Raw genomic sequence first — 72,089 nt, 5'->3', positions numbered from 1 at the left:
CTAGAAACAGCAACAGGTAAATCCCTGCAATAGAGCCATCTCTGAAGTTTGAATTCATGCGGTGGTGGTCATGTAGGACTCTTAGCTGGCTATACAGATTCCTTATCCTCTCACCCCAACTGGGGAAGAGTCTTAGTGCCGGAATGGTTGGAGGCTGTGGAAAACAATAAAACAAGAGAGGAGCAGACCTTATCTTCCCTACGGCAGGTCCTTGAGACTAAGGTCAGGTCTCAAACTCATTTGAGGGGCACTGAATTGGATGTGAAACTGATGTCTTTAATTGAACTAGACTGATCATTTTAATGCTTGAAAAGGCACCTACGTTATCAAGTGAGACTAATTTAATAACAAAAAGTGACTAATGAGCTCAATACTGCATCAGAATATCCAATCAACTAAAATTAGAGGTCTTACTGAATGCCAGTTTTACTAAATAGTTTCAAGAATAAAGGCAAGCAAAGGGTCAGTGAAGCAAAAAGAGGTCTGGTAACCTGAGGCCATACCCCAAGTCCCCATCTTTCCATGTCAGCTTTGTATCTCTAACACAGAAGAGATGAGGATTGTAAGGTGTATCACACAGTGGCAAACCTTTTAATTAGGAAACATCTCCATTTTGTGTCAAATATCTCATAGCTAACCTAGAATTGTCCAGGGTATCAGGTCTCAGAGATCCTGCCTCCTATTTAGTACAGACTATTCTTAGGCAGAGACATCCTATGAAGGGCATTTTAATAGTATGCCCTCTGCCTCATGGCAGCTATCATTTATTTTCTATTGACCCAAGAGTGCAAGTGTCCAGAAATTAATCTGGTTCACCTGTTTTATGTTTTTTTTCCTCTGGACATATTCTTCCTGCTTAAGAGAGTAGGTGATATTCATATGAGCTACTTTAAACTTTAGCTTCTTAACCAGAAAGCTCTGAAATCTTCCTGTGATGCTAATAAAAGTGAAGACATATTCAATAGGATATGTTTGAAGGCAGAGCTCAGTATAATAAAAAAGATAATAAAGAGATGATAAAACCTAGTTGTCAAGGAAACACTATTAAATTGAGATGCCACTTCCAACCCAGAAGAATGGCAAAGATAAGAAAGGTATATAATACCAAGTATGGGATAGAATATGAGAAAATAGGAAACACTCATGTATTGCTCTAAATGAAATATGACCTAGGAATCCCAGTTTGGACTATGTCAGAGAATATCTTGCCCTAATTCATGAGAGGAAAGGTGGACAAATGTTAGTGTAATAACATGTCTAGTAGCAAAGATTAGGAGCCAACCCAGATGCCCATTTCTGAACAATCAGGTTGGGAAAACATGGAGAATATCCTATACTAGAGGCCTGGTGAATAAAAATTCATGCACTGAAGGGGGGAGGGAGGAGTCCCTCAGCCTGGCCTGCCCTCTCTCACAGTCCAGGAGCCCTCAGGAGTGCGAAGTGACTCGGTGATCAGAAAAAGGTGATGCCCAATCACAACTCTGCTGCTGCCACTGCCAGCAGCACAAGCCTCAGTTGGCCTTGGTTACCTTACCCTCGGGCAACCAGCCTTGGGAAGCTGGGCAGCCACCATCTGAAGCTTGCCTGTGCCTCCGACCAGCTCTGGGTGGCTGGGGGGCTGAGAGGACTGGGGGACTCCGAAGGCAAGTTGCCTCAGCGGGGCTGAAGGTACTGGGCACTGCCATCTTTGAGGGTAGGGCAGTCAATTAGCATATTCCCTCCTTATTGGCTGTGGGCACTGCCATCTTTCAGGGCAGGGCAGTCAATTAGCATATTCCTTCCTTATTGGCTGTGGACGCCACCATCTTTGTGACAGCATGAGGGTCAATTAGCATATTTCCTCTTTAGTAGATAGGATAATAAAAGCGTAATATGCAAATTGACTGGACAGCAGAACAACCTGTCACTATGATGTGCACTTAGCACCAGGAAACAGATGCTCAAAACAGGAGTTGCCTCCAGTCTACAGGCCCCAGGTGGGTGCCAGCAGGAGCCCCTGAAAACCCCACCAGTCACCCTGCAGAGGAAGACTATTGTGGTAGGGGGCAGGGCCGGCAAACGAAAAGTGCCAGACTGGCCAGGGCAGGTGCCCATGGGGCAACCCCGATCACCCCTCCATTCACCCGGCAGAACAGCCCCGATCTCCAGCCAGGCCTAGGGGCCCTACCAGTGCACTAATTTCATGCACTGGGCCTTTAGTCATTCTATAATTCTATGCAAAAGTTAGAAGCACAAAGTTAGATGTAATTAGCAATATAGCTATACATTAATATTATGTTGTGGAATTAATAAAAAGTTCGGAATAACAAATACCATTCATGTATATGTAAATACATAGAACCATCTCATGCTCAATTCTGACCTGTTTATGAAATATCAGTTTCTATATTTACTTTGACTTGTAAAAATTAAATGCTTAGTTATATATGCTTTTTAAGTCTATGCTAGGCTGCTGCTAAAACTATACTGTAAAACCTCTGCAAAACAATATATATATATATATATATATATATATATATATGTATATATATATATATATTAAAAAGTTGCACAGATTAAGGCTAAAAACTCTAGTAAAATTTTACATTTGAGTCACCATGTTTCTAGTTATTTCTTATAATAAATATTGATTTATGCTCAATTATGATACCAATATTTTCATTTTTATTGTTAACTCATTATGTGTATTAGAAATTTTAGAAACAGTTTAACAGAATTACAGAACATGTTTTATTTTTTACATGTGCTTTAATTTTCTCTACATTACTTACAAACTTATATTATATATACTATGTATTCTTAGTTCAATATTAATTGACTGCTTATTCTTAGTAGCATTTTCTATTTTTAAATAAAGAATAGTTTGATATTTTAAAATATTAGTAAGCTTATCTTCAATGTCTAAACTTTCATATATTAAATTTTGCTCTTAAATGAAAAAATTATAATATTAAATGTTCAAAATTTTCCCATAATTACACTAAGAAATCCCTAAAATTTCACATGAATCCTATAATAATTTTTCATAAGTACACAACAGCATCAATAGAATATTCAACTAAAGTACCAAATATCTATGTTGATGTAAATATAATTCAAATTCTCTTCTATATAATAAAGAATGCTGTCATAGACCAAATCTAAAAATACAAAAATAAGAATGCCATTGTTCCTAAAAACACATGCCAGTGATTTATTGGTAAAATCCAAATGTTTTAAGAAATTCTCCTTTCTCAGAATGACAAAGATGAAATGAAGTTGATGACTTCAATACAATGTATCTTTCCTTCTTTTCCCCTTATTCCCTAGTTTTAGTTTTTATCATCATTAAACTGCTTAAAAGATGATCAGAAGCAATAACACAGGAAATAAGGAAAGAAACATGGGTCAGAGAAGATAATTATTTAAAGAAAAATAGCATCGTATAATATTACTTTATCACTGACTTGGTGAGGAAGTGGCTTGAACTAAAAAAAAAAAAATGGGGAAGCAAAAAAGGTTTGATAAATTAATGCAATCAACTATAGATAAATGACCACAATGATATGACTTGTTCACTTATGAGCTTCTGAGAAACATTTAATTTTAATGAAGGCTGCTTTTGCTTTGCTTTGGGTCAAACCTTCATATAATATCTTTTTTCCTAAAACACAAATAGTGAAAATGAACAAGAATACAAATTTATCACTTAATAAAGTTTGCAGAAACAGACACACACACACATACTCACACAGACACATGGGTAAACCCTTTTCTTACTCCTCCCTTTGCTATAGATATATCTTGGCACTGTTTTTCACAATAATTTTTACATTTCTCTTATCTTACCAATGAGTAAATGGAATAACTAGAGCCTGCAACCTAAAAACATTGAGTTCTGTTTCTCTTAGTTATTATGGTGTCTTGGGCAAATATCTTCCTATATAAAATACCATCTTTAAATGGAAGACTAATTAAAGATAATATTTGTGAGAGCAGTTTGGAAGCAAAATGCTGTGGTGTTAAGAGTCTGAGAGACCTAGTTTTGAATTTTTCTACATGTATGATGCCTTAGGCAAGTCATCTTTTGTTATGGAGTATGAATTTTCTTGTGCATAGTGGTCATGATGCCTATATTATTTATTGGGCAAAGTAAATATTTTAGAATAGTTTCTGACATAAAATGATTCATAAGTACAACTTCCCTTTCCCCTTGTAATTAAAATGAAACATACATTGAGGTTAGTGGTGATGGGGGAATTGAATGAAAGAAGGTGAAGAGATTAGCCATAGAACATATATGCATATCCTCTGAACACAGGCATCAGTGTGGTGATGGCCAGAGAGAAATAGGATGGAGGCTGAGAGGAGGTGTGTAAGGGGGTGAGGGGTGTGGGACATCTGCAATAGTGTCAACAATAAATAAATAAATAAGAATATTTAAAAGACATTTAAAAATCCAAAATCATGAGGTTTTTTTCCTGTATTTCTTTTAATTTAAAATTTTTTTAAATTAAGTCTTATCATATTAAAAGGAAATCTATTTCATGAAAAAAAGACAGTAAAAAACACATTCCATTAAAATTTTTTGAAATATTTCTATACTCTATTCTTTGTTCAGGGTAAATGGATTGTAAAGAAAAATAAGAGTACTTCAAACCATGCAAGATCAAATGGGTTATTTGGGGACCAATGTGGTCATATTTGCAGTAAAATAAGGAAAATGCTGAGAGAAATGTTCACACACTGTTAGGAAATACTGGCAATAAAAATACTGCCATAGAGTTGGAGAAGACTTCGCAGAGAAATTAACATGCACTAGTTTCTTCAAGGAAAACTTAGAAGGGCTTCTGATGGCTAAAGGAATAATAAAATAAAAATAAAAAAGCAGGTGAATTACAAAGGAGAATGACATGTATAAAATCTAGATGAATATCATAGGATGCAGTTACCATGCACAGAATGCAGAAAATACATGCAAACAAAAAGGATTGAATGCATTTTTTCTGAAGTTAAATTTTTCAACTTTCTTCAGAAGTCTCTTTTTTAAAATATCAAGTATCAACAGTGTTTTCACTATAAACTTAATTTGGAAAGAACCTTGATAATCTTATTTCATTTTCTATACATATGGCATTCTTTGGAATTATTCCTTTATTTGTCTTCCGCCCCCCCCCCCCCCATATCTGCGTAGGCCAGAAAATAACCTGGTATTTTAGATCATATATTTCTTTAATTATTTTCTATATGTATTAATTATTATCCTGATTGAAATGTATACTTTATAAGCAATGTATTAAAGTAAAAGAACTAAAGGTTGCCTCTGGGGATGTTGTATTTATAAATAAACGTAGCTTCTAGATTTATGCAGTGATATCCCTCCTTTTATGATACATTTCTTTTTTTTTTTTCTCTCTCTCTCTCTCTCTCTCTCTCTCTCTCTCTCTCTCTCTCTCTCTCTCTCTCTTTCTTTCTCTGTATTTGATATTCAAGAAAAAAAAATCCTTTGCATTGATACATCTTATTTGAACAACCACTTATCTTTGGAAATTACTGTTTGGCTCTTAGCTCTTAGCTCTCAAATAATCTAGATGTGTTAATATGTAAAAAAAAACAAAACAAAAACAAAAAAACAAAAAAAACTAGAAAATAAGTTTCAAGAAGCTAACTTTTGATCACTTTAAACTTTTCCACAAGTAAAGAATTAGACCACCCAAGTTGTCACTTTCAGATTAATATCCTAATGTAACTAACCAAATAAAAGAGGTAAACAATTAAGAAACATACATTCACAAGAATTCTTTTTAAAAAATATTTTTTATTGATTTCAGAGAGGAAGAAAGAAGGAGAGAGAGATAGAAACATCAATGATGAGAGAGAATCATTGATTGGCTGCTTCCTGCACTTTCCTCCTGGGGATTAAAGCCACAACTCAGGCATGTACCCTGCCTGACCAGGAATCAAACTGTGACCCCTTGGTTCACAGGTTGATGCCCAACAACTGAGTCACACCAGCTATGCCACAATAATTCTTCTTGCTTTGTATCACCAGAAAATTAAATCCATCCAAAATGACTATAAGATTAAGAAGAAATGTTTTTATTTGTGCTAATCAATGTTGGCAGAGGTGTTCATTGTCATTCTGCTGTAAATAAAAATCATAGCATGATTGGCTGGATTCTCTTAGTCTGTAAATGATCATTCTACATATTCTATCACTTAGCTTTTTATAGTAAACTAAGAGGCCTGGTGCACAAAATTCATGCATGGTGGAAGGTGTCCCTCAGCCCAGCCTGTACCCTCTCACAATCTGGGATCCCTTATGAGATGTCAGCCTGCCAGTTTATCAGGATCAGGCCTGCCAGTCAGATATTCCTCTTGCAATCTGAAATCACTGGCTCCTAACTGCTCACCTTCCTGATCACCCCTAACCATCTCGGCCTCAGCCCCTGCTGCCATGGCTTTATCCAGAATGATGCCTGGAAGGTTGTTTGGCTGTCCAGTCTAATTAGCATGTTATGCTTTTATTATTATAGATGCTGAACAGTGCATTCATTACTGGCTTGAATTATTTATGGTAGCATCATCTTATATCCTGATTAAAATGTATACTTTATAAGCAATGTATTAAAGTAAAAGAACTAAAGGTTGCCTCTGGGGATGTTGTATTCATAAATAAATGTAGCTTCTAGTTTTATGCAGTGATATCCCTCCTTTTATGATACATTTCTTAATTTGTTTCCCATCACTATTCACATGTAGATCTTCACTTGGTAGAGTCTTCATGATTAGATTAACAGGAGGTGGCAGATTTAAAGGCCTGCTGAGATCAGGCAGGTAATGAAAAGTAAATGACAAAAAGCTCAGTAGTAGAAAAACTATAACCAGTGGTTTGGGACATGGGAAAGAACAGCAAAAATATGTGCTAACTGCCTTGAGCAGCTGCTCTTCAGCCCCAGCCCCCTGATGTCACCAAAAGATGTGGACGTTTTGGGATATCATTTGTCTTTTGATTTCTTAAATGCTGAAATATGCTTGTAAAACCTTTCTGGCCCTGGCCAGTTTGGCTCAGTGGGTAGAGCATTGGACTTCACACTTGATTTGATTCCAGTCAAGGGCATGTATCTCAGTTGCAGGCTTGATCCCCAGCCCTGTTAGGGCCCATGCAAGAAGCAACTAATCAATGTGTCTTTCTCACATCAATCTCTCTCTCTCTCTCCTTCTTTCTTCCACTCTCCCTGAAAAAAAATCAATGGAAAAATATTCTCTGGTGAGGATTCACAACAATAACAAAAACCTTCCTGCTGCAAACATCTATTTGTAGACTATAGAAATCCTCCACTTTGAAAGCTTAGTGATTAATTTGAATAAATTGAACCATTCTTTTAAATTTATATTTTCTCTATATATTATTAAAAATAGTGAACATTAATTAAATTCTTTCAGAGTAACCATTACCATGCTAAATTTTACAGAAATTCACTCATTGCATCCACACAATATCATTTATAGGTAAGGGCCACTTCCTTGTATATATGAGAAAGCTGAAGCATGGAGGGTGTAATGATTCCTCGCAAGGTCATATTCAAGACTTGGCCAGGAAGTCAGTCTTCAGAAAGGGGCGTGTACCCTTTGTGATAAAGGTTGCCTCAAATAGTGTGCATAGTAAATAGATGCACAGATCAGAGGAAGTTCTACCTATTTAGGTAGCTACCTATTTGATAGAGTTGTTAATGCATAGCTTTTAACTAAGTGTTTTTATATTGTAGATATTTACCTTTTAAAATCACTTTTCAAACTATGAATTAGTATTTCAGCCACATTTGTTGATCTATCATTTTCTTTCATAATTTACTCCTCCTTATTTTGTGCATTTATCTTTTGAAAAGCCTTTCCCTATTTTTTTTTCAGATCTTCCCCCTTGTATTCAATATTTATTACATTTTTAAGCCTTCTCAAAGAATTTCCATATTAAAATCTCCCACGCTATAATTATGTCTTTATTTTCTCTGTTTAGAATGTATGTCTCATAGAGTGTATTACTTAGAATTATAGTATTTTGAATGTACTAATGCCAATCACGTGTGCTCTAAAATAAAGGTTTTAGAATTTTTGAAATAAAGAACCAACATTTCTGCTTCATTCTATTCATTTTCTTCCCCTCTCCCAGCCCATCCAACACCAGGAAGAATTTAAGATCACTCAATAAAGGCTTTCCAATTTGAAAAGTATAAATGTTTTGAAAATCACCAAGAAAATTATGAAAGAATCCTTTTATTCTAGAAATATTACATTAGTATCTTTTAGATATGACAGAATTAAGAATATGAAAAATATCAACAACAATTTCTTTTAACTGGGTAATGTTTTTTGTTTTTTTGTTTTTGTTTTTGTTTTTTTGTTTTTTTCCTGAACAAAATATTGCTGAAATTTAAGAGTAAGGCCTGTTGATATTAAGAGACTATGGTAGGCAGAGAACTAAGTTAATGAAATAAACACCAACGTAGAAATTCAAATTACCCGTTTCTAAATCAAAACACCCTCTTAATACATTTGAGTTCTCAAATCCCTTAGTTTTATGCCCCTTTCTCTGAAATTTGGATTTGAGGAGGCAATCCAGGGATTTGAGTTAACACCTTTTAAAGTCTCCCTCAGTTCTAAAATGTTATAATAATTTATTAACCACAACTTGTTACCTCAGCAGGCTCAGCAATTCGGCTTAAACATCTATTAGGGATATTCTAGTTTTTGACATTGAGCAGAGGTTAAATGTAAAGAAAAGGTGGACAGGAGTGCTAATGAAAATTGAGAACAAGAGAAGGTAAAGGGAATAAAAATTCCCAGAATAACCACAAGGTGGTTCATTTCTATTGAGTTTCTTTTCTGTGGTATTGTGCTGGTAGGTATGGGCGTCAATAAAATGTAATGTCAACCTAACAATCTCTCTATCTTTCTCACTATACCATATTCTCACTATAATATTCTACCCTCTTTTCTTTCTTTTTTTTTTTAAAATAAATCATTGTTGTTCATATTATTACAAATGTTCCTCATTTTTTTCCTCCCTCCATTGCTCCCCTCAACCAGATTCCCACCCCACTCTCTGCCCTTTCCCCACCCCCCATTGTCCTCATCCATAGGTGCACAGTTTGTGTTCAGTTTCTTCCCACACCTCCCACTTCCTTTTTCCCTGAGAATCGTCAGTTCACTCCCCTTTCATACTATATATTTTTTAAAATATTATTTTATTGATTTTTTACAGAGAGGAAGGGAGAGGTATAGAGAGTTAGAAACATCAACATGATGAGAAACATCAATAAGCTGCCTCCTGCATGCCCCTTAATGGGGAGTGCCTGCAACAAGGTACATGCTCTTGACCACAATTGAATGAATAGAGCAGACCGATCTATATCCATTGAGCCAAACCGGTTAGGGCCTAACCTCTTTCCTTTTGGTCTTTAAAAGGAGGTCAAATATATTGACAGAAGAAAAAATTATACTAAGTGGAATTGTCAAAATCTCAACTATCTGGACATTTAAAGTAATATTAAAATAGTTGTACATATAGACAACATGTCTAATTCCTGTGCTCAATGCCTAAGTCCTATATAGGTATCCACACTTGTGACAGGTGAAAGAGGTACTGACTCTTTCATAAGCCATGAGAATGTCTAACTTTTTTTTCTCTGTCAATCTTTTTTTCAGTAATATTGTGCACTTTAGTTCAAATTATTTTCCTAATTTTCGAATGCTCATTGCATTATTTTTATTTCAAAAAAATATGAATACTGACTGAGTGAATAAAAGCAATCATTTTCACCATAGCTTTATATCAAAGTGAATCCTGTCAGGACACTAAAAACATACCAGTAATTTAAACAACAGAACTTTATTATAAAGAATCATTAACTTAAAAAAAAGCATTAACTACTAAAAGAGGTAAAGGGGACTCTAAGGAGTCCCGACTTAGCCAGTGCACGTAGATGCACTCTACCACCACTCAGGGAAGGGTACTGGACAACGAAGCAAACAGAGGATTTGGTAGAGGTCACTCCACCCAGGATTTCAAGTGCTTTGAAGCAGGTTTCACTACATAAGGAACATGCATTCTGCCCATAGCAAGGAAGCTTTCCAGATGATGTAGGCTAGTGCTGATCCACAGAAATGGCCTCCTGTTGCCAAGGGAGTGGGCATATGGGAACATCTCTGCTGAAGCAGATTACCTGTTGGTGAGACAACTGCATGAGGCTGCAGCTGCTGGTCCTTCTCTAGAAACAACCACATACTCGAGTCAGTTGCCTGGCGATGGATGATGCTCATCTGTCAAATCAGCCAGGCAGCTAGGAAGATCAAGGTTTCAAGCGGGAACCCTTTTTCCACCAAGGGCCATTTGGATATTTATAACATCATTTGTGCCCATACAAAATTATCAACTTAAAAATCAGCCTGCTATATGTGCTCAAACATTTAATTAACTTGCCCATAATGCCTTGGGTGAGACAAATGATTTTCTAGGCCCAATATGGCCCATGGACAAGGCTACTGTGAGAGACAGTGAGGCTCAAACTGGTCAGTGAGGGCTCACAGTGAGAGCCATCAGGCCTCAACTCCTGCATGAATATAAGATGGGAGTAGCCTTCTTCCCATTACCACCCCACATTGTCACTCTTGTTCTTGAAAATAATTTTTAAAAATAAGTAAAGCCTAACAATGTATGAGCTAGAAAGGCAGAAATGTCTACATGTTTTAAAAGCAGGGAAAGGAAGGTTAGAGCTGAGAGACTATAAATCGCTATCTGTCCTAATTTTTTACCATTGGATGCCTTTCTTTAAATAATCTAACTTATCATGAGGGATTATCTAAAGGCAATCTGGACCAGTGTATTATTCTGCCATTTACTCAACCACCCAGTATATCATTTGTGTCTGTCCTTTAAAATAATCCGGAGGCATGCTGGCATCATTTCGATACCCAAGAATTGAAAACATGAAATCTGTGTTTAATCGAGTATCTCCAAGGATTTTAATAAAATACTTATTTGGTAGGTTCAGATACCTTTAAAATCTGTGTGCCTGTGGCTTATTATTTTTTTCCCAACACACATGCTTATAGTAGTGGATATATCAGATTAAAAATAGTAAAAACATATATGTATAATGAAAAATCACTTTCCAGGAAGATTTTAGTTTGGTCTTTTAAAAAAATATATTAAAATTAGCTGAAACTGGTTTGGCTTAGTGGTAGAGCGTTGGTCTGCAGACTGAAAGGTCCCAGGTTCGATTCCAGTCAAGGGCATGTACGATACATTGGTTGCAGGCACATCCCCGGTAGGGGGTGTGCAAGAGGCAGCTGGTCGATGTTTCTCTCTCACCGACGTTTCTAGCTCTCTATCCCTCTCTCCTCCTCTCTGTAAAAAATCAATAAAATATATTTAAAAAATAAAAAATATATTAAAATTAAAAATATTATTGATAAGATTTAAGATATTTTCATTGTAATGTCTTCACTTAAAAGATTTATCAGAGACTATAATTCATGCAGCTATAATTTCATTACTTGACAGGGCAGATTGAACAAGAACTGAAGTCTCATAGTTTGAAATCCCTACTCTTTCTGCATTAGAAAGAGCTACTAATAAGTTATCTGTTTGCCATACAACACACCATCATCACCTGAACACATTAATCTCCCCCTGTGTTTCTTTTAACAATGATACATTATGCTTCTTATAGAATTACATTAAAAATTAAATAGCTTCTTGATAGCATGTAAAATCCTAATATATAAAAAGCCAGGGGCCGTCACAACTGAAACAACTGGACGGATGACTGAATAGCAGACTGCATGGGGCGACCAGACCAGCATGAAGGTTAGTGAGGGATGACCAAATGACTGAACAGCAGGCTGCATGGGGCAACCAGGCTGGCAGAGGGAGGCAGTTGGGGGTGACCAGGCTTGGGGGGGGGGCGCAGTTAGAGGTGATCAGGCAGGCAGGTGAGCAGTTAGGAGCCAGCAGTCTCAGATTGTGAGAGGCATGTCTGACTGCCTGTTTAGACCTAAACAGGCAGTCAGACATCCCTGAAGGGGTCCTGGATTGGAGAGGGGTGCAGGCTGGGCTGAGGGGATCCCTTCCCATGCACAAATTTCATGCACAAGGCCACTAGAATTGTATAAAGTTCCTGAGAAGAATGGGCATTATACATCTACCATTTAACATATAAAATACCTGATAAAGAGAACATATGATATGCCATGCTTATCTTCTAAACTTGAAGACCATTTTATTTTTACTTTTTAAAACCTGCTTTACTAAAATATACATCATTTGATCTCATTTTTAAAGTACCTTGTAAATCTTAAGAAAATAATTTCTCCCCTTCTTTAGTTGATGCAAAAATGGCAGGAGAAGATGTAAACTGATAGCACATCTATCAGAGGCTCGAGAAATGACCCATGATGTCTCTGCACAACCATGTGACAAATGCCACTAATCTCCCCTGCCTCCTTTGAAATGCTTCTTTGTTTGATATAAATGACACAGTGGTCACTACCTAAGGACAGACTATGACCAGAGGTCAACTGCATTCATGTAGCAGACACTTTATTCCTAGGATATATAATTCGTTTTTTCTTTTAAAAATCACCATATGCTGGTGTACTTTAATCTGTCATACTTCAGGGTCAAACAACTTGCTTACAGTGGACAGGAACAATTTATTCAGAGTAAGCCAGGGTCCTGGAGTTAAGGTGGATTTACCGTTTCATGTCTTGAAAAGTTTTAAAGTTATATTCAGTAGAAAACTGAGGGCCAGTCTGTAGGAAAGACACCTTAGAGATTGAATGTTAGAGAATTTTTTCTTACAGAGAATATGTTATATTTTCTTTCAAGAATAAGCATGCTTAAATACGATTCAAAACTTCAACACAGCTTCATATAAACATTGAAAGATCGCTTCCTATTCCTACCAGGGCAACACTTCCTGGCACGTAGGGATTTCAGGATCATCCTGCATCAATGCTCTCTCTTTGGTTAGTGGGAACTGGAGGCTGTGAAGCAGAGGAAACTAAATAGGTTATACCGATTTAGTATATGGGACCTAATATTGCCCAGGATTTATGTGGAAGAATAGAGCCCATAGATTTTATTTTGTGCTATTCTTATTTGTCATCATTTGCTTATTTCTCCATTCAGCTTATATGTATTTTATAAGCATAATATAACCAGGAATGTGGACAATACCACACACATTTTTATAGAGCTGCATCCTTGCATGTATGTAATTACCTATGAAGGGAATTTTAATAAATGCTAGGTATAATACCATTTCTTCCATTCTAAACCAAAATGGGTATTTTGAAACTATATAGCTGAAGGACAATCACTTGTCCAGATGCAGACATATCAGAGAAATCATTCCTAGGAATGCCAAAAGTGTTAGCATACTATCTTACCCAAAAGGTAGTTTTTGATTACTAATAGTATGATCTTAAACACTTCAATAGAAAGCTACAGAAGTGAAGCAAATAAGTCTGACTCAATTGATGTAAAATACATTTAATACGACATTATGATTGTAAATGTATTATATTATTCATATTTTCTAGTGGGTGGAAAATAGTACCACTTTCAACCAATAAGTGCCAAACAAAAGGTGCAAAAAAATGGCATTGAAATATATGACAACAGCATTAGTCACATCTTACACACTGACCTTTCTCAGGGCAGGGACTTCCAGTAAATTGTTACAAGGAGTTGGCATTTTCTGATGTAATACACCTCTGTAATGTCAGTCCTCTGCTTAGCAGGATTAGCATATTTTACCTGATGAGTTTCCAACGATGTAAAAATCCACCAAAATGATTAGTGACTCTGCCACTATTCAAAAGACACAGTGGCTTATTTCAAAGAGTTAATATTATCATTAGAAGCCTCTAGACCAGTGATTCTCAACCTTTCTAATGCTGTGACCCTTTAATACAGTTCCTCATGTTTTGGTGACCCCCCCCAACCATAAAATTATTTTTGCTGCTATTTCATAACTCTAATTTTACCACTGTTAATGAATTATAATGTAAATATTTGTGTTTTCAAATGGTCTTAGGCTCTATAGCAGTGGTCTTCAACCTGTGGGTCACCACATGACAGTGATTATCTATAAGAAGAAAATGGAAATAAGTGATACTTTCCCAACTTATATTCTACAGATATGCATGTCGAAGGAACATCGCTACTGTGCTGAGCAAGTTTTTCCATATTAATGAAACTCCATTCTCAGGGGGCTCCAAAAGTTTAGGAACTAACATGTTTCAGATTTCTCTACTTCGTTGTCAGTTCCTAATTATGTTTTTAATTGAAAGGTATATGGCTTTCAGCTTTTATGTTTATTTCCATTTGCCTTAAAATGTTCAAATTATTTAATTTAATGAAATGGATTGATGGTCGACAACTGAGCTCTTCATTCCTCCTCTAGCTTATCTGGGCAACCATCCACAATTTTTATTAAAATGCTTCTAAGTTGGAAATGTGGTTATTATATCTGATCATATCATCTAACACATTCCAGTACCACTTGCTCTCAGTAGAATTTGCTATTTTTTAATCCATGTCCTTTATTGTTTGTACCAGTGTGTTAGCACAGTATGAAATTAATGAAACCACAGTGCAATATGCCATTTCTCTCACCATAACATGTTGCTCTAGCACATATTCACTGCATGAGAGATAATAATGTGATTTTATTTTTGAAATTATCTACAATCTGCTCCCGGAAACACAATGATTAAGCATGTATGCACATGTATTTGTAGATAACTGTAGCTCACAAGTAAAATTTGAAAATGAAATACTACAGATTCTTATGAACACAAAGAAAAGGATTGCCATAATATGGACATAATTTTTAATGTGCAATAAATTGATCAAGCTTTGTTAACTTATCCCAACAGTAAAATTAATGATAATAATAATATGTATCTTTTTACATAAAATTCTAGTAATGATTACCAAAATGTAAAACTTTAACACAGTTTTTAATGATGGGAAAAAATCCATGGTTGTCATACATATTGCTGTAATTGTTCATGTTATTTTGACTATTCAAATGTCATATTACAATACATTGCTCTATTGACAAATTAACAAAATAACATATTAGAGATTGACAAAACCTTAAGGATTATTCCAAAGGCTAACAAGCATATTTCCTAGATGAGATTAAAAGAGAGTATGCAGCTTGGCTATCACAAAACATAAGCAGTAAATGCAGGCTCGTGACTAGAATCTTCAAATTTTTCCAGTATTTTTTCCCTGCATTTCTTTTTTTCTGAACATCCATTTTTAGTGGAATTTTATAGATGATGCATCATATGCTATTCTTTAGTCCCAATGATATAGACTGAAAGTCTGATCCCCAAAATGTATATGTTCAAATTTAACACCCAATGTGATGGTGTTTGGAGGTGGGCCTTTGGGAAGTGATTAGGTCATGGGCATCAGCCCTCATGAATGGGGTTAGTGCCTTTAAAAGGAGACCCCACAAGTTTCCTTGTCCCAACAGAGTTCCACTGTACCTCCACATGATGCAATGAAAAAAACACACACACAAAAAATAACGTATTTCCATGAGATCCCAATTCTACATAGGCTTGTGAAAGAACTAAAACAAATAATATGAAAATAAACAACAAAAAAATAACTCCACAGTTTATTGAAAGAGCTAAATTAAAGCTCTCTAGGAGGTCCATATTAAAATTTTAAATATTAAACAAATATATAAGTGAAATTTGGCTTATCTGGTTTGGAAATATTGTTTCAAGTTTATCTGTCTTTTTCTAACTTGAATAATCTTGATTTTACCATTACCACTAATTTAATTAGTCAACTTAAAACCAACTAGTAAAAATTTACATGTGAAAGATGTTAGGTAGGAAAATTTGTTTGGTTCAGTGATTCATAGAATGGCTGAATTAGTTAGAAGTCTTTTAATTCATGATGAACTTGAAATCCTAGCAGAATCTGTTCCCTACACAGATCTCTTCAGAATCATATCCTCCACATTTAAATCCTCAAGAGCAAAATCTAATTATTCCATTAAAAAATAAAACAAAAGAAAAACATTAACAAACCCACACAGCATTTTTAATCCAGCCATTATAGCCAAAAAAAGGGTGAGTCAGTTTTTTAACACACCATAGCCAGTTTGGCTGGGCCCTAGCCCTAGCCCTAGCCAGTTTGGCTGAGTGGATAGAATGTCAGCCTGTGGACTGAAGGGTCATGGGTTTGCTTCCTGGTCAGATTGTATGTCAGTTTGTGGGCTTGATCCTCAGTAGGGGGCGTGCAGGAGGCAGCCAATCATGATTCTCATCATTGATGTTTCTAACTCTCTTCGCCTCTCCCTTCCTCTCTGAAATCAATAAAACAAACAAACTCAAAGAAAAAAACACACACCATAGTTATGATGACTACATATTTGGTTAAATACAGGCCTACATTAATTTTTATGAATGTATAAGCAAATTGAATGGACTGAATTCAGATGCCCCTTCATTTATTTTTGTTATTTGTTTCCATGGGCATCATTTATAGTAATGACATTCATAATAATCCAAATATTTGATTTTATTCTTATTACATAAGTATATACATAGATATTTAGATGATTTATTTTTACCTTCCCTATAAAAAAGTAATAATTTGGTGAGAAGAAACTCTCCTGTTTATCCTTTTCCCTCTTAGTAAAATGTCTCACATATATAGTATGTATTGAGTAAATAGATAAGTATTACTAAGGGAGTCCATTATCAAATATAAGATAGTATAACATACTCATATCCATTTTATATAGGTTACTACTTAATATAGAATGTTTTTACCTAATTTTTAGTTCATGAATACAAATGGGTTAGCAATATTGTTGTTCAGGTCAACTATACATTATCTATTCATTTAAAGCAGTGATTTTCACCTTGTGTGCCACAATAATTCTTAAAACATGGGATACCTGACTATTTATTTAGGAGTACTGACCTATTTTCCCTTAGATTGTCAAATACAAAAATGACATCAGCCAACACAACAGTAGCTGTCCAGTGTGAATGAATCAAAAGTACACTTATTTTCTTTTTGTGACAACAGCAAAAATATATATTTTTTTGTGTGTTGCAGAATTTTAGTGGTATATGTGTGCCATGAGATGAAACAGGTTGAAAATTGCTGATTTAAAGCTTTATACTTATTTAATGAAGCCATTCTCTACACCCAACAAAACTGTTATTGCTTCTCATATTTTAATCATTAACAACTCCAAGCAAATAAATTACAAATATATCATCTTATGAACAAATATCCCCTAATGTGCTATATTATGTGTTGGTGTATACATTTTCTAATATCTTGACACTGTGATGATACCTTACCTCCAAATGCAACATAGCAAACTTCCTAGCAAAGACAAATACAACCATTTTATTAAAAGCAATTATAAAGAAATGTTTACTGCTTTAAAGGAAATCAATTCTATTTTTGAAAGAAGCATTTAAAAACTGTTTCGGTCCAAATTTGAACTGATCTTTTAGTATTATTAGCACTAATTACATTCAGTTTTCTGATGCTATTAAACTGCTCATTGAAATCTTTGCACCACATTTCAAATTTTGATCACATGCTGAGTTAAAAGCTCTATCATAAGCATCTTTATTTCCAGCTTCAACAGTTTTATAAAATAATTTAGTTTGCTTGTCAATATGGTTATTAAATCAGGATCAGCCTAAATGCTGATGTAGCCCAGGAAACACTCAGAGATACTCTATTCAGAGCTTATAATTTATAAATGTCCTCCTGAGATTTCTAATTGATAAGGAAAAAATATTCAGGTTAAGGTATCAGTTCAACATTATTTAATATATTTACCTATCACTTTGTCATTAGTTGTTTATCAGAAGGGGACATATACAATTTGATAGAAATAGAACTACATTAAATTTCAAATAACATAATTAAAGATAGTATTTTGATCATCTTTGCTTCTAGTCTACCTTTCTAAAAATAATTTTTACTCTAAAAAATCTGCTGAAATCAAAAGTATGTGCTAACCAGGATACATTGCATGATTAATTCTTTACATTTTTCTATGTCTGAGAGTTAAGATGAAAGTCTAGAGAAATAAGAAGAGGGAGGCTCATTAAAAGGGGAGACTTCTGGCTAATTTCACTGAAGCCAATAATTTGTCAACCTGCAAATAAAGGGAAAACAATAGCAGCAGAGGAATCCTCTGGTTTTTATGGGAGTGCGCTCCATTCAGTGACAGAAAGCAGAAAACACATATCCTTCACACAGATTCTCCATATTCATTCCTATAAGCCATGCCATTTGAGAAAAACATTGTTGACCTTTCCCACTCTCAGTTCTGCCTTTCCATTCTGAGAACCTATTTTATCCAGGGTATATATCATCTATAAATTATAAATATGCAGGAACACAGCCATGCACTCCTGCTTCTTTTTGTTTGTTTGTTTGTTTGTTTGTTTTTCCTTACCATTTCTCAAGGCCTGGGATCCATAATAACACTTGTATAACAATGAAAGTTTGATTATATAAGTGCTACTTCTTAAATTTCAACATTTATGAGGGAAATCTTTTTTAATGACCAGTCTTCCCTGGAACCTAACTTAGTTTTTCCTGATTACACCGCTCTTATGGTAGATCATTGCTGCAGATTTAATAAAACTTCTGAGATAGATGATTATGAGGGACATACTATGAATGTTGGCTTCTTAAGAAATCCCCTAGTGACATGTGGCTTCTACATCTCAGTTGCTTCTATTTCCCCTTTGTCGTCTTGATCAACAGAACATAAACTTCTGCCAGATTCTTATTAAATCAAATGTCATATCAATTATTTACCCTCTAGCAAATCTTTTTCACTATTTCTATTATTCTTTTTAACTTTAGCATATCATTTAAAACATTATGGCTCTCTCAGCAAGGATTTAATGAAGTATAAACACCACTTACATTTACTTTAAGTAAAATTGTTCTCATGATCTAAGTTGGTGGAGGTTTTATTTTATTTTTGCTTTCAAGAATACTGAGTCTAAATTTAACTGAAACCCAACATGGAAAGCTTGGATTTAATGGCATGAAAGACCCAATCTAATATCTCAATGTCCTGATTATTCCACTATTTCTGTTTTTGTGATCTCTATTTTCTTGATCAAAAGGGGTTATCAGATTTTGATATGGTGAGGCCTAGAATCCGACTCATTATTCTGAAGTATAAGAAGCCAAGGTAGCTGGCGATGGAAGGAGACTTGACTGGGTATGAAAACATAATACAAAATACAGATGATGTATTATTGAGGTGTACTCCTGAAACCTATCTAATTTTATTAACCAATGCTATAACAATAAATAAAATTTTAAAAGGTAAAAAAGAAAAAGAAATCAAGGCAGCTCCTTACATTTCACCATACGATAGCTGACAAACAAGGAAGCTAAAGCAATCACTGACAGTATGCATTTAAAGAACAAAAGAAGCCTTAACCGGATTGGCTCAGAGAATAGAGCATTGACCTGTGGACTGAAATGTCTCAGGTTTGATTCCAGTTAAGGGCATGTACCCAGTAAGAGGTGTGCAGGAAGCAGCTGATCGATATTTCTAACTCTCTATCACTCTCCCTTCCTCTCTGTAAAATAAATAAATAAATAAATAAATAAATAAATAAATAAAAAGAAAAAAAAATCAGGGTTTAGGAAAGGTCTTGAGAAGTATATATGTGAGATTAAGGTCTCCAGAAGGAAAAAAAAGTGAGTATTTTCATCAAAATTTACATACACACGTTATACAGATGAAGGCAATGAAAATTTGTAAGACTTCACAAGGCTAGAAATTCTCAATTTGGTATATTCCAGTTAGTCTTCTAATAAATGATAGGTAGAACTGAATTAATATTTATAACTAGTTCACAGAAGTTTGGAAAGATCAAGAGCAGTTTCCAAAAGTATTTGGGGACCCAATTAACAAAAAAGATTAGAATATAAAATCAGCACTAATACTTTATGTTTCTAAATTGACATTTTCATGATGAGCAGGGATTCTGGAGTATCCATAACTGTGTAGAGTGTAGAAAAACACTTCACAAGGAAAAAAAGCTAATCGCAGGAAAACTAACAAGAATGTTAATTGTTACTAAACTTAATTATTGTCAGTAAAAATAATTTTCCCTTATTTTAAAATCTGAATTGTGACCACAGCTTTGTGAAAGTCAGTCATATTAACATATTATTGATGGTCTGAACTCCCAATTATAAAAGTCTCAGAAAACAGCCAATGGCTCATATCATATGAGTTTGTAGGGAAAATTAAATATAATACTTAATGAAGCATAGAGGCTATAAGTGCTATTACCTATAAATACTTGCAGAAAATAAAAAGGAGGATTAGTATGTGTTGCTCCAGAACCCTCAAGCGACATATAGTAAGGTCAACTGGAAAGGATAAGGAAACATTATAATGTCGTGAACAAATGGCAACAGCCTTAAATTTTGAACTAAAACCATCCTTACAAGGAAGGAAATATTACTATAATTGAGAACATCTTACCTAATAATAGAAAAAAATATAAACCTGACTGTACCTCTGCTAGGCCCACAGCCAACCAGAGTGAGTCTGAAAATTAACCCAGAAAAGATGGCCATTAATTTGCATACATTCCTGGGTCCCAGGAACCTCTTGGGCACCCAGATCACTCCCAGCTGGCCATCGGAGGGGTGGGAGGGAAGGTGCTTTCTAAGCCTAAAGCCTTGGACAGGAAGGGGCTGAGCCTGGGATTGGAGAGAAGGGGAAAGAAGTCAGTGGAAATATATCCTAAGGTGAGGATGAAAAGAAAAATAAAGAAAGAAATGTCATATCCTAAGAAAGACACATCTTGAAAATACCAAAGAAAGTTGTCATTTTTTCTTAGTGAAGGGACTGGAGTCTGTGTTGATGAAAATACCTTGGTATTTTGGCTGTGGTGACTGGCAGTGGCTGCAGCAGTGAGGTGATGGGGCTGACCCCTCCCCCTGGTCAGCCCAATCACCTCCCGCTAAGGGAGGTCAGACTATGGCTTAGATCTGCTCCCAAAACCATCAGTAGGACATCCCCTGAGGGCTCCCACTATGTAAGAGAGACAGGCTGGACTGAGGGACCCCTCCCCAGTGCATGAGTTTTGTGCACCAGGCCTCTAGTTCTTCATAAAGAGTGTACTGATTGAAAGATTACTATAAATACTTATTTAATTTCAGAACATAAAGGGGAAAATAGCATTATTACTTTAATTTTTATCTTGGATCATTTTAAAACTTTATAATAACAAAAGAAGGTAAAATAGTATATTAGTCAGTGTTCTCCATAGAAAACCGATTGAACATCAACATTATATCCATTATCAAAGAAATTAGCTCACTCAATTACAGAAATAGAAAAGCCACATACTCAGTAGCCTGAGAGCTGGAGAACAAGGAAAGTCAGTGGCATAATCCAGTCCTAGTCTGAAGACTCAGGAACCAAGGGTGATAATATCTAAAGGCAGGAGATGGAAGTCTCAGCTCAGAGATCAAACTCACCCCTTCAACCTCCTCTTTATTCTATTTTACCACAATATACTTAATATTAATACTATGCTAAGTCATGCAAACTGTAAGAAACTTGCAAAATCAATTTTATCATGCCCCATTCATAGTACTTTTTAAAATATGTAGAGGAAAAAATTCTATGTCATTCATATCCTTGTATATTTACTATTTTCTATGACTTTTATTTTTCCTTATGGATCTGAGTTTCGATCTGGTAATTTTCTTTTAGCCAAATCACTTCCTTTAGCATTTCTTGTATGCAAATTTGCAGGCAAAGAATTATCTCACTTTTATTTTATAATAAAATGCCTTTATTTTAACTTAATTTCCAAAGGATATGTTTCCAGGTTATAGAATTTTTCAGTGACAGGATCCCCCCCCAACATATTACAATTGTCATTCTACTATTATCTATTATGCATTATTTGTTATAAGAACTTAACCATTATCCTTATCTCCTCTCTTAAATATATCACTTTCCACTGGTGGCTTTTGATTTATTTTTAATGTTCAGTTTAATGCTACTTGACTATGATGTCTTAAAAATATTGGATCACATTGATTATAGTCTTCAAATAAGCTTTATGTAGCTGACATTTTCTTTAGGCTTAGGGATTCCTTGTTTTTTGTATATGGAAGACAAAATAATTCTCTTACTCCACACCTACCACTCTGTCTTCTAAGGTAACTAGCATTAATCATCTGGTGAAAATGTTTTAATAACTTTTATTTATGATCAGAAACACATACTGTATTTTCCAGCATATAAGACGACCCCTAATTTTACAGTTAAAACATAGGTTTAGGCCTATATTTGCTGTATAAGACTACTCCCCACTTCCAAGGCAACACCAGTTCTTTTTTTAATAGACTGCCTCTCTATCTCTGGCCAATCTGAGCAGGCTTTTTTTTTGTTTCAAAAGTCGTCTTATATGCCGGAAAATACGGTACATGTTGATTTTTAAAATTAATATTACACTTATTGCTCCTTACTTGGTGCCATTATTTAATGAAACATTATATACTCCCAGATAAATAGCATCTAAGAAATGTCTAAATGATTGTTAAATAGTAGCATGCTATTCCATGCTAAGTAATCAGCATAATTAATTCAATCATTACATTATCAATAATCAAGTTGTTTCCAGTATAACACTTTAATTGTAAGTCAAAGTATGATTATAAGTGTATTTTAGAAAGACCATAAGACAGAAAAATCTTTAAAGGAAAAGTCAGCTACTTAAAGATTTGGAGAAATCATTTGAAAGGAAATAATATCTGGATTATGAATTTAGCTAGGACAGAAAGGCAAGAGGCATCTCCTTGATAGATACCACTGTGTGACAAAGGCAGGCACATTTCCGTGGGAGAGCACAAACAGTTCATACTTAAAAATATGAAATGGAAGACAAGAAATGATGGAAGATGACACCTAACTGACATTAATGGGCCAAAAATAAAGGTTCCACAAATGAGTTTGTGCTACTGACATCTTTAGCTATTTTTCTCTTTTTTAAAACATGTCAAAATAATGCTGTCATTTAAACTTTTTAAAAAATCTTTCTTAGTCTGTGAAAGAAGGTGCATTATTCAACTTAGTTTCGCTCTCTCTCAGAGCTAAGGTAGTCTCACTTATAAAGCAGAAAAGAAAATGAATGTGGGTTAAATAATAATCATTTAATGTGAAATATAACTATCAAATACAGAAATGCATTAATTAAATTAAATATTTGCCAACAGTTCTATACATTTACATTATTTTAAGATTTTTCTATCAAAACAGTCTCATTACATTTTATGTGTTAATCAAAATGTTTACCATTTAATTTTGCTTAACATAGCTTTGCATTTAGGTTTTGAATTTCTTTTTCATTATAATTTTGAAGCAATTAACTCATAAGGAAAAAAAGCAATTTGCAGGTTTGTATAATTGCACAGATGTTAGTCTGCTACACTAGAAAGAGAAGAACAGAGTTCTGAGATTTTCCTTCAAAGAGAAAATAAAAAGAACATGCACACATTAAGTTCTTCTTTACTTGATAATTCTTATAAATCTATTATAAAAACTGCCTACAGTACATTGAGCTTAATGAAAGTGTGCTATAGAAAATTGTTTCTGAACTCCTAAGATTAGGCTAAGTCAGAAAACTAATTAGTATATGGGAATAAATGTCATTATAAAAGACATAATAAACCATGGTAGATGATTTACCTTTTTTTTTTTAATCACTTACTCTTATATAAATTTAAACACAGAAAATCAAAGATGTTGTTTCTACTCAGCTGTTTCAAAGTCTAAGAACTTATATTTGAGAGTGGTTTATCAGTTGGCTTTCTTTGTAAAAAGATTTGAAATACATTCAACTTTAAACACTTATTAGAAAGGTCACTATAAAACTCAATTCTTGTCTAGGCATTTAATTATTCCTAATTTACTGTCCCTCATGTTTGTTCTGAAACAGTCTCATACAGAGGATATTGTACATTACATATGCATTTTTATATTAGAGAGAGGTTCATTTAAGTGTTTTGACTTGAGAACCCATTAAAATTATATGCATATTGTATTTATTCTACATATAGGGTCTTCTAAGTCCTGGTCTATTGATGTTATTAGTCTGTAAACATAAAAGTATCAATTCTATTGACAAAATTATATTTCACCAATCAGTATCATTATTACTTTAATAATAATTTTGAAATGTTTTAAGTGAATTGCACAATCTTACAGTATGTAGTCATAATTAAAACATCTTCTACATCTTCCCATCATTGAGTTCTTAAAAAAAATTTCCCTCATTCTGCCTTTATTTCATATTTTTAATAAAATGCTTAATACATGACCTTGTCCATCCTTGACTGTGAGCACAATGGCAAACTAAGATTTCCACTGGGATGCTACCAGTGGTATCGTCAAGAGTAAGGTAGGATTACCAATGACAGAACTTTAGAAGTTTCACCCTGGATAAGCTTGGGTGCTTATCTGAAGCTTATTCAAACCCTCTGAGTCAGGAAAATTGAGCTGTAAATGTCAGGAAGCAGACTTTCTCATGAGATTTACTAGACTTTAACTTCTGTTCCAAACTACAAATACCAAGAGAATAATTTCCCTTGCCAAGTCCTTGTGGCATTTTTTTCCAAGCATTTAATCAAAAAGTGAGAATGGAAACACTAAAGATAAAACATAAAGAATCCAAATTTATTTAAATACGTTCATATTTCAGTTTTAAAAACTGAGATTGTGAACTTGGAAAATATATTCTGTTTTTATTTATTTTTTTACATCTAACATGTGTTTGGATCCTGTTTCCTCATTTCATTGGCCGCATGAAATTAATGAAGGATAAAATATCCTTAATATGTTTTTGAGATTAACAAGAGAACCAGTCTATGGAACTGCACTTCTGTGCTCTAAGAAGCCATCCTGCCAAATGGATATTGAGCAAGCCTAGAAGAATTATGACCTAACTAAGAACGTTCAAGCAATAATAGAAATTCAAGACCAAGGTCTTACCTCAATAATTTTAGTAAAAATCTATATAAACAGAGTTTACATTTTTGCTTATTTTAATTCCAAATAATGTTAAATGAAACCCTAACCAGGGTGCCTGATAGTTGCAGCATAGCAGTTGAGCACATAAATCCATAGACACACTTCCTTCATTTTAATCTGAAGGTGGCCACTCCTTTATGATGATTCCAACATACTCTGAGAGCCCCTGGTTCCTAATCTGTAACTATAATGATAATGATAATGATAACAATTCTTTAGGGATGGAGACTTTAAGAGATATGTTAATCTCTTAGTGAAGTGTTAATCTCTTAGCACATGCCAAACATAAAATGAGTATTAAGGTAATAACTAGTAATAGTAATTCTTTCACAACTTATACTTCATAAAATATAGAATTGGGGTTGTTAATATTTTAGCTTCCTACTTTCAAAATATTACATTTGCATGATCTTCAAGTCACCTGTTTAATACTCTCTACCCCCACTTTTCTGTCATCCACTAGATATGAAAAAGATAACCTAAGAGTGAATGAAATTAGAGTTTATTTCCCTCTTTCGTGAAAATAAAAGTGTAAGCCTCATTTTGACAGGAATAGAGCTACATCTTATCTCTCCACAATGGGGAAGCAGAGGATAATGCCCCAAATTCATGTTCCCTGGGGGGAAAATGCAGGCAAACACCAAAAGGATATTTGCTACAGGGATGAACTGGGCATGTGGGTAGAGAAATGGAACAGGTTATTTTTCTTCCAATAGCATTGTAGATACGTGTGACCATATGTGCAGCTATAACTCACACACAAAAAAACAGATTTTGAAAACATGAATATACAAAATTAAGAGATTCAAAAAAGTGAGGAAATTTGATATTATTTTCAAGGAGTAATATTACTAAATCGTATTGTTCTATCTCACTGATAGTTTTGTAAATAACCCCCAAACACCTATAGACAACATGCCATATACTGTATAGAAGAGGAATATGTAGATATATATGTGACCAGAAATAGCCTACCTAAAATCTTTAACAGAATGACAGATCTCAAAGGGGAGGGAAGACGAAGGGAAGGAAAGAGTTGAACCAAATAACATATATGCATAGACCATGGACACAGACAACAGTGTGAGAAAGGACTGGGTGGGGGCTGGATGAAGGGAGTAAAGAGGGAAAAATGGGGAACATTTGTACTATTGAAAACAGTAAACATATTAAAAATAAATAAAATGAATAATGAGAAATAATCACCTTTTTATAATAGGGCATCTTTCCTATATAAGACAAGGGCACAGAACTTTCTGTATTATATTTGAGTGCTTCTGGGCCCAGAACAACTCAATCATGTGTACTAGGGTACAATGACTTACCCTTGCAGTAATCACGAGGATAAGTCACAAAGAATTGAATTCAAAAGGCCACAAAAATAAGAAGGCTCTTTTATTAAAGTGCTTACTTTAGTACTATTTACTTCCTTCTGATCTTTTATAAATCTTACTAGTCTTAGAAATCTTAGTCTCCTCTCCATCCTCTTTTTATATGTTGGTGCATTTTAAGAAAAACTGATGCTAATTGCCCCCTGGTATTGTCTTCCTTAAGGGGGAAAAAAGAAAGATCCTCAAATTTTCGGAATATGAAGCATACATACAAATGAAGCAATATTTTTGTATTCCTATAAACATTTATAAAGAGTCAGTTTACTTGTTTACTTGCTTTTCAAATATTTTGTTTTCATGTAGTTATTTTTTACATGGTAAAATATGGATGAAAATCCCAAATACTCTTAAATAATATTAACATCATTAAATAGATAGAAACAAACAAAACTTCCACTTTTTCATGAGAGGAAAAGCGATAAGAGACTCAAAAAAACAGCATATTCAGTTCTCAGCACTTTGACCTTCCTCAATGTAAAGGTTTCAGCATCTCTCTATCACCTCACACTGGGCTCCACCTGTGGTTCTATAATTCTATTAATTCTTCATTATCACAAAAGTTTCCTCTTCCTGCTCTCTCAGTTCTTACTTTCATTTAACCCCCCTTTCAGCCCACTGAATCTTCCAGTGCCTTGGCCTTTCTTTATTAATGAATCTCACTTTCCCAGCCCAACTATGAGTCTCTGAATAAACTACTTTATTTTGTCATTGATTCAATTTTCTCTCATTAATATCTTCAATTACCTAGGCTTCCTGTTCATCCACAGTATCGGGCTGACTTATTTTGTCAGAATCCAGTCAATTCTATTCATCTTCTTTAAAAAAAAAAAAAAAAAATACAGTGCATTGATTTCTTGCACCTGTGATGGCTTGAAACAATACGCTTCTCTGAAAATAATCACATGTTTTCAGGCACGTCTAAAGTCAGCTTCCCTGGGCTGAAATCAGGGTGTGGGCAGGGCCATGCTCCCTCCAGAGGTTCTAGAGGAAGATCTGGTTTCTTACTTTTTTCCAGCTTTTAAACTACAATATCTGAGAAGTATTGTGCTTTTCGTGCCTTTTGACATGTGGGTTCTTTTCTAAGGAACTTATTTTTGCATCTCACTTGAATAATCAATGAAGATAGGATTATTCAAGTGAGATGCAAAAATAAGTTCATTGATTACTTTGTTAGTTCCAAGTCATAATACTGTACTGCCATTTTCACTGTTCAATGGCTATCCACTAAACAATTATAAATTTAGAGAGAGATAAACAATTATAAATTTAAAAATAACATAGAATGTTATCCAATAGCATATGACACTTGGACCCTTATCTTAATAGTGATACTAACCAATGGTATTAAATCATTTTTATTCTCCTCTAGAGGCCCAGGGCACGAAATCTGTGCACTCAGCCCGGATTGCGAGAGGGTGCAGGCCAGGCCAAGGGACCCCACCAATGGATGATCTGGGCTGGGGAGGGACCAAGCGAGGGCTCCAGAGTGTGTCCTGCCTGTCTTTCTTAGTCCTGATCGGCTGGACCCCAGGAGCAAGCTAACCTACCAGTTAGAGCTTCTGATCCCTGGTGGTCAGTGCATGTCATAGTGATTGGTTGAATGGCCTTAGCATATCATTAGCATATTATGCTTTGATTTTTTGAACGGCCAACCAGACACTTAGCATATTAGGCTTTTATTATATAGTATTACTAGTTGCCCAGTTAACAAAATTGATGCACATTAAAAGGGAATTAATTAGAGGAAATATTTTAATATTTCTATTTGTTCTTTCTCTATCATAGAAATGACAGAAATGAAAGAAAATTAGTAAAATGTATATGAAAATATCCCTCCTCTCAGAGTCTGGGGTGCACCGCAGTATCCATAGTCAAGCCCCCGTCCATCCATATGCACCTCAAAATCACAGGAAACCCAGACCTGGCCAGCCACAGCCCCATTAGGCGAGACCCAGACCTGGGCGGTCCCACCCCTGTCAAGCCCCGACTGGTGTGGGGTGCAGCCTCCGGTCTCCCAGCCCAGCACGGGGCAGGGTCATGACCTGAGGTCTCCTGCCCTGGCTAAGTGCCATGCAGCCTCAGGTCCCTGCTGATCAGCCATTACGGCATCACAGTGTGATGACCATTTGCATATTAGTATTTTATTATTATGATACTCAAACAGAGTACTCTAAATCATTTTTATTTTCAAAAAACTTCATATTGCAGGCAATACCTCAAAAAAAAATTCAGTCATGTTTTTAAAGCAGCAATATGTTTAATTAATTAAAAAGAGGAAGAAGGTATGTATAGTTTGAGAGAATGACTGAAATAACCCATCCTCTATCACATGTGTCAAACACAAGGCCCACGGGCCAAATCCGTCCCGCCAGGCCTTGCAATGTGGCCCACACCGCGCTGTCATCACTGCACTCCGCTGCGTTTCCATCACAATGACAGTTTATGACTGTTCAGTAAACCATTCGGCCCGTGATTTAGGCTGGATTTTAGATTTTGGTCCCTTCTCTGATTGAGTTCGACACCTCTACGTCTAGATGAAGAACTAGAACATTATTTTGCTAGTAAAGCAAAATCTAAGATAGTAAGATTTTTAAGAAGATTTCTGAATAGTGAACCTTCACAGTACATTATAAATATTTGGAGGAGAAGACAGGAAGATTTAACCTAGAGCATGGGGAAAACTGTATATTCATATAGATTAGAGAGGAAAATATATTTAATAAAATGGATTTAAATGTTAGTTTAAGTAATATGTATAACAAATACGTTTTAAACATTTATAAAACTATGATCTCTATAAGTTGTGTTTATATTTTAAAGAAAAGGCAGAGGGAAAAAGGCATTATTTAAAAAATGATTGGCTAGCATTTATGATAATAAGGAAATTAACTTGAGGCATTTTTCTAGAAGTAGAAATAATAGAATGACTTGACAATAAAACTTATTCACAATGCAAACCTGACTTCAAGTTCATATGGATTCAAAGACCAAGTTTCCTGAAATACTAACTAGAATAAAGTAGTTTCCCTGTTGAGATGAAAAATATACTATAAACATATCTACAAGTATTCACACCACACGCAGGCGTCTTCAAACTACGGCCCATGGGCCACATGTGGCCCGCAGAGGAGTCTGATCCGGCCCGCCAGGTTTTTTGGGCAGTGAGTGCAGCCGAGGTGTTACAGTAGGAATTAGTAGTTCATATAGTCCGGCCCTCCAGCTCTCTGAGGGACCGTGATCTGGCCCCCACTTTAAAAAGTTTGAGGACCCCTGACACCATCATCCTATGTTCATAGCTACCACTTGGGTAAAATAGCACTAATTAGCAAAAAAAACAAAAATGATACAATTAAAATACCTAAATATGATTTCACACTTAAAGTGTTTTTTATCCATTTTCCAGTCTGTACTCCTAGTCAACAGCTTCAGGAAAAAATGTCCTCTGATACTCACTTTTGATACAGGATAAAACAACAAATTTAGCAGTTGAGACTACTGATAGACTAAAGAAACTCAACTTTATAATATCAGATGTTACAAACGTTTGTGTGTGTGAATCTCCAGGGCTGAGGAGCACTGAAATCTAGACACAGGAAAATATGGTAAAAGTTTACAGCATCCAATGGGATGCTGCACATGAAAGCATTCAGCTTTGGAATCCCTGTGGCTACTCGCTGGCTTTCCTAGAGGTTTTTGAAGCTTTAAGAGATTATGATTAAATAGGATTTTACCAAGAGAAATCTCAGCTCTTAGCTTCAAAAGTCATCATTCTCCTAACTGCCAAATTCAGTTGGCACTACTGAACAATGCTTTCCCTTTCAAAATTCCAATCTCACTGTTAAGAAAACAGATGACACAAATATTCTATATTAGAGTAAAGCAGAAGGAGTTCCTGGAACAATCTTCCCCAAACAGAACACTGCTGCTCAGGAGTGTAATACCAGAAAATAGATTCTTTGGTCAAATACATTTACAAAATTCTGGGTAAACAAATTAAATTAACTGCTTTTCTGCATTACTCAGCGGAACCATATGAATAGCGTTAGTTAATCTCTAAGGGAGCAAGGAGAGGTGAGTAAAATATGCAGTGATTTCTAAAACTATTTCTATACACGTATTAGTGAATTCTTATAATTCTACAATATCTGATAAGCACATTTCCTCAGAAACCACACTAAATGTGAGTCTATCTTATAGGAATGCATCTGAGAATGCTTTTTAACAATACAAATTCACATAGAATATTTATTGCATATGATTTCAAGTCTCCCCCCCTACATTGTAAAGAGTGGATGATAATTATTTTTACAAAGTACATATCAATAATAATTATTAAACATTTCAGCAGGCTTCTACTGTTCTATCTGCCCTTTTATTCGACACTGCTTTTATCTACTCTTTGAAGAACACTGCTTATTCCCTACTAAAATTATGTGTAATTATTGTGGACTTCAAGTACCAATTAGTAGACATGTAACCTAGTTATGTCCTATAATAGTACCACATCATTTATTCACATTGATGATTGCATATGTACTGGGCAATCAAGAAACAGAATACTAGAACATCAGCTGCTTTGCCCAGCATAGTAGTCATCCCATCATCACTTTGTTGGGGAGAATTATTTCTCTGAATCAGAATCATATGAGGCAGGTAAGGCTGAACTAGCTCATATGATCATACAACTCCAGGAGCAAGATAAAGGAAGGAAGAGAGAGGGAAAGACGGAGGAAAGGAGAGGAAACAGAGAGAGGGAGAAAATGAGAAAATCATGGCTCAAAAATTATCTAAGAGATTCAGTGCCACATAGCATGAGCTTTCAATAGTGAACAGAAATAATTAATTGGGCAGTTTACTTTCTTTATACCAGTAATTTCTTTCCACTTTGTAGTCAGGTATTTGGTAGAATATACATGTGATAGTCATTCCATTATGCCCTAATAAAAATAAAAGTGTATACCTTATGTTATTTGATAAATATTATCATAGCTCTTTTTTATTTTTCACTTCAAACATATTTTCATGGCTAGTTTCATAAAATTATCAAGAAAAATATGATTTATTAGAGGCTCAGTGCACGAAATTCGTCCCTCAGCTCATGCTGCACCCTCTCAAATCTAGGACCCCTTCAGGAATATACGACCACCCTTTTAGGCCCGATCTACCTGATCCTACTGGGATTGGACCTAAACTGGTGGTCAGACATCCCTCTTATAATCCAGGACTGCTGGCTTCCAACCACTTGCCTGCCTCTGCCTGATTACCCCTAACCACTTCTGCCTGCCAGCCTGATCACCCGCTAACCACTCCCATGCCAGCCTGGCTCACACCTAACTGCTCCCTGGCTGGCCCAATTGCCTCTAACTTCCCTCCCTGCTGGACTGATTGCCCACAACTGCCCTCCACACTTGAATAATGATACTATGGTTTAAAATGTACAATAAAGTCAATCAATTTCATAATGAAAAGCAATATTTTATGTCTATTTTGGAAAAACTGATTAAACTTCTTAAAGAAAGTATTCTATGCTTTATTTGAAAAATGACTCAACATTTTGATGACTATTAGAGAAAATTTCTCAAAATAACTCAAAAGATGATGGTTGAATGGATTACATTTCTCAAAAGTGTTCTTCACATTTTTTTATAGCCTGTTAATTTTTAGTTGCTGATATGATTTCTTTTCATTACCTTATCAAAATCATATTCTATAGTTACCGATTTCTATTCAAGAATAGTTTATATACTCTTTTCCACTTATTGAACTATTTTCACTCAAAAACTCATTTTATTGACTTCTCCATTTCATTCAGCATTTCCCTCAAATATTACCTTTGCATGGTGATCTTTCAATGACCACATTACTTAAAACTAGAGGCCCATTGCATGAAATTTGTGCAACAGGCTCTCAGCCCTTACGGCCATGGTGGCTTGCCTTGGCCTTTGTAGCCAAGGATGTCATTTGTAAGGACATCTGGAAGGTTGTTCAGCTGTCTGGTCTAATTAGCATATTAAACTTTTATTTCTATAGACTAGAGGCCTGGTTCACAAATTTGTGCACAAGTGGGGTCTGGCCAGCCCTGCCTCTAATTGGGGTGGAGGGCAAGTTGGGGGTGGGTCTGGCCAAGGGTAGGGGCCATGGGCATTTGGCAGGCCAGCCCTGCCCCCAGTTGAGGTGGGGGGGGGTGGATCAGGGATGGGCTGATTGGTGGCAGTGCTGGCCAGGGAGAGGGGCCATGGGCAGTTAGCCAGTAAGCCCCACCCCCTGACTGAACTCCCAGTCAAGGGGGCAATTTGCATATTAGCCTTTTATTATATAGAATAATCTTTGTTCATCACTTATCATCCTTTTACCTTACTTTACATTGTTCTCTAGTAATTACTATGTAAAATATGGTTATATATTTATTTAACTATTTATTGTGTTTCTTCCCATTAGAATATAAAGTTCCTGGGTTTGGACACTTCGTGTTGTTCACTGTCGAATATTCACCATTAGGTACACAATAGGTTATTCATTAATTATACGTTTTTTAAACTTCTAAATTGTAGTAGTCATACTACAACATGAGGAAATGTATTTTTATATATAGTTGAACAACCTTGGAGTGATTTAAATATTTTGTTAATATAGAACCTAGAACTACACAATAGTATACATCAAAAACTGTAATTGAAAAAGTCTAAACTACAGCATGCAAATGCTGTGAAAGTATGTTAATTAAGATTAATTGTATCTTGTTGATGAAAAATCAACTGATATATTCAAGTTTTATAGTATGTGCTCCACCTTTAAAAACATGGGTATCCTTGAGAAAAATCTTACATATCAAAATTGTGTGAAGCAATTTTCTTTACTTGCCTTTTATCTTAAACTAAGTTGCTTGTGAGCCACTTCAGCAACAAATAAAAACCACCTGCTTTTCTTTGCCCACAATTTGAAAAATGGTTCATAAAGACCAAAAATTGATTATTTTTTCATCTTTGCTCCCTCATTGTCTCTAATAGTTTTCAGGACAATATGAGTATGTTAATGTTTCTTTTAAATAGTGTAATGAAAGCCCTGTAGGCATTGCTCAGTGATTGAGTATTGACCTATGAATCAGGTCATGGTTCCAGTCCCAGTTAGGGCACATGCCCAGTAGTGGGTTTTAAGACCAGGGTGGGGCATGCAGGAGGTAGCCGATGGATGATTCTCTCTTATCGTTTATGTTTCTATCTCCCTCTCCCTTTCTCTCTGACATCAATAAAAATATTTTTTAATTAAATGGTGTAATGAGAGAATACAAATATAGAATGGTGAAAAAAATAGACTCTTAAAAGAGATCCATTTGTGTTTAACCCTAATGACAATCACTATCACTCTTTACTGTTTTCCTTCCAGTATCACTGTCCAGCAGTGCAGGATGCGTAAGGCAAGAGTATCATGAAGTTGCCCAAATTCTCATGTGGAACATGGAGAATTTCTGTTGTTAGAAATACCATGTTTCTCCGCACATCCTCCGAAAATAAGACCTAGCACATGGAAAGATAAGACATCCCCTAAAAATAAGACCTAGCACAACTTTGGAAGAAAAAATTAATATAAGACACTGTCTTATTTTCGGGGAAACAGGGTAATCTCTCAGGTCCAAATCTCTGATTAAAGGGACTCCCTTTTTTCATCATTTTAAGTAATATATATTGCAAATACTCTACTGTTAATCATTTTTCTTATGTCAGTTTTCTGATTCCCAAATAATGGCAATACTCTCAGGCTATTACAGTTTTGAACAGACAGCACATCACTTTCAGAATGCATTCTGGGAAGAGCAAACCCAAACAGAAAAGGCAAATTTTAAAGGTTTGACAGAAAGGGAGTTGTTCTGGCTGTAATAGTTGAAGCTGACCCTTTCTAGTAGGTATATTTAATCTATGCAATGTCAGAAGTTAGTACTTTCCTCCTACCTTTCCTTTTATATATACTTTTTTATATACTTCCTCAAAACTCTTTCCTCTATCTGCCTGCATATCAAGAAAAGTCTGATATTATTTATTTATTTACTCCTCCTAGGAAGGAGTTTCTACCATTGGAAGACTTTGCCTAGGAGAAGTTTTATTATTGAATGTATTTATAATTTAATAAGCAGGCAAAGACTTATCATATGGAAATATGTTTTTTAAGTATAAAATCCATGTAAGGGGCCATTTCTCCTACTAGCTATGCCTGAACCAAGCAGCAATAGGAGAAATGTGTTGTTTTCATTTATGTTAATTAAAAAATAATATAAGTACTTTACTATAAAATTATTGTTTGAGAAGGATGTTGGATAATATTTAGGTCATAATTTCACAATTATTTAATTTAATAGCATATATAAATCACTGATATAAGTCTTTTTTTCAATAAATGGAGCAAGTTCCTCATTATCAGTTGAAAGTTTACTCAATTTTACTTTTATTTAGAATAACCCTAATGCCTTATTCCTTTGTTTTTAATTGACTATAGGTTATACTAACCTCTATTTTATTCACTTCTTTTCATTGTTAAATTCTATTTGAAATACAAAATAATGGTCATGAGGAAATTAAAATTGAACCAAATAAGTCATCCCTTACTGTCTTTTAATTTACTTTATTTCTCTCATAGCCAAGTAAGCCTTCAGAAATTGATATATATTATTGATTTTAGAGAAGGGAGAAGAGAGAGATGGAAACATCAATGATGAGAGAGAATCATTGATTGGCTGCCTCCTGTACACCCTCTACTGGGGATCTAGCCTGCAACACAAGCATGTGTCCTTAACTGGAATCAAACCAGGGACCCTTTTGTTCGCAGGCCAATGCTCTGTCCACTGAGTCACACTGGATAGGGCTGATAATTTTTTTAAGGAGGAAAAGATTATAGGACAGGTGGTCAGAGAAGTGAGAAGATAAAGACTGATCTGATCAATTTTAATCTTATACAGGAAATAAATGGAAGAAAAATAACTTCCCATAAGCACAATATTATCTGCCATTAAAGTCACTAGCTTAGCCTTATCATAGAAAAGTAATGACTAGGTTAATCAACCAGGTGAGTAGGGGCCTGGGAACGGGGATTGAATGTGGGTGAAAGGTAGGAGTGTGGAGTTAAGGAGGTACTAAGACACTTGTGCTTCCCTAGCAGCTTCCAGTGCAAAGTTAGCCGTAATTCAGAACCCTAACTAGGCCCCTGGGAAGCACCATGTTCTCCATGATAATCACTCCATGATTTATCCTTGTGGGTGTTTTCAGCTGAACAGTCTCTGGTTACATTTATTTGCAAACATTTTCATTTACCCATAACACACAAGAAAATGTTATCAATGTTACACAGCAAACAATTAAGAATTTAATGATTATAATTAGCCATTTTAAATTAATGTTTTATTATAAAACTCTCCAAAATTTTATGCGGATACTTGCCTCAATAATAATTACAGAGAATTTGCCTAAGAAGATAGAGAAGTCATTAATTTAGTGTTCTCTCCATTATCTTGAAACTTTCTAAGCGTTAATTCTCCCTAATAGCTCTCCCATTTCAGAAACTGAGTTCAAACTTCAAAAATCTAAGTCATAAATATTTATGGATCACTTACTATATGAAACATATGTGATAGGTACAGTTCCTGACCTCAGAGAAGCTACAAGCTACGACAAAATATACATACACACACATCAGTATCAATTATTATAAGAATACTCACAAAGAAGAAATAAATTTGCAGTGGGATTTGTTTTGAAAGTGGTTTAAATTCCCTAAATTTTAGTTTACTTATCTTTTAGTGATGACAACTTTTAAATTTTTGTCTGACTTAAAATATGTATATAAAATATGCACAGGAGCTTGAAATAATATAGGTTCTCAATACCTATATCGATTCTATGTGCCAGACATTATGATAGCTTACATTAATCATATTAATCCTCACAAAAATTAAAGGAGGGAGTTAATTGTGTTAGCCTTATAATTTTTAAGAAAGCACATTTGAGAGTTCAAACAACTTCCCTAAACTACCCAGATAAAAGTTAACCGATAATTTCTCATTAAAAAGGGCTGACATATTTAGATAATTGCATTTTAAAAAGCAAAATTTGAGACATAACTGGATTTTAGCATCTTAATATAAACACAATTTTCAATAAAAACAAAGTAAAACAACCAAACAAAAATTGGAAAATATGTAAAAAGTTAATTTTATATTATACTACTAAATATATTATATTTCTAAGTAATTTAATTATACTATGTTTACAATTACATTTTGCAACAAACAACAAAACACTGGTCACTAAATAAATGGAAAATCAATCAAATGAATAAAACTTAGGCAAAATTTAATCAATTATCATCAATTCTCAATGTTATATTAACCATTAGTTATAACTATTTTGATTTTTCTCTAAATTTTAACAAAATACTGTAGTATTTCCTTAATATTGTACATTTTAAATATGTCATCCTCCAATCTGGATTTCATGAAATGTATGTATTGTTTATAAACTCAAAATTTTTTTAATATAGGGAGAGGGATAGAAAATTAGAAACATTGATCAGCAGCCTCCTGCACTTCTCCTACTGGGGATGTGCCCGCAACCCAAGGTACATGCCCTTGACCGGAATGGAACCTGGGACTTTTCAGTCCACAGGCTGACGCTCTATCCACTGAGCCAAACTAGTTTCTGCTATAAACCCAAAACTTTTTATTAGAAAAAGCGTTTCTTTTTTCAGAAAAAAGAAGAATGTGAGTGTGAGTGTGTGTGTGAGAGAGAGAGAGGGGTGTGTGTGTGTGGGAGAGAGAGAGAGAGAGAGAGAGAGAGAGAGAGAGAGAGAGAGAGAGAGAGAGAATGGATAACTGCCATAACAAATAAAATAAAAACATACACTGTCTTACAAACAAAAGTGATGGTGTCTTTCTTACATTAAGGGAATGAATGAGTGAGCACCTCCTCCGGGTATTTTTCTTCAAGGACCAAAGCTAAGGAAATCTTTTCCAAATTCTACTATGATTACCAATGTCCTCCTGGGTACCAATATGTAGTTGACTCAAAAGAAAAGAAAAAAACAGTGTGCAAGTTTCTAAAAGTGACCCCCAAATTATTTGATACATCTGTCAAAATGTGAGGTTTATGTCCAATCCATAAATTCTGGGATTAAAAAAAGGGAGGGAGGTTGGAATTCAATCCTGTGGTGTGCAAGCCATGCACTGTGACTTTGAGGCCAGTTCTGAAAAGGAGGCTCTATGGCCACCTGGTTTTGCTGAGACATTTACTCCCAGGGGAAATAACTGCCATTTGGAAACTCTGGCTCCTTTGTGTGACTGGACGGGAGAGGCCCATGTAGAATCACAATTGTCAGCTGAACTTCCAGGTGACAGCCAGCATCAACACTTAGCCATGTGTTGACCTAAGATCTCCAGCCCTGGGGAGCCTTCAGATGACTATAATTGCATGAAAGACTCTACTCAACAACAACCAAACTTACCTCTTCTCAAATTCCTGACCCCCAAAATTTGAGAAGAATAAAGTAAGTAATATAAGCTGCAAAGTTTTGTAGCAATAGTATCCATTAAAAATCACAAGAGGATTGTAGGCCCATGCCTGAAAAAGGGACACGTCTATTAATATATTGTCTTAATCCACTGGAATAACAGAATATAGACTGAATGGCTTCTGAAGAACAAACATTTATTTCTCACAGTTCCAGGAGAATTAGGAAGTCTACCATCAAGGCACCTGCAGAGTGAGTGTCTAGTGAGGGCCCACTAGTTCATATCTTTCCACTGTGGACTCACATGGTAGAATAGATTAGGGAAATTTTTTTTTTTAATCCTCACCTGAGGGTATTTTTCCATTGATTTTTAGAAAGAGTGGAAGAGAGAGGGAAAGACAGAGAGAAATATCAATGTGAGAGAAACACATCAATAGGTTGCCTTCTGCGCATCCCCTGACCATGGATCCATCCTTGGAGGAGCCTGCAACCGAGGTATGTGCCCTTTACTGGAATCAAATCCATGATCCCTCGTCCACAGGCTGATGCTCTATTTACTGATCCTAACTGGCTATTGCTCTTGTCTTTTTTATAAGGGCACTAATACCACTTATGAGGGCCCCAAGACCATGATATAATCACCTTCCAAAGACCTTACCTCCAGATATTTTTTATTGAGGATTAGATTTTAGCATATGAATTTGGGGGAATATAAACATTCATTCTATGACACATATAATTGACTAGAATTCAGGACTATAGCTGCACATGACTGCAAGGGGAGATTAGAGAATGAAATCTATATCCCCCAAAATATTAAAGAGGCATGTGAATGTGGCATCATCTTATTGGACTAAGTATTTGTGTTGAGGGTAAGAAAAGATAAATAAGCAAGAGAGTAATTAGACACTGCCCATTTTTTGTTAGTTTCAATTCTTCTTCCTTAATGCTTTGAGAAAGGGAATAAGACATAAAACTGCTAAAAGTCATAAAGTAAATGTTTACAACCATCACAAATACCTTTCAAAGAACTAGTTTGAATGCTCTGGAACTTACCACTTGGTAGTAATTCCAGACTTCCACTACTAGTCTATTCATTTTATATCCTGTCATTTTACTTTCTTAAAGTTTATAATCAATGTGTCAATCTCAATTGGCTTTGGGCTACTTTCCTGATTCTTTCATATTATCACATATACACCAGTTACTTAACAAATTGTTGACAACTGAAAGTGCAAAGAGGAGAAAGAAAATAATAGTTACTGAGCACCTACTAAATGTCACACATACTGTTTGTTAATTATGATATAGGGTTATTTCTTTTAAATATAAAACAACCTTTTGAGAAAGGTTATTATTGTACCCAATTTGGCAAATGAATAAGCTGATCCATTCAGTTTTATTAAGCAACTTTACCAATGTTATCTATCCCTGTGTAAAGTCATGACTTTTAAAAATTTGTATCAGCAATGTGATTAAGATAATTATAATTTTAAGAACTTGAACTATTATGTATAGTTTGAGCAGCATTAGCATAGTAGCCAGAGATATTTCAAACTCATTTGGCTAAAGTCTATATATCCCAAAAGCTTTTTTTACATTGCAACATTCTTCATAAACCCTGCCAATGATAATGCTCAAAATCATATACAGTATTTCCCAAACTATTGACATATGTGTACCCCTTCTATAATCTTTGTAGCTGAGTGTCCCTCGTACTCATGAGAACATAGAATTAGGCGCAGCTAAGCACGGTGCAGTGCATATTCCCACCAAAATCCGGTGCAATGCGTACCCCCGCCAAACTCTTCCCATACTATCCCTGGGGGTACGCGTACCACACTTTGGGAAACACTGATCTAGGCTAAAAATTCACTTTTGATTTGTCAAAAAGGAAGAAAACACTGAAACTAGTAACTGAATATAAAAATACAGGAGAAAATCAAATATGTCTCCTATGTAAAAGAATATTTGGCATCTAACAACAGCCATGTACAGCCTCTGCAGTAAAAGTTTCACTGGATATGTTAATTAAAACTTTTAAGAGTTAAATCCATGGTAAGTTAGTGAGTTTCAATTATCCCTGAGCCCTGGATAATAGACATTTGATTTAAATTGACCATAGAAAAATATTTATCCTAATGATGTTAAAATGTACTGGTTTGAGGGCAAAATTACATGTGATAGTTTATTGTGTGTTGCATATACATGCCTCCTTAATTAGAGAAAAAGCTTGGAATCAGTATCATATTTAAATGTCATTACAAGGAACTTAGTATACTAAGGGAGAAATATAATGACTGTCTTTTTTTGAATTAAGTTAAATTCTATCCCCTCCGATCTACATACTTTATTGCCACTTTCACTTTATAAATTCTACTTATATGGAATCCTCTGGATATTAAACTGCTTTTTCTGCAAATCTAGTTGCTTCTTATAAAACCTTTCTCTTGGTTCACTGACAGCTCATCAACCAACAAATCTCAGTAGTGACAAACTCTAATGATTGAAGCACATATCTTGATTTCTCTCAGAATCTCAGTATATTTCTGATTTAATACTGACTTTACCATTATTAGCCCATTCCCCTCTCTGACTGTCTCCTTTCATCCATCAAGGATAAACTACATGTCAGGACTATAATCATTGGAACTGAGAAAAGAAAAGGGAACAAAATAACATTAGTTCACCGCAACCCTGCTATCATTTAATGTAGCTTGCTGTGAATGTATTTCTTAATGATTATGCCCAGTAATAAATGATGTTATTCCAGTTTGCTAATAATTTCCTGAAAAACAAGTTTATTTATCATTAGATAACAACTAAAGATTTGTTTAGTTTTTCTCTGATATGTTTCAAATTACTAAGTTTTGAAGCAATCTCTGTAATAAGAGGTCATATTATAAATAGCATCTGCTGATAATATCCATTTAGCATATCAAGCTCGGCTTGTATTTTGAAGTATGATAAACCTTCAGTTGACAGAATAGTGCACACTGTGTATCATGAGTCATATCTGTAAAGAAAATTTGAATTTCATTGAAAACATATTCCATTTGTTTGTCATCTAACAATTTATGTCTAGCATTTCTGAACAACAATTTCTATAGTTTAAATAAATTAAGTGCTGAATTCAGGCTGTAGGAATAGATATTTTTACCAATATAAAATAATAAAACATGGTTATAAAATACTATGTAGATCATGATAAAATTATTTTCAAGTATATCAGAATATATATATGCATGTAACAAATATCTTTAAAATGTATATAAATTCATAGCATAAAGGCATCTATTTAAAAGGCAAGTTATATATTGGAATAAAAGAATAAGAGCAGAAACAATTTCACAGATGGAATTTTACTGTGCTGTGAAATAAGTCTAGCAAGGAAAGTAATTGCGGAGTAAATATTTCCTATTTTATGCATAATCATGTGTGTGTACACATCTGTAATAAGCAGAGTAATGACACTCCTCCCCACCCAAGAAGTCTATGCCCTAATCCTTACAATTTGTGAATATATTACCTCAGGTGGCAAAGGGCGATTGAGGTTGAAGAAGGAATTCAGTTTGCTAATTAGTGGACCAGACCTTGAATTAGTGAAATAGCCTGGATTTCCTAGGTGGATCCAATGTAATCACAGGGTCTTTAAAAGGGAAATAGGATGTCAGAAGGTTCAGTGTGAGAGACTGCAGTCTGAGACCGATTCCTGTTTGCTTTGAAGATGAAGGAGAAGACTATGAGCCATAGAAAGAAGTGGAAGCTAGAAGCTGGGAAATGCAAGGAAACAGATTCTGCCCTGAAGACTCCAGAAGGAATGCAGCTCTGCCAGCACATTGATTTACCCTACTGAAACCTGTGTTAGTTTTATAGCCTAAAGAAAAACTCTGGGGAGGGAGGGGATTTGTGGGAGGGAGGGAGGGGGGAAAAATCAATAAAATATGTAAAAACAAAAAAAAATAAAAATAATAATAATAATAAAAAAGATAAAATTATTGTTCAAGCAACTAAGTTGGTGATAGTTTGTTACAGCAGCAATAAGAAACGAATGTTATGCAATAGAAAATTAGTATGTTTATGTTCTAAAATACTTGTTTTATCATATCAGTAGCTTATAATGAAAAATTATACTGTTTATTGTTTACCTTCAGACTAAGCCTTTTAATCTTTCTATAGTGAGCTTTCAAATATTATTTACTTAAAGGAAACAGATACTACCAAAACACACTTATAAAACATAATGATTTTTCCTAATTATAATAGTGTATAGCACTCAGCTGGCATGGCTCAGTGGTTGAGCTTTGACCTATGAACTAAGAGGCCATAGTTAGATTCCTAGTCAGGGCACAGGCCTGGGTTGCTGGCTGTCCCCAGTGTGGGGTATGCAGGGGGAAGATGATCAATGATTCTCTCTCATCATTGATGCTTCTATTTCTCCCTCTCCCTTCCTCTCTGAAGTCAATAAATATGTATTTTTAAAAATAATTATAATAGTGTATGGCATCTATGCATGTGAGCATTAAAGGAAGTAGTAAAATGATGTGTTTGGAAATAATCTGTGATTCTGGCAAGATTTATACACACACACTAAAAGACTTGGGCATATACACATTTAATTTTAAATTTGAGTTAAAATTTATATACAGAACTGATGTATGATTCAAATGGAATTAAATAATATATAAATGCAAGTAACCAATAACACAATGAAGATCTAGAACCTTTCCATCCTTCCAGAAAGTTTCCTTGGGTCCTTTTCCAGTAAATGAATGTCAACTATCGCCACCAACCCTCCCTGCCTCACACACTCTATTTATCCTTTTCTCTATTGGTACACAGTTTAGCTGTTCTAGTCTGAGGCTGTTATAATACTAGAGGCCCGACGCATGAAATTCATGCAAGAGTAGGCCTTCCTTCCCCCAGCTGTGGGCACCGGCTTCCCTCTGGCACCTGGCACCTGGGCTTCCCTCATAGCCCCAGCTTTGTCCGGAAGGTTATCAAGAAGGATGTCCAGTATAATTAGCATATTACACATTTATTATTATAGATGCTAGAAATGTTTGAATACAACTCTTTTTGAGGGAAAAGTTTTACATATCCTTGTTGAAATAACTAGGGGAGAAATTACTGGTCATAAGGTAGCTATATGATTAATGTTTTATAAGAACCTGCCAAATAGATGCCCAAAATTATGTCATCTCATACTCCCATCAGCAATGTATGAGGGTTAGCTTTGTAATCAGATAGTAGCATGTTTTCTAAACTTGGGTGTTTCGTGTTTTATTTTTAATTTCAAAAGTATTCAGCTATGATATGCCCTTATCATTTCCATTAAATTAATGAAATAGTTTGTCAATTTCTTTTAAAAAAATCACCTGACTTATTATTGGGATTAAATTGGATCTGTAGGTCAAATTCAAGAAAATTAGCATTTTACCTTTATTAATATATTGTATATAATTTATTTTATTTATTTATTAGTTTCTGTTATTTTTAATAATATTTACTAAAGAGATGAGTAGCAGCTTCTGTTAAATTTATTCCCTTATGCACCTTATGTATGTTGATAGTGTTTCATGTGGAATTATTTTCATTTTGTCCAGCAGTTTGTTGCTATGGAAATATAACTGATTTCATACTGTTCTTTTTTATATTTTTATGTTTATAAATTGTTAAGGATTTTCTATATCATAAGTCATATGTTGTCTATGCATAAACAGTTTCATCTCTTTCTTTTCAACTGAAATCATAAGTATCCATATTTCCTCTTTTATGTGAAAATATTTATGATCCTTGATTGTTTTTTTTTAATATTTTTAAAATTAAATCTATTGGGGTGACATTGCTCAGCATAAACATATAGATTTCGCCAAAACTTGTTTGGCTCAATGGATAAAGTGTCGACTTGGGGACTAAAGGGTCCCGGGTTCGATTCTGGTCAAGGGTATGTACCTTGGTTGTGGGCATATCCCCAGTAGGGAGTGTGCAAGAGGCAGCTGATGGATGACTCTCTCTCATCGATGTTTCTAACTATCTCTCTCCCTTCCTCTCTGTAAAAAATCAATAAAATATATTTTAAAAAAACAAACAAAAATATAGGTTTCAAGATCTGTATATTGCACTGTGTGCCCACCACCCAAAGTCAAATCTTCTCCTGTCACCATACATTAGAACCCCCTCCTCCCCACACCCACTTCCCTCTGGCAACCACCACAGTGCTGTTTGTGTTCAGGAATTTCAGTTTTATATCTCACATATGAGTGAAGAACTATGGTTCTTGGCTTTTTCTGACTGACTTATTTCACTTAGTATAATGTTCTCAAGGTCTATCCACATTATGGCCATTCCATAAAGGATACCCTTGAAGATGGTGTTCGTGTGTCTCTTTCTCTTCTCATATCATAATCCTAACATAATGGCACTGCCACATGACCTCATCTAAACCTAATCAATTCCCAAAGGCCTCACTTCCAAATATAAACACATGGGTATTTAGGGCATCACCATATACATTTGGGGAAGACAAAAACATTCGGTTCATAACACAAAGTAATGTAAACCAGCTGTGGAAGTGCTGATAGAGCTCTCTCTAATACTCAAAGCTACTGAAACCTCTAATACTCCAGAAAAACTTTTGGCAAAAAGACTTTGCCAGCTATATCATAAATCAGCATCTGAGCACCAATCTCCCTGTGACTGTCATGAATTGTGCTGAATTGGGTTTTCTGTGAACTGGGATAAACACACGTGTAAGAAAAGCTAACCTCCTTAAGCAGATGATAACAATTTTTTTTTTTCCTAGTAGAGGTCACTGACATGCCAGCAGTAGTTCTAGACATTCTACTTCCCAGAAAGGGAGATCTTTCACCAAGGGACACAGTAAGGTTGCCACTACCCATCAATCTGCAGCTGCCACCTGGTCACTTGGTTCTCCTTATGCATATCAACCAGCAGGCTAAGAAAGGAATATTCATACTTACAAGGTTATAACCTTATTTTAAATGCATGTATTATATATATTTATATATATTTATATATATATATATATATGTGTGTGTGTGTGTGTGTGTGTGTGTGTGTGTGTGTTTATACATATATATCCTATGTAATAAAGATATAATATGACTGAGTAATGACTGGATCATATATCATCAGGAGGGTGGGGCAGCAAGCTATAAGCAGGTGGCAGAGAGCTACAGGAGAGGCAGGGCAGCAAGCTATGAGAAGGGGGGTGGGGTACAGAGGGAGTTATAAGAATGCAGGGCATTGGGCTGAGAGCGACAGGAGGGTAGCAGTAAGCTACTGGCTACAAGTGGGCCACGGAGAGCTACAGTGTGGTGGCAGCAAGCTACTAGCTACACGTGGGTGGTGGAGAACTATAGAAGGGGGTAGGGCAGCAAGCTATGATGGGGCCAGGAGTAGGGGGGACCGGGGGAGCTACAGGAGGGCAAGCAGTGGGCAGAGAGCTACTGGAGGGTGACAGCAAGCTAATGGCGAGCTACTGGCACACAAATTCATGTGCAGGGCTACTAGTATTTATAGAAAACTCTAATATACAAATCAACCAAACAGCAGAACTGAACAACTAGTTGCTATGACATGCACTGACCACAGGGGGCATGTGCAGAACATGGCAGGCTTGTAGAGCAGTCAGCAGAGCACTGAACATGACAGGCGTCAGCTACAGTGGGATGGTGGATCGGGTGAGTGGGGGCACCATACCAAGGTGGGGTTCTGGTCGCTTTCATTGGAGCAAACCTCTGGTGGTTATTGAAAATTCTTTGCTCCTGCACACCATGGTCGTGCATGGCACCTGCACCTGCTGCCAGCGCTGGCCCTGCTCTATCCCACTGCTGGTGCTGGTCTCGCTTGCACCTGCAGCCAGCTTTGGAGCAGCAGATCACATCTGTTGCCGGTGCACAGCACCAGTCCTGATTGCTCAGTACCATCAGTGGTTGCAAGTGGCGGCTGCCAACCCTACTCCCCCCTGAGGGTTTCTCCACCTCCCCCTGCTCCTGAGGGGCAATCAGGGCAACAGCTGCCACTCTCACCTGCTGACAGTGCCGGCCCCACTCACACCCACTGTTGATCAGCCCCAATTGCTTTCTGTGCCATTAGAGGGTGTGAGTGGGGCGAATCTGTGTGTGTGGGAGTGGTGGTGGCAGGAGCAGGGCTGTTGGCAGATGGGACTGTGGGCTGAGACTGGAGGGACCAGGTGGGGCATAGGGGATGGTCTGAGACCCACTCCTGTGCACACAACAGCCTCACAGCCCATGGTCCTTTCAAGGTGCACGGATTTGTGTACTGGGCACCTAGTATAACAAATATGTACCTATATATACAGATACTTATTTAACTTTTCAAAATACATTTTCTAAAATGAGGTCCATATTTTTTTTAATCAATATCATGTTACTAATGTTATGTTTATGTGATAAACACCAAAAGACCCTTTGGTTCATAAAACATGCGAAATATTAATTTAAAATCATCAATGGCTACCCAGCCGGAGTGGCTCAGTTGGTTGAGTATTATCCTGTGCACCAAAAGGTTACTGGTTTGATTGCCAATTCAGTTCCTGGTCAGGTTACATACCTGAGTTGTGGGTCAATACCCAATTGGGGCATGTACAGAGGCAACTGATAGATACCTCTCTCTAAGCATGTTCTCATGTAAGGATTAAAAAATAAATAAATAATAAAATCATTAATGATTTATTCCATGCAATGAACCAAAAAGCATATTCAAAATTACCTAGATATATTACAGTCAACACCCTCTATAATAAAAGCCTAATATGCAAATAAACCAAATGGCAGCATGCCGATGGAACAATTGGTCACTATGATTTGCACTGACCATGAGGGAGCAGAAACTCAATGCAGGAGCTGCCCCCAGACCAGCCTAGGTGGGTGCCATTGGGGGCCTCCCATATCTCCCTGTCTAGTTGCCCTGCAGAGGGAGGCAACCAGCAGCAGCATTGAGGGGTGGGGTCAGCAGTGGGTGGTGCCAGGTTGGTTAAGGCAGGTGCCACTAGAGACCTTACCCCCCAATGGCCTCACCGTTGCCTCACAGATTATCCTGATTGCTGGCCAGGCCTAAGGACTCTACCTGTACAGAATTTCATGCATCGGGCCTCTAGTATATTATATTATTGACACAAAATGAGACTAATAAAGGTATAAAATATTCTAAGCTCCAAAAGAAAATTAGGGGGAGAGGAAAAAGAGGGAGAGAGATAAAGAGATTAATTTTAGATTATAGTAAAATAAAAAATAGGAAAAAACTTACTAGCTCCAATATATAGCTGAAAAAAAATGTAATATTCTAAATAAGACCATAACTCTGTAAGGAATTATCTTAATCCAATATTACTTCATTTCCTGAGAAATCACTAAGTATTTCACGTGTAAAAACTCAACTCATCTTTGATGAAGTGGGTACTATTATACTCATGCTTAAGAAAGGAAACTGTCAATTGGTTAATTGATAAACATACTTTATTATGACTAAGGTAAAACAAAGTTTATAGAAATAATAATAGATAAAACTAACTAATGCTTAATATACATGAGAAATTGTATAAATTAATGAACTAACTACATGCTGTAGTAGCCCATATATTATCGATAGTTGTACAAAAGTTTACTAAAAATTTTAAGAAAAAACAATTTGGTTGAAAGCAAGTTGGTCCCCATGATAGTTTGTTTAAAATATTAATATAAACTTTAACATATTCTATTTTTCTGTGTTTTATATTATTTTTTTTCAATAAACTCAGGGTCTGATTTTCAGGCTTTCAAATATTTTAAAGATTTTCTTTGTTGTGTATGGTAGTATTTAATTAATACTAATTATGCTGCTAATTAATCTGTTTGTAATTAAGGAAGCAAGATTTTCTCTCTTTGAATGTTCAATATGTACTAACACAGCAACAGAAAATGGATAAAAGTAGTAAGTACTGTACTTAGGTGCATGAAATGTCAATTTTAAAAATAACATTGGCCAACAATGTTGCTTTTTCTCTGATTTTGCTAGGAATATATCACTGCTTACTCTGTGACACCCTTCACCACTTTTTCATGTTGTATTCTTGTAGTAAAGAGTTTTCAGATTCTTTGCAGTCTATTCCCTAACAAATAAGATTGCCAGTCTTGTTAGAACTATGGAAAAAAAATATGGATAAATATTGAGAAAGCATTTGCCATAAGTCATATATTTTCATTTATTGCATCTAGTTTTTACTCAGAAATCTATCCTTTCTGTTTCTGGTGCACATTAACAAGGCGGTTTTGGTTATTGTCTTTGTGTATTATTTCAGAAATGCCATCTGGACACATCATGGGGCAAAATTGAGGAGAATAGACCTTTGGATTCATGCCAACTCCAAAGCAGGGTCTTAATTCCAACTCAAGGCACCAATTTTCTTGAGACATCTTAGGCAAGCTATTCAAATATTTCAATCTCTATTTTCTTAACTATAAAATGCAAAAATAAGAATTCTACTTTCTAAAGGTGCTTAGGTAAGTGCCAGACACATAAGTATGCCACACATGTTAGTTAGCACTGTCCTAATTATTGTCATTAAAGAACAAAATTAACGAACAATAAGTAAAATCAAATGAAGAAATATCAAAAGATGATATCTCTTAACTACCAATTTCTTAAGCCATTGGTTTAAAAAAAAAAAAAAAGTTTAAATCAGCCCATACTCAGCCCAAAATAAAAGTCATCTCTTTCTAGGTATCATACAAATGTCAAAACCTGGATTCTACTTTATGACTTTAAATGATTTTTAAAAGCAATTCTTAATATATGTCATTTATGTTTTTACTTATTAGTTTTGAAGCTGAAAAAATAACTTTATAATTTCAAATATGGTTTATATATGTATCCTTTAAGAATTCAAATGAAATTAATGTTCATAAGATTTCAGCAATCAATTCATATTGAAAATTCACCATTTGTTCCAATACTAATGCCAACTTTAGTTCATTTTCCAACTTTTCACACACACACACACACACACACACACACACACATATATATTGTATATATATATGAGAATGAAATGAATTTATTTACATACATTAATTTTATTGTACTGTGAATATCATTTGAAAAAGCATTTCAAGTATTTCATTTCAATAAAATCAAATGCAAACAGTTTCATTTCTTTGGGTTTATTTTGCCTCAAAGTTCTTGAAATGTTTATAGAAAGCTCTTAACAAGATAACAAATGATAAGAGAAATATTGTAGTTGCTATTATTAATACTGGATTTCCAATAAATAAATGTCCTCCAATTCAGAAATTTTCCAATTTCTTATAAATATGCATATTGCTTCCTCTATGAATACTTATGTGTGCATATTCTTAACAATATTCATTAAAAGAGCCAAGAAAATATTCAGATGAAAAATCTCTAACTTAAAACACAGTGGTGATTTATCTCAATGAGACAAAAATTCTGCTCATGCGTATGATAGGACATTTGTATGTTTTTTTCGTACATGATTAAAATTAGATTTAATTTTTTCCTAAGAAAATAGTCAACTAAAAGACACATAGCTGATGTTAATAAAAGCTGAGAAAATTTTAAAATTTCTACTAAGTCAAACTTTGTTCTGCACTTCCTAAATATTAAGCATTGTGCTGGGCTCTGGAAATATGGAAGTGCTATATGTTAATGTATATATGCATATATATCCCTTCTTTTAAAGCATCTAGTGGGCTATATGTGAACATCATGAGAATGAGATGGTGCTGAAATTGTTTGTTATACTCTTGAAAGAGAAAAGAGGGAAAGAGAGAGATAAACATTATGATAATCTCTCTATGCATCTATGAACTATTCCTCAGTGAAATTCAAATATGTGTGAGTATATTTCTTACATACAATTTTTAACAATTGTGAGAATTTAGAGTGTTCTATTATCTTACTGATGCTCTTGAGGAAATGGTTAGTTTTGTTCAATGGATTCTATTCTCTGACTTTTCAATTTTTTTTTTTTTCAACCATCACAATTGTTCTGACTTTCTAGGCCATGGCCAGTGCAGTGAGGTGCTATTTGGGATGCTTGATATGGGATATGAACTGATTTAAGAATAGCTGCTTTCAATAATGTTATAAGTAGGTAGAAGGACTTACTATTTCCAATTTTGACTAAGATAATTATTCCATAAGCCAAGCATTCAAAATGGCAACCCCACCTCTAGTCACAACAGGTGCTAGACGTAGCACAAAAATTGTAACCAGATGTTCTGCTGGCAGAGATATGGCATCAGCAGACCCGGAAGGCAATTTTTTCCAGATGTTGGTAAAGAAAATCAAAGCCCTCTCACAAAGAAATAGCATGAATTTACTCCATGCTAGGCATTATTCTAGAAGCAAATGAATCTCAGAACAAAAGCAGATGAAATCACATTTCATCCTGATGGCCACTTGCATGACTGTCAAGAAAGCAAACTAGCCGAGACCGGTTTGGCTCAATGGATAGAGCGTCGGCTTGGGGACTGAAGGGACCCGGGTTCGATTCTGGTCAAGGGCATGTACCTTGGTTGCGGGCATATCCCCAGTAGGGGGTGTGCAAGAGGCAGCTGATGGATGACTTTCTCTCATTGATGTTTCTAGCTTTCTATCTCTCTCCCTTCCTCTCTGTACAAAATCAATAAAATATATTTAAAAAAAAAAATAAAAAAAAAAAAAGAAAGCAAACTATTAGGGCAGAATTAATTTTGATTAAACTAATGTTTTTTCTTAACTATTTTTTTTTACTTCAGAGAAGATACTAATTTCTACCAATTGACTCAGGTGTTCTTCTATAACAAGGTAATCCATACTCAAATTGATTAATTTTTAACCTGTTTCAGGAATGAAACATTTTAAAGATTCCAAATTACTTTTTGTATTTGCAGGGGTTTTTTTTTGTTTGTTTGTTTGTTTTTTAAAGTCAAATAGAAGCAGTCTTATATTTATGAAGTACAAAAGCTACATTCAATTTTTATATTTTTACTAGAGGCCCAATGCATTAAATTTGTGCACTGGTAGGGTCTCTAGGCCTGGCCAGTCATCAGGGCCACTCGGGGCCTTCCTACCCCAGCTGTTGGCTGCCGGCCAGGGACTTCCTTCATTTTTTTTGCTACCCCCTGGTGGTCAGTGAATGTCATAGTGAGCGGTCGAACTTCCAGTTGGCTGAACTCCTGAGGGGACAATTTGCATATTAGCTTTTTACTATATAGGATAATTGTTTCAACCCAAATAAAGCCTCTTATTTCTTGAATGACAAAAAACAAACTCAAAATATGCATCCTTTGCTAGTTTATACCACAAAACCACAAAATACAACTTAGTAATAAGTATTACAATATTAAAAAACATGAAAGAGAGGTAACAATAAGTGCAAGGTTGAATTAAGGTTAATTTGGCCAATAATCCATGGTATTTTTTTATTTATTCAGAAATAATAATTTGCATAAACATCTGTAGACATTTTAGATAAGTTGTTAGAATGAACATAATAGTTATATCCCTGTCTTTCCATTTCAACTGAAATAAAAATAAATAAATAAATAAAGACAGAGAAAATGTATATCAAAGTGGGGAAAAAATGAAGTTTAGGATAAGTGCTATTGGCATGATGAAGTTTAAAAAAAAAAAAAAGAGTTTAATAGAAGTAGAGAGAATCTGTCTCACCCCCTTTCACTCTACCTGACACCCTCTTCCTCTCCCATCCAAAAAAGAGAACAGCATTTCTGAAAATAAAAATTTGGGAGATCTTCAAAATCTCTCCCAGACCTTCTCAACTAAAAGGATGACAGATGGAAATATGAAATCTGAGCTCTCATTTCTTCTGACTGTTTAAAGAAGGATATAGAAGTCAAAGATTTCCTCCTACAGGAGAAAGTCATGACAGTTGAGTTCAGCTATGGCAATATGCCTGAGGTTTACACTTGGTATGATGAATAGCAAAGAAAAACCTCAACGAAGAAAAAGCCTCAGGATTTATAATAGAAGGTAAGTGTCATATTCCTCTAAGTTTCACAAAGATGCTTGCAGTTTGGGTGTGAGTTTTTTTTTTTTTTTTTAAGTGTCCTCAAGGCATTCCTGGCTATGTATTCAGTTCTTTTTATCCATTGCATTTCTATTCTCTCTGAACTAGAAATTTACTATCAAGTTTCAATATTTCACCTCCCTTTCTGGAGGTCCTTTGGGTGAAGTTTGGTCAGTCATGTCACCCAATAATTAAAAGGCCTTTTCAACTTAGATACATATATAAAGCAATACAGTGCACTATTGCCCACTTCTTAATTCTAACAAATGGATTATATTCTTAGACTAGAGGACGGGTGCACAAAATTTATGCATGGGGTGGGGGGTGTCCCTCAACCCAGCCTGTGCCCTCTCCAATCTGGGACCACTCGAAGGATGTCCAACTGCCCATTTTGGCCCGATCCCGATAGGCCTAAGTATAATAAAATTTACATTGTGGTAGGATCAGGCTTAAACGGGCAGTCGGACATCCCTCTCACAATCCAGAACTGCTGGCTCATAACTATTCACCTGCCTTCCTGATTGCCCCTAGTCGCTTCTGCCTGCCAGCCTGATCATCCCCTAACCACTCCCTTGCTAGCCTGATTGATGCCTAACTTTTACCCTGCCAGCCTATTTGCCCCTAACTGCCCTCCCGTGTAGTACTGGTCTGCCTCAACTGCTCTCCCTTGCAGGCCTGAGTCCCCCCAAATGCCCTTCCCTTTAGGCCTGGTTGCTCACAACTGCACTCTGTTGAAGGCATGGTCCTTCCCAACTTCCCTCCCCTGCTTGCCATCTTGTGGTGGCCATCTTTTGTCCACATAGGGGCAGCCATCTTTGTATGCTGGAGTAATGGTCAATTTGCATATGACTCTTTTATTATATAGGATAGAGGCTTGGTGCCCTGGTGGGGGCTGGCTGGTTTGCCTTAAGGGTGTCCTGAATCAGGGTGGGGGTCCCTTTGGGGTATGGGGTGGCCTGTGGTGGTTTGCAGACAGGTCATGCCCCCTGAGGGGCTTGTGGTGGTTCGCAGACAGGTCATGCCCCCTGGTGACCCAACTGGAGGCCCTAGTATCTGGGATTTATTGGGGTAGTACATTATGAAGTAAGAATGGAAACAGAAAGAACCTGTTAAGTTTATTTTTATGGTAATTTGCTGAAAGATTCCTATACTTTTATTGCACTGTCTATGAAATGGGTTCTCCAAATTGAATCAATGACTTTCTACAAATTTGCATTGCATATGGTTAAACAGCAAAGGAAAAGCATTTATATACTAAATTTAGTGATCAATTTGTTTGTAATATATATATATACCTCATTCAACAAAGCAATTAAGATGGTTAGCCACAGCTAATATTTGCATATCATTTGCAATGATATATTGATCTGATAAGACCCAATATTTATATTCTATAATTGAAACTTTGCAGCCTTTAGTGGAGGCCAGGGCCAGCCAGAGTGGGCAGAAATCTTGACTTCTCCATTGTCAGGGGAAACCCAAGCCTCTTTCTATCTCCAGCTCTGTGGCTGCAGACATTTTTGTTGGAATTTATTTATCTTCTATAATTGAATCCTTGTAGCCTTGAGTGGAGGCCAAAGCCAGCCAGGGCAGGGGGGAAGCTTGGCTTCCTCTATTGCTGGGGACAACCCAAGCCTCTGGCTGGCTCCAGTTTCATGGCCACCACCATCTTGGTTGGGTTAATTTGCATATGTGTTCCTGATTGGCTGGTGGGTGTGGCTTGTGGGCATATTGGAAGTATGGTCAATTTGCATGTTTCTCTTTTATTAGATAGGATAGTGATATTCTTTAATAAACTGGTTGGCTATTAATGGACAGTATTAAGATAATTCACATGGACTTAAATTTGAATGTGCCCAAGATAAAAGAAAAAAAATGTAAATAGCATAATATATGGCTCCGTATAAAATGAATAAAGTCAAGTCTAAATATGAAAACCTGGAATCATCTCAAAATAAAGCATTAAAGTTATATTTTAACAGAAATGTTACATAGGAAGTTTAGACATGATCAACTGTGGTGGGGCCTGGCCTGGGGTCCTGAACAAGGGTCAGGCCCACATTGCCTTCATAATGCCTCCCTATGGGCATCCTAGCAGCCAGCAGAGTGCCAGTGGGCAGGTTCAGAGCCAGCCTTTTAATGGTGCAAGTTCAGAGGAAAACAACATGACCTCAGTGCAACCTTACTAGAGCTCTGGACTAAGTATAGTAAAATTTACACTATGGTTTTCACCCCCAAGGGTTTTTCTGTATGCATTATGGGTAAGGGCACACACTGAAGAAATATAGTTATATAACAATTTTCTGTCAATCATCCTTGAATGCATATGAAAGTCTCTCCTTCCCTAAAAAATTTCTCATTTAAACCATATAACCCAAGAGTTCAGGGCTATCGTCTCTCTCAACTGGAGAGTATCTTCAATAAATCCCACTTTTCTTTCACGTTTATTGATTTTAAAATCTTTTCTGTGTCAAGGAGCCAGTAACTCAAATCAGTAACAAGCACCATATAATTATATATATATATATATATATATATATATATATATATATATATATATATATATATATAAATGTGTGTGTGTGTGTGTGTGTGTGTATACACACACACGCACGCACGCACACACACACATCGTATTTTCCGGCATATAAAACGAACCCCTAATTTTACAGTTAAAACATTGGTTTAGGCCTATATTCGCTGTATAAGTCTACTCCCAACTTCCGAGGCAACACCAGTTCTTTTTTTAATAGACCGCCTCTCTGACTCTGGCCAATCTGAGCAGGCTTTTTACTAGAACACAGTGTAGTTTCAGGTACAGAACATGTATAATTTGCATCCATAAAAAGCCTGCTTGGATTGACTAAGTTAGAGAGGCGGTCCTAGCAGCCTTGCAGTGATTGCTGCGGGATCAAGTTGGAAAATTTGTTTAGCAGCATATCGAGACATTTTTCAGGATATACTTGGTGTATAAGATGACCCCAGATTTTCAGTTGACTTTTTTTCATTTCAAAGTCGTCTTATACACTGGAAAATACGGTGTGTGTGTGTGTTGTGTGTGGGTGTGTGTGTGTGTGTCCAATTTATATATATATATATATATATATATATATATATATATATATACACACACACACACACACACATATATGCCCAATATATATATATATAAAAGCCCAGTGACTGGAACAGCAGAATGACCAGTGGCTATGATGCATTCGTCAGCAGCCAACCAGCCTGATCTCTCCAATAGGCCCCCATCACCCCAAATGGAGGCAGGGGCTGTCTGCCCACTGCCTGTGACCATGATCCCCTGCCAGTCCAGCCCAATGGGCCCCTACCTGGGTGGATTGGCCAGACCCCTTCTGTGCACAAATTTGTGCACTGGGTTTCTAGTAGAATTATAACATCAAATAAATCAATAAAAATGTAAACTAAATTTTTCAAATATATGTGAAAATGAAATAGGTCAGTAAAGGAAAAAAGACATGAGTACTAATCATAAGTATAAAAACACTAACCTTATCTATTATAAGTAAAAGACTATCATATTGAACCACAAAGATGATTCAATGACATTTTTCTTATAAGGGACACTAATAAGTCATCCGCTAAATGCATACACACATATGAAAGAGTTACTAGAAACATAAAAATCATTAGCTATTTTTTAAATATATGAGTAAAAACATGCATAGCATATAATAGACAAATCATCAATTCCAATAGTAACAAAAGCTATGAAGTATCTAGATAAACTTGACAGAGAATGCCAAAAGGTCATACTACAAATTATTATGTCAAAAAAGAATTGCAAAAAATCAATAAAAATAGAAAAAATATTATATTAAAAAGGTATAAAGTCCTTCAAGTGCACTTATAAACCCAAAGTAATTAATCAAACACTACTAGGAATTGCATTTATTTTTAAATTTAAGACACTTGGAGTGACATCAGCAAAATAGCAATAGCTAGTGCTCATCCCCCACCTCGATAAGTCAACTTGAATTATCTGTGTTTGGAAAAAATCTTCACACTAGCCAAGGACTCCAGGATAAAGCACAGAAGAGGGGGGCAGGACAGTAAGATTCACCCTAAGGGAATCCTCACCTCTTCCCCACCCTGTGATCCCTACCCCAAGCCCAGGGCACCCAAATTGGAGAGAGACACTCCTTTGGGGGTAAGGACAGTGAGGTAACACTCAACTTCACCAGAGCTGACTTGTCCCTGCATTCAGCAGTCTCCTGCAGCCCTAAGTGGCTCCCTGGGGGCTCCTGGGATTTCAGGCCCCTGGTTTTCAGCCCCAGCTGGGCTCCCTTCAACCCAGGCTCCCCTTTCACCCCATTTCCTACCGGCTCCAATGGCCCAGGCACTTTCCTTGGCTCCAGACTTTCAGAGGGCCCTCCTGACTCCAGGGCACCAGGGAGGGCCAGTTCCAGTGGCCCCAGGTGGGTCCCATGGCTTCTGGCAGCTTCCTCTGGTCCAGGTTAGCAGAGGGCGCACTGAAACCCAAGCTCTGGCTCACCCCAGCACACTGGCGCCCATGGCCCAAGGCAGTTTCCATGACCCCAGGCTGCCAGCAGGCTGTTTACCCTCCCATTAAGGAAACACGTGATGTTATATTGGAAACAAATGTGAAGACTTAGCAAGCTAGAGAAGTAGAAAGACCAGCTTGGGACCTTAAAGCCAGTAGGAAGGCAAGTGATGGTTCCCTGGGTTTCCTTTTTGCTTCCAATGCCCCAGATTGAAACTGGAACAATGCTAGCCATCTGGAGCAATCAACAGACATAAACATAAACAGCCCCAGGTTACAGTCTGCTCTCTCAAGCCAAAGACCAGGAAAGCAGCAGCCTCACTAGTCAGAAAACTTATAGTCAATGATTGCTCTGTGCCAGGCAAATTCCACAGGAAATAAAAGTATGGCTCTATTTCCACACATGCCACATGCCAGCATGGTGGCATAGAGGGCTCAGTGGGGAGCAAGGGCTTCCATCTCCATCAGGCAGAAATGAGCTCTCTCTGTGGAGTTGGTGGAGACCAGGTGGGACATCTACCTCCATCCAGCAATAATGAGCCCTCATGCCCTTCCTGCACCCTCTCACTGTCTGGGAACCCTCAAGGGATGTCTGATGGACTTGCTTAGCACTGTCGCAGAGGCAGGAGAGGCTCCTGCCACCACTGCTGTGCTTGCCAGCCCTGGGCTCCTGGGCTTCTGGGCTGGGCTTCTGGACTTCTGGCTGAGCTGTGATCCTCCTGTGGGAGAGCCCTGACCACCAGGGAGCAGCTCTTGCATTGAGCATCTGCCCCTTAGTGGTCAGTGCATGTCATAGCAACTAGTCATTTTTCTGTTCCGTTGATTTGCATATTGCCCTTTTATTATATAGGATATATAAAAGGCTAATATGTTAAGTGTCCCTCCTTTTATATCTTCTACATTTATATATATATATATATATTTTTACATATGTTACTTTTATTTTTCCTTTTTTACTAAAAAATATTCAGTTTAGCTGAAACCGGTTTGGCTCAGTGGTAGAGCGTCGGTCTGCCGACTGAAAGGTCCCAGGTTCGATTCCGGTCAAGGGCATGTACCTGGGTTGCAGGCACATCCCCAGTAGGGAGTGTGCAAGAGGCAGCTGGTCGATGTTTCTCTCTCATTGACGTTTCTAGCTCTCTATATTTCTCCCTTCCTCTCTGTAAAAAATCAATAAAATATATTTTAAAAAATTCAGTTTAAACATTTTAAATACAATTTCAAAGAGCTTCATTGCTAAAGGATGAAAATAAATCATTATCTATCTATTGGGAATTTTACTGAATGCCTTGACTTTAGATTTATAATCTATAAAATGAAAATGATAATAATATTGAATAAATAATAAAAACAAAATAAATTAAAAAGCTCAAGTAACATGGGAATAAAATTACTTTGTTACACTTGCATAACATTTTCTACATTTAAATGTTTCCCTTATGCTTTATCTATATTTCTTAATGACTTTCTATATTTTGTAACCCAGATGCAAGAATATCTTATATCTATTTTATTTATATGGAAAGACTCAAAGAAATTGCATGATTTAATCACACGACTAATAAGAAATAGAACCAAGATTTCAATCTACATCTTATAACAAAAATGTTTTCACTCATCTCCCCTTATATATAAATAAACAAGTTAATATTATTTTTTTTTCTTTTCCTGTAACTTCCTGATAAATAGTTGCATTTGGGAATAGAGATTTGGACTACATCTTGGGGAGGGGAGAGAATCTATGGCATTATTTCAAATAAAGAGTAGTTTAAAAATTAATAGTGTGGTAGATTCATTATGCCTACACATGTTTCTCCCAGCCCTTCAATGTGGACTGCCCTTGTGACTTGATGTGACTAATAGACTGCTTGAAGGAATATCCTATGACTTCTCCATCTCAGACTTAAAAGATCTTGTAGCTTCTGCCCTTGTCCTTTTAGACCATCCCTGCCTGTGCAGAGGCTCAGGTAGAGTTCTTCAGGATGAGAGATCTAATGAAGACAGAATGTGGAGAGAGAAGCTCCGCTGTCACAGTCTTGCCAGCCATTGGAGCTAAGGGCCCATACATGGGAGTGAGGCCTCATGTAATTACACATTCACATCCGACACCCCAGTGACTACAAATCCTGAGTGAGCCCAGCGGGCAGGATGTGGAGCAGAAACTAGCTATTAGAACTGATTGGTGCCCAGATCACAAACCCGCAGAATTGTGAACTAATAATTGTTGTTTTAATTCGCTAACTTTTGCATTGTTTTCTTATTCAGCAATTGATCACTATGACTGATGGTGCAAGCATTGAGACCATCATAACAGACCACCATCACCGTGGTTTATATGAGAAGGATTTATATAAAAAGCTGAAATAAAATCTGTTCTCATTGGAAGACAACTTGATGATTTATTAATAATGAAACTTCATCATTATTGAGTGAATCTGAATTGTGATAAAAGCTCAGCTGGGCCATGAATTATACATGATGGTAATGCAGGGAGCATTTACATACATACTCTCTTATAGCCACTAAATAATACTCATGAAAATGATTTGTAGTGCATTATTTCATTATCTATACAGAGAACATAAAAAAGGAATTGACTTTTTACAAAAGGCATATAGTAAATTAAAAGCCATTATTAATAATCCTAGTCATAATGCTTTGGATTCTTATCCATAAATGTGTATTTAATCAAATAACTCATATAACTATCTGTATATGTAAATTGGTAGATCAGAAAACTGCAGCTGTCACCTTCTTTCATTATCTAAATTTCATTTTTCTCAAAATATAAATCAGAATTTCAGTGAATACATCAAAATTTGAAAGCTATTTATAAATGAATTATAGCTTTCATATTATCCCAAGACATGTTCACATAATTAAATTACATTTGAGTCAACAATTTACAAAAAGAAACAATATAGTTGCTCTAATATTCTGTATTTCTTTTAAACTAAATTAATTGAGTAGCAGTGGATTTTCTCTATATAAACCAAAGGTTTCAGGGTTGGAAACCAAAAGTGTTAATTCTGAAACAAACACAGGGTCAATATAACACTGAATAATCATATTGATCTGATTTTTTCCCCCTTGATTTTCAATTCAAATACAGTGTCAATATAATTCTGAAGAGTCAAATTAATTTCTTTTTCTCTGTTTCTAATCAATCTGTCATTTATTAGTTAGCAGAAAAATATTAAATGGAGTATCAAACAACACAAAAATATAGTATAAGTAACAAATATAGGAAGTATCGTTAACTCTAGTAAAGAAAATAACAGTCAAATACAATTGACATAACATAAAGATCAATTAAAAATAAGGTAGGGTTCAGCCAGTATGGTTCAGCTCTTGAGCTTTGACTCAGGAACCAAAAGGTCACAGGTTTGTTTCCTGGTCAGGGCACATGCCAATGTTGTGAGCTCAAACCCTTGTGCGAGGCATGCAGGAGGCAGCAGGTTGATGACATTTCTCTCCCACTGATGTTTCTATCTCTCTATCCCTCTCCCTAATAATAATAATAATAATAATAATAAAATAAAAACATATTTTTATATTTTTTTATTGAGGTATAAAATATACTATTTTCATGTGTCTGTTATGGTTATTACATTTCAGCTGGTACTCTACAGAGAAAGAAGGTATGGGAGAGAGCAAAAGAAAGAAAGTGAAAGTGAGAAAGGGGAGGTAGGGTAAATAAGGTGGGAAGGAAAATTTCTGAGTAGGGATGATAACCAAGATAAGCAATGAACTAGTTCATTGATTCCATTATTGGACATGTGAATGAAAAAAGGGACTAAAAAATCAGATATATGGGTGTAGCCGAGTGATGGTTAATTTGCATATTACTATTTTATTAGATAGGATATATATCATTATGACTATTAATTTTAATGGCATATATGTGAGGAATTTTTTATTAGTTCTTAAATGCATCCTCAAATCAATTCCTGGCAGAAAGAAAATGGTATTCCCATATATGTTATATTTCCAGCTTCATTAAGATATAATTGATATATAATAAAGTATAACTTTAAGGTATAAAATGAGATGCTTTGATATACATAAATATTGTGAATTTTTTTCACACACTAAGGTTAGTTAACATATCCATCATCTCAAACAGCTACATTTTCTCTGTGTGTTGTTAGAACATTGAAGAAAACCTTAGCAACTTCCAAGTATACATATAGTGTTGTTAACTATAATCACCACACTGTACAGTAGATTCCCAGAACCTATTAATGCTATATCTGGAAGTTTATATCCTTAGCCAGCATTTTCCCATTTCCCATACACTTCAGCCCCTTGAAACTATCAATCTAATCTATCTGTTTCTCTGAGTTTAGTTTCTTTAGATTTCATATACTGCAGTATATCTTTATTGATAAAGAAAATGCTTTCTTGCCTAGGCAGTTTGGCTCAGTGGATAGAGCATCAGCTTGCAGACTGAAGGGTCCCAGGTTTGATTCCATGCCAAGGTTGTGGGCTCAATCTCCAGTAGGGGACGTGAAGGAGGTAGCTGATTAATAATGCTTTCATCATTAATGTTTTTTTCTCTTTCTCTCTTTTCCTTCCTCTCTGAAATCAATGAAAATGTATTTTTTTAAAAAGAAAGGAAATGCTTTCTTGATTGAAAATAATAACTCCATTATTTGGAGTAATTAGAAGATTAGCATCAAAGCACTTCACACTTAAAAATGTCATATTTGCCATGTTTAGTCATTTTTTAAATCTCCATACAAAACTGAATGCAATATAAAAGAATGATAATAGCCTTCAATGTGAGTTCAGGAAGGGGAAACTCTGGGAAACATACACCTTGTCTTCTTTTCAATTTTACCTTGACCCTGCTTGGCTTTTATTTTTGTTAGCACAAAGTACATATGAAACACATCATGATAGGTATGTGATACACATTTTGACATTGAAAAATGGAGCTCTATGAATAATTAAAGTCAATAACAATAAAGAAAACATCACTCTAGCTTTCTTGTTACATTTTCTTTCTTTTCAGTATATTTCTTTTAAATATACAATCTATTATATATAGGTAAAGCATAGAGAATTATTCATAACAATAATAATTTTAAAATTCATATTTTATATATTTGACAGATCAAGGACATGTCATGTTTCAGAAACCTCTAAATCATACTTACTGACAAAGCACAGTGGTCTTCTTATGAACAAAATAATCCAGATAATACAAATTTTAAAAATATATCGCATTGGTCTTATAACATTTTAAAGAAATTTCAACTCTCTTTTAATATTTTTTTTGTAAAGACAAAGTGTTGTGTGTTTTTGAAAGTGACAAGACAGAATGTTACTGGTTGTTAATGACTGGGACCCCATTTTTTGCTTCTTATTCTAACAAACTAATATCAAATACAGAGAAATAAAATGGATGCTAATTTTAATAAGTAGGTTTTCAGAAATGGTGAACAAAAAAAGATTCTAATTTCTATTTAGCTTCAATTTTAATAGAAAGCTGAATTTTTGTGGAGCTAATTTCAGAAAAAGCCTGATGAATTTATTGTGGTATTGATTTATCAGGAAAGAAAATGACTAACCTATAGCCATCCCTTTAATTATAAATAGTGGTCAATTATATACTTATCAATATTATAGACCCTAGTATGTTCTTTAAAAAAAAATACCATCTTCAGTCTCACAGAGTGGATTCCTGAAAAAGCATTTCATTCTTATTCAGGAATGAGATATTTTCTTGAATCCATTAGATTAATTATAGTCACTACATTATTACAGTGGAGGGCAGAAAAAGTGTGTGTTTTTTTCTTTCCTACACATATTTTTTCATAAAAGATTCTTCTTTATTAAAAAAAAAAAAGAAAGCTGATAGTTTTGAAAGCACATAAAAATTGGACATTTCATGCTAATAAATGAAATAAGCAGAGCAAATTTTAGCACTGCACCTCTTTATTATTTACTAAAGGCTCATGCACTGGAGGGGGGTCCCTCAGCCTGGCCTGCCCCCTCTCACAGTCTGGGAATCCTCAAGGGCAGGAGGCTCCGGGCAATCAGGGGAAGGCGATGTCCCATCACACCTCTGCTGCTGCCACTGCTGGCAATGCAAGCCCTGGCTAACCCTGGTTACCTGAGCCTCAGGCAGCCCTGAGTGTCTGGGCAGCCACCATCCAAGGCTTGCCTGTGCTTTGGACTGGCCCTGGGTGGCTGGGGGCTTAAGGGATTAGGGAACTCCTGAGGCAGGCACGTGGAACAGCCAGACCCACCAGGCCTTGCCACGTGCCTGTTGCCCCAGTGGGGCCAAGGGGACTAAGTGCCACCATCTTGAGGCTGTGGGCATCCTCTTTGAGGGCAGGGCAGTCAATTAGCATATTCCCTTCTTATTGATTATGGCCGCTGCCATCTTTGCCATGGTGTGAGGGTCAATTAGCATATTCCCTCTTTACTAGAAAGGATTTCATTAGGTTACCCTATGTTTATAGGCACTTCTTTTTCCCCTCAATGTATGCTGCTTAAGTTTTAAGAAAGTATATTTACATGTTGCTGTCACTTATATATTTCAAAAGATCATAAAATTTGTCATGAGTTCCAAAAATGAGCTGATAGAACTTGCAAGTTATTTCAGCTGCAAGAGAACCAGCCACTCTCTTACTGTCACCTGAACCGAGCATAACTGATGGTCCGAGGCAAAGGTTCTGTAGGCCTCATGCAACAGTAAGCATGCGCTACTTATCACTAGGGCAGAGGTGCATTGCTTTATTTTGAGCTCAGAGCCATCCCACGAACAGCATAGATTACTAAAGAGAATCATGAGTCCTAGGAATGATGACAACATCTGAGGTAACAGACAGCAGGATAGAGAGAAGCTCCAATAATGGGTATTTTAGGATTGAATCATGGTGCACTGAGCCAATGATATTTCTGATGCACTCATACCAATATATTGACTTTATGTCAGCTTTGGCTTCTTCAAGTGATACTTGAATGTCAGCCTAAACTTTCTCCATGCACATGTACACATGTAGTTTTTTTTCATAGAATATTACCTAATTTTTCTTTTTTGCTCTTGTGGCCAGGGTCATCATAAAACTTCACTAACATTATACTGTCTCACACTGACCCACTTGGAGATTAGAAAGCAGGGCCACAGTGGTGTGATGACAGGTTGATAGGTTTTTTTCCTGGTTGTTCTGATTTAACCTGACATCCCTTAACTCTGCTGAACATTCAGTAGGTTTTAATACTACCAGTTTCATCGGATTATTTCAAAAATTAAAGATGATATTCATTAAACAAATAGCTTATGATTTATATTTAATAAAATGTTTATAGCATTTCTAAGTTTAATCAAGCTATTGTCTATTTATCTTTAATTCTTTCCAAGGATTCTATTTTTTGTCATTTTTCTCTCTCTTGTTTTTCTTTTTTTTTGTTGAGCCATAATTTAGGACAATGTCAAAACATTGCAATTTTTGCTAAAAGCAAGACCTCTTGCTTATGTGACAATACCTCACACATTTTTATTACATACAGTAGGCTTATCTTATTTACAATACATAAATAATTTTATAGTATATGCACATCTCCCCAACTTCTTATCTCTACCTGATACAGAGAATAAATAGGGCACAAAAGCAGCTTGTGCATACAGTCATTTTCCAAACTTTATTTCCCAAAATCATGATTGTGTAATCATTGATTAAACTGCAATAATTTTATTTTCTATTAGAACAAAAATGACCTCTTGTTCTTCTGTCCTCTCCAATATCTCTTCTATTAGAAAGAATCTTGTCTTGCCTGGTGCTTTTACAGTTAATGCTGATGGATTCAGTACAGATTGTCCAAGTCATTTTATCTTTACTTACAAAGGAAGCCAACTGGGTGATGGAATGGTGCTTTATAACACTAACAGTGCACTTCATTTGTAGTTATTAAACACTCAGCAGGCTCCTCACCACACTGACATTTGTTCCCCAGTCAAGGCTCCTGTTTGACATGGCCCCACTGTGTAAGGTGCCATTTACTGAAAATGAGAATTCAGCTTGGGTAATTAATAAATGCCACTATGCTCTCAAACAAATGCATGGCTTGAAATATGAGAAATAAAATGCACAACCCAAGGACAAACAATACAAGTTCTCCTGCTTGGCATTTTAAAGTTTGTAAATGATTAAGTGGACAGTTGGCCCTGTCTTTTTCTCAACACAGGAAGCCTCTCAGAAAAATCCCTAATAGATAATTAGTTAGTCTGTTAATCAGTTTAACAATAACCCATAACCTTCGGACCAACTTGATTAGTTAATCTGATCTTGAATTAGCATACCTTGGGACATAAACTCACAGGTTACTAAATTGAAAATTTTACATGGATAAGAAAGCTCTACTTCTAACTTGCTCTGTAAACTTGGACATATTACTTGACCTCTGTAAACCTCTATTCTAGACAAAACTGAAATGGATATAAAAATGCACCTCATCTTTCCCAAAATGCAGTTCAGAAACCTGGTGGGGCAAGAACTTTTTTTCAGAGACTAATTAATAAACTTTGTAAAAATTCCATAGTTACTTTATTTTTATGATGATTAGAAAAAATATGAAACTAGCCACATCATACCCCTTCTTTCCAGAGAAGGCTAACGTAAGTAGAAATATTAGTTCTAATATAGACTATTAAAGTTAATTAAGTAAATAATAATATGGATGAAATAAAGATGAGTTATTATAGAGCATTTTGAAAACTGCCTGGCATGACAAAAATTATGTGGTATTATTGCTTTTATTATTCATGGTTGTAGTTGTAGTGGTAATAGGAGTGAAAATAGTAGTATTACGATATTGACCAAAAGTCTACTTCCAATGATTGGTTTCATTTCTGTTTGGATTTTTTTTTTAAATTTGTTTTAAAGTCTTCATGACCACTTCTTTCTTGGAAGAAATACAAAATAATCTACAGTAACCTAACAAAAAATTAAAATGGCTATATTTTAAACATTAACTTTTTCACTTTGATGATTCTTATTACCGTCTATATCTGCAACTTCAAGAGAGAGGACAGCTGCCAAGTTATATTCTCCAGGAAGTTTAAATGAACACTTAACTCATAGAGTTAGTGCAACTCAATGGAAAGACTAAAATACTAAATAATATGCTTCATATTTATGTACTTTTTTAGTCCAAATGTTCTTCTGTCATCTAGTATTTCATTTGATATTTATAATGACAACAGAAGGCAAGTATTGGTATGCCATTTAACCAATGAGAAAGATGTGACCTGGCAAAATTAAATGCATGGATGAAATTCACACAAGTTCTACTTGAAAAAGAATTTTTTCTTATTTAAAGAGAAAAGCGATACTGAGATTATATTTTAAATTAAATAGCCAGAAAAATTTTAAAAACAATATAGAAAAATTTTGTATTTTAAATCAACTTTCCCCTAAGTTTAATCTCTTTGCCAAGAAATTAAATTTTACTTTAAAAATAAATGCATTTTTCTAATCATAAAGCGATCTGTGATAAGAAAACAGTTACAGTTGGTTTAAAAGTAATTTCTTTCAGGGGAAATGAAGTTATTAGAATACTGAATCTTATATTTTACAGAATTATAAAAGAAGCCATAAAACCATACTTCAAATTAAAATTAGATTTGAAAATACTAAGAATTATTTAATTCTTAATTAATTAATTTGCATAAAATTGTTTGTATCTCGAGGAAATAGCTACTGTTTTCCACTTTCCCCTTAAACAACCAGCATGTAATCTTTACTCATATTTACAAACAGCTATCATTTTTATATCTCACTTTTCCCCAACAAAGATCCAGGGATAGTTTGGTTGGTTTATCTGAAAGGCCAAAAGATAAACTCTATTATCTAAACACTCATTCTTCCAAAATAATTAATGCCTTACATTATGCTATGGCATTGATCTGAATGATAGTCCCATATTTAATTATTTCCTCCTGTACCACCTTTACATCTATTATTTGAGAAACATTCAAGGGAGTGTCCCCAAACTTTCTATTTTTGAAAATTATGTATTTTTTTAATATATTTTATATACTACTTAAGAGTTCTGCTACTTCATCTACTCTATAAACATGTTCACTTTTTCTCATCATATCTTTAGGCAATTTTTCTCAGCATGTAAAGCCAGGAAGATTTTCCTTTTGAGGTAGAACCTTGAAAATGCATTCGACTTTTCCATTTTCAAACACTGAATGACACTAAGTATTCAAAGAATTATAAGCAGATGGCATCAATCCATTCTCTGTTAAGCAAAAGTGGGACTAAATTATTGAATACAAAAATTTACTTTCAAAATAACACAGTATAATAACTACATTCACTGTATGCTTCAGTGTATTAGTTACTATTCTTAGAAGAAATTTATCTGTTATAACGCAATATAACAAAGTGATAAAACATGTTCTCTTATGAGCCATATTTTATAGACATGGAAGCCAGTACAATGTGGTTAGATAATTCACCCAATAATGCATATCTGTTGAGTGGCAAAGTGTAGGCAGAATAATCAAAATGTCCATGTTATAATCCCTGAAATTTGTAAATATACACTTAGTGGCCAGATTATTATGACCATCTGAAATTTGTAGGCAAATTAGCCGTACATTGCATCATATGGGATATGGAAGCCAAAGGCCTGTTCAAACACCTTTGCTGTCTGCAGTTACCAAGATAAAACGCCTTCAGTTCTCACAGGAACACAAGGGTGGGACAATTGAGCATTGGGAAAAAGTCATGCGGTCCAATGAATCACGTTTCCAGTTGCATCATGCAAATGGCAGAATGAGAATTTTGCGGAAACAGCATGAAAGCATGCACCTCACATGCATGAGTACAACCCTGCATTCTGGTGGGTGCAGTGTTATGGCTTGGGGCATGTTTTCCTGGCATGATTTGGGTCCTTTAATTCATGTAGAACAACTTCTGAATAGCACAACATACCTAAGTATTATTGCTGATCAAGTTCATCCTATCAGGTTGATGGTGTATCCCAATGAAGAGATGGTGCTGGTATTGTGCAGGAGTGGTTTCAAGAACATGAGGGAGACTTTACCTTGCTTAGGTGGCAGCACAATCACCAGATCTCAATCCAATTGAGCATTTGTGGGATGAAGTTAAAAGAGCCATCAGGCAGGTGGTTCCACAACCATCCAATCTCACAGAACTGGACAGAGCTATTCATTAGGCATGGTGTCAGATTCCTCACATCACCTTTCAACATCTCATGGAGTCAATGCCAAGAAGAAATGCTATAGTACTGAAGGCAAAAGGTGGCCCAACAAAGTACTGATGGGGTGGTCATAATAATCTGGCCACTCAGGTATGCTACATAGATGATAAGAGAGTATTGAATTGCAAATGGCATTGATGAAGCTAATCTGTTGGCTTGAATTAGCAAGATTATCCTGGATTATTGAGGTTGAGCCAATACAATCATAAGGATTTTTTTCTTTTTCTTTTTTTAAACAGGAGACAAAGGAAAAGTCAGCATTAGAGTGATGCCATGTGTGAAAGACTTAACCAGACATTGCTGGCTTGGAAGATAAAAGGCAACTCTGAGCCAAAGAATACAGACAGCCTCAGAAACTGGAAAAGACATGGAAACAAATCTTACCCAACAGCTTCCAGGAGGACTGCAGCTCTGCTGGATTTACACCCGGCGATACCCACGTCAGAAACCTGATCTCCAGCCCTGTATGATGATAAATTTGTATTTCTTCAAGCCACTGAGACTGTGATAACCTGAGACCGCAGTAACAGTAAACCAATTTGCAAAGTAAGGACTTCATTTGTTATTTCCTTCACTCATAGAATATTTAAGTTTCTATAGTATGATAAGGAATACGTTAAGTTCCTGTAGTATGTTAAACTTTTCTGAAATATGACAGTGAACAAAACAAATAAAAATGTATCCACATAGAGTTTACATTTTGCTGGATGTGAAGCTGTGGAAATTGAAGCCAGGTAGTCAGGTTTCAGAGGCTTCAAGCTATGTTATCCTATTTCCAATAAATGTTGGAATGAATGTTGCCCTGGTCTAAAACCCAGGCAGCTGAAATGTGTTTAAACCTAATTAAAACATGTTTAGGATCCCCTTTCAGTACTTGTCACCCTGATACACTGACTTTTGTTTTGTGTTGTTGCTGTGGAAGCAGATATCAGGGGTGTAAAGAAAGTACCTTTCAAAAATCAATTCTGGGATTGATTTTAATAAACATTTATAAAAAGATGTAATTTACTATAATATACTATGGCAAGGCACATAAACCACAGATTTGTGAATATATAAAATTCTGCATTTTGAAAATATGGAACAAGTACATCTAACTTATACTGCAAAGAATAAGAATGCTGTGTGTTTCTTAAATACCATGAAAACATTGAAACACATCTTGCTGTTAAGTTTGGTGTGATTATTATATTTTACATATTAAAAAAGAAATGAAATTTCATCCTGAGGCAGTTATCTGATGGCTCTTCCTCCTAGACATTCTGCAGACCTCATTAATCATAGGCATTCAATTTTAACTATATCTAATTTTCTATGGATTTAGCATTTTATTTTCATATAATTCCATGAAAATTGCCATATGTTTGAAAAACTTATATCATTTAGTAAGTGGGAATCTTTTATGGAAGTAGTAAAAGCTCCAATGAAAGATATATTTATAAAAAAATACTGATATAGCATAAAACATAAACAACTACAAGTATTTATCTGAGCTCACACAAATTTACAGTCGCAATCTCACTCATATGTGGACTCTAAAGAACAAAATAATCTTATGAACAAAATAGATCCAAAAACATCGAAGCATGGATAGAACTGACGAATCTCAGAGGAAAAGCAGGGAATGGAGAGCATGGGGGGAGATTAACCAAACAACTGGTATGTATATATATGCATAACCCATGGACACTGAAAATAGAGTGGTGAAGGCATGTGTGTGGGGAGGGGATCAGTCAGGATGGGGGTCAATGGGGGAAAATGAGGACATCTGTAATACTTTCAACAACAAACATAAATTTTTAAAGGAAAAAAGCACATCCTATATAATAAAAGCATTTTATGCAGCCACTAGGGACTCCACCAGTCTACAAATTTCATGCCCTGGCCTCTAGTCCTATCCTATATAATAAAGAGGTACTATGCAAATTGACCCTCATGCCCTTGCATCACAAAGATGGCCACCCCCACATTGTCACAAGATGTCCACCAGAAGAAATAGCTGCCCCAATGTCATCACAAGATGGTCACCCCCATGCTTTCATAAGATGGCCACCCCCATGTCATCACAAGATGGCTGCTCTCATGTCATCATGAGATGGCCATTAGGGGAGGCCAGTTTGGGGCAATCAGACCTGCAAGGGAGCAGTTAAGTGTCAATCATGCCGGCAGGGGAGTGGTTAGGTGTCAATCAGGCTTGCAAGGGAGTAGTTAGGAGGCTATAAGGCTGACAGGCTGAAGTGGTTAGGGGCAATGAGGCAGGGAAGCAGGTAAGCAGTTGGGAGCCAGCAGTCCTGGTTGTAAGAGTGATGTCCCAGATTAGAGAGGGTACAGGCAGGGCTGAGGGACATCCCCCACCCCAGCACACAAATTTCATGTACCAGGCCTTTATTATACATATATATGAGGGAATTGGGTCAGAAAAGTGTGCTGTCTATTTTGGACGTGGGATACCAACAGTGGGGAGGAAGATCAAGTCTGAGCACCCACTGTACTGTCTGCCACAGAAGTCAGATGCAAGCTAAAATACATGGCAAGAACCACAAAAGCCTTTTCTGTGTCTCCTCATTTTTAATAAGATATGATAATTTTAAAATAATAGCTTTAATAATGTATACAATAGCACTGCAAATACAAAATGCCAAATGGTCACATTAACCAAGATTTGTGGTTAATTTTACATTAAACTATGAAAAATTCCATGAGAATATTAAATACAAAATTTAAGAACCCCATTTCCTGATGACTAATGGATGACTGAAACTCAACAATTATATACAAATACATAAACTCAATCCAATAAATCACAGATAACTGAAAGAATTCATTGAAAACTGGGGCTTAATTCACCTTAGTTATGTGGCACTGCAGAAACATTCTATATTTTTAAGCAGACAGAACAGAGTTCTAATACTGTCTCTGAATGAACCAGGGAAAAGTGTTAATTCATTTGAGCATATTCCTTTACCAACAAAGGTACATGCTAATATGAGAGAAAATGACTATGAAGAATGAATAATTTATAAAAGACATGACAAGAAATAACAATCAGGAGCTATGAAGGGTCTCAGACTTTGTCCTTCTTTCAGGCTAACAAGTTGGCATGTTACGGTTCCCTAGATGATGGTAAGAAGACATGAGACTCCTGGTTTAGAGATGAAAGATAGTTTATTACTCACAGAAATAGCAGCATTTTCCCACTGTTTCCCAGAGCTCTAGGTCCCACAGGTGACACAAAAAGGGCTAGATAACACCTGCCCATGGGGTTGGTTGCACTGTAGGTTAGGGAACACAAGTCCTTCTTGGCTATGAGTATGCTTGCTTTTTGTTTCAGAAGGAGACAACGTATATTGCCACAGATATGAGCACTATCTCTATCACCCATACCTATTCACTATACAATCATCTTAACAATGTAGTCAGTAACAAACTAAAAACACATTAAGAAGCAGGATCGAGTAGCAACTTCTTATATCACTCATTTTTCTGAGATTGTAATAGAGCTGGAGTATATAATGTACCTGATGGACGGGAGAATCAATACATTTCCACTGAATTACATTTTCATGTGAGTTCTGCCCAGAGTAGAACTTGAATAATAATGTGGTATAGTCCTAAGTACATATATACAATTAAAGTATAGTTTTAAGTATGTATATAACATGAATAACATGAAATACAACCCAGCCATATTAAAAGATGGAATACTGCCATTTGCAATTACATGGATGGATCTCTAGAATATCATGCTAAGAGAAATAAGTAAGACAGAAGAAGTCAAGAACCATATATGATTTCACTCATAAGGGCATATAAAGCTGAAAGCAACAAATAACAAACAAGAAAGACAAAAATAACTCTGGCTAGTTTGGCTCACTGGGTAGAGCCTCAGCCTGCAGACCAAAGGGTCCGGGTTTGATTGTGGTCAAGGGCTTGCACCTTGGTTTCAAGTTCCTCCTCTATCGGACTCTTGTCAGGCTCATGCAGGAGGCAACCAATCGATGTGTTTCTCTCACATAGATGTTTCTCTCTGTCTTTCGCTCTCTCTTCCACTCTCCCTAAAAATCAATGGGGGAGAAAAAAAGGCTTAAAAAAATTAAATAAATAAATATGCTTAGACACAGACTGTAGTATGATGATTCCAGAGGGAAAGGGAGAAGGGAGTAGCAAATGGTAAAAAGGGGCAATTATATGGTAATAGAAGAAGATTTGACTTTGGCTGGTGGGCA

This window comes from Pipistrellus kuhlii, unplaced genomic scaffold (assembly GCF_014108245.1).
Source record: "Pipistrellus kuhlii isolate mPipKuh1 unplaced genomic scaffold, mPipKuh1.p scaffold_m20_p_1, whole genome shotgun sequence".
Taxonomy (NCBI): Eukaryota; Metazoa; Chordata; class Mammalia; order Chiroptera; family Vespertilionidae; genus Pipistrellus; species Pipistrellus kuhlii.
This window is presented reverse-complemented; position numbering follows the sequence as displayed.